At 39.1% G+C, this 72,089-nt stretch overlaps 1 protein-coding gene across 6 annotated transcripts; it reads left to right on the forward strand.

Annotated features, from left to right (window-relative positions):
* The first annotated feature begins 17,725 nt into the window (after nucleotides 1–17,725).
* On the forward strand, nucleotides 17,726–50,676 carry HS3ST1 (heparan sulfate-glucosamine 3-sulfotransferase 1). Of its 6 annotated transcripts, XR_010606120.1 has the most exons (5): nucleotides 17,726–17,893; nucleotides 26,583–27,675; nucleotides 31,401–31,484; nucleotides 47,609–47,840; nucleotides 50,593–50,676. XR_010606120.1 is itself a non-coding variant. In XM_065633992.1 (3 exons), exon 2 carries the CDS (start codon nucleotides 26,711–26,713, stop codon nucleotides 27,671–27,673), a length of 963 nt encoding a protein of 320 aa, XP_065490064.1. In that variant the 5' UTR covers nucleotides 17,726–17,893; nucleotides 26,583–26,710; the 3' UTR covers nucleotides 27,674–27,675; nucleotides 29,685–29,712. The 6 variants fall into 6 exon arrangements, 2 of the variants coding, with proteins under 2 accessions (XP_065490064.1, XP_065490062.1); XR_010606121.1 differs by lacking the exons at nucleotides 47,609–47,840; nucleotides 50,593–50,676 and adding an exon at nucleotides 42,761–42,822; XR_010606122.1 differs by lacking the exons at nucleotides 47,609–47,840; nucleotides 50,593–50,676 and adding an exon at nucleotides 41,287–41,337.
* Nucleotides 50,677–72,089: the final 21,413 nt, after the last annotated feature.

Consider the following 72,089-nt stretch of genomic DNA (forward strand, 5'->3'; position numbering starts at 1 on the left):
ATAGTGCAAAGACAGTCCTTCGGGGAAAAGGTAAGTTTGCATGACTCCTTGCAGAGATGCAGACACTGGTGCCAAGCACAGCTCTTTGTCACTGTGCTGCATGTCACTGCCTCCTTTTAACAAGATGATCTTAGCAGGAGGCAATGTTTGCCCATCTGAAGTAGGACTGCTATTTTGGGTAGCACACAGACCCTACCCTGGGTCATGTAGTTGTGCCCTAGTCCAGCGTGCCAGCTCTAGTGTGGTCCTGCCAATGTCTTACAGTGTGATCCAAGAGTACTCTGGCAGCCCATTTGAGCTCTGAGCTGCCTGTAAAATGTAGATAATGTAATTTACCCACTGAATAGTCAGTCAGCCATGCTGTTAAAATATTACCTAAATATTGTTAATGGCAGTGTATATAGCAAAAGTATGAATAAAAATCATGTCATGATAAGTACCAGTTCTTGTTCTAGTAGTGATTTCAAACTTCACTGTTGTGAATCTGTGTTTGAATATGTTTATTTGCATTCCTATGCAAGTCAGATTTGAGCAATGGTCAAGGTTTGGCTCAGAAGCTCATTATTGCCACATGCATAAACAAGAAAGAATCCGAGCAGAAAGGGAGAGTGGGAGATTGTAAGTTAGGAAGATAACTATCAATACATCACATCAAATGAGTAGTTCAGAGGTTCTTAAGCTACAGTGCTTTAGTCACCAGTAGTCTTTGAGTCAGTTACCGATATCTGAAAAGAACCTCGACCATGTTGCTTATATTGTATTTTCAATAAAATTTGATATTACAGCCTCACAGTGATCTGTGAGAAACTCACTATAGTCTGTGAAGAATTCTCACACACAGCAACAGTCTGTTACAGAACTGGCCCCTTATTTGAAATTTCTGGTCTTCTGCAGCCATTCCTTCAGATGTTGGACTGGAATGTAAAAGAAATACTAGAGTGAACATCACAGAAGTAATGCATTTAAAAAGAAATTTCTTCTTAACAGCAAGCAGTTAAGGTTTTCCCAGAAGTGCGAGTATTTTCATCTCTTTGTTGTTTTCTTCCCATCTAATTGTGGGTGATTTAATTAGGTAATCAAAAGCCCAATTCTTCAATATTTTGTTAAGACTAGATACCTGGCTCTAGTAATACCTTCTGGCTCAGCTGGCTAATTAAATGCACTGTTAGGAAGTGTCCAGGGAATCTTTTGGATTTGTGAAGTGTTTGTCCCACAACAATCAAACAAAGAATAGGACAAAGTAATGAGCTGGCATTACATGAGAATTTGGATTTTGCAGTTTAATGTTTTGCTTCTGAGCTGACTAAAAATATTTCCAATCAAAAGGCATATAGGTACAGATATAAATGAGTATGTATTTACTTTATATATATGTTTTATGAAACAATGTGGGAATTGCTTCCACCAGTCCACATCTCAGCTATGGAGTGATGTGTGAGACAATGAAGTGAATGCAATGCAGAACATGTACTGGAGACGGTCTATGAAGATAATCTTATGAGAAAGAACTAACAGAGATCACCTGGTTTTACAGCAAAATTAAGGCTGAAAGGGGACATGACAGTAAATATTTCACGATGAGGAGAAGAGGTAAATGGAGGTAGGTGAATTACTTAAGTTAAAGTTTTGGCAGTAAAACTAGCAGGTCTGAGTTGTTGTGAATGGCGATTTAGTCTGTAAGTAAGAAAGTTTGTTCCCATCAGAGAAAGAAAAGTCTGGAATAATAGGGGCAAAGAAAATCTAATTATTTTTGAAGACACAAAGTTATGAGAAAGATTATAGGATATGGGTACTTAGAAACTGAGGGAACGAATTTGAAGTATGAGGAGATCACTCATCCAGCTACTTCACTTTTTAACTTGAAATATCAAGGTCAGAATTAAATCTGGTTTATGTATTGATTTTCATCCTTTACATTTATTAGGACAAAAGACTATCTTCTGAATCAAAATATATACAAAACTACTTATGTTCCAAAACAAAATAGAAGATAACAATCTTTGTGTCAGAATTTCTCTTATTTGAAAAAAAACTCCTAAAATATCTCCTAACTTTGTATTAATTTACAACCTGCAGTTCAATTTTTTTTAATTATGTGGCACTGCTGCTATCTTTCCAAATTTGTTATGAGTGGCTGAGAAATTATAACCATCTAAATTTACCTTGATTATTGCTGGTCCAGTTCCTGGAAATACTCTAGAATCTTTGTTTTGGAAAGGCTGCAAGAGAGGAAGTGTATCACCATCTCCGTGCCCCATTGATACCTCTAGCATCCTAAATCAACCACTAGCATATATGCACAGCAGTCTAAACAGACCTTTGGTTTGACTCATTACAGATGTTCTTATGTTCTCAGCATTTAAGATCATTGCTTTAGAGAAGAAAGTGTATGGCTTTCCTAGTAAGATTTGTGGTGTTTGCTTCTAAAAGCAATGCAGTGCCATTTTCATTTTTAATCTGTTTTGCGTTGCTTAGCACTGATACTTTGCACTCCCAATGTAAACAGATTGCCCTTTGATGTCAGGACTAATTCCTTGCATGTTGGTGGAACAGAATATCAGAGGTGAAATCAATCATATGGCTCTGAGACAAGAATCCATCTGTATCATCGTGCTAACTTGAGAACATATTTGGAGTCAAGATAAAATACAATACTGCATGGAGCTAAACATCATGCTGATCAGCACATACACAACTAAATGCCATTGAAGTCCAAGGAAAATAAAATCAGTGAGCAAACTGAATCAAGTTGTGGAGCCGTATTTCTCTACAGCAATACAAATATGTGCGGTGCATGTGTACGCACATATATTACTAAATTAATAAACTGGGAAACGCACTTGCAGACATAGCATTTGGGTTTGTTGTACCCTGGTGGAGTTTTAGCGCAAGTATTAAACAGCATTAGATTTTGGCACTATTTCTTTGGAGCAGACAATGGAACAGCTCTCACCAACTTCAGCGTAAAATAAATTAAGCCTAAAATTTGCTCCTTGTGGCAGTTGGCATGAGGTGGATTTAGCTGACAAGAGCTGTTAGCATATGAACTATCCTATAGGATAAGGGAGTAATGTAGTTCTAAAAATAGAGGAGTACATTGAGTGTAAACAACCTGTCAGGCACTGTGAGAGTGTCTTTGTGGAAAGCCTTTGAGACAGCTGATTGCGAGCACCAGCGCCAGCTAGTTGTTGGGTGTTGAGGGAATTTGAACAAGTCAACCCAGAATTAAATTTTCTCTACCCAATGTCGTAACTATTGGTGTCCAGAGTCACTCAAGAATGGAAAGGAACCTCACAGCACTGCCCTGTGACTATGTACCACACAGCTGGAACCACTACATTTACTCTCTTCTGACTTCCTCTGGATTGTGTTGCCTCTCCCATGGGGCAAGTAAGTCATATAATTTATAAAATTGCTTACATCTGTGATTAAAGTGTTTTGGCATGCAATCTATTTAGTCTCTGAACTTCTAGTCTGGTCTTAAATCACAACACTTCTTCCTCATCAACTATATCTCTAGCCTCAGACAACACTTCAGGAAAGGAATTGTTATTACACAAATGCCTGTGATCCAAAGACTAGACGTCATGAGTAACCTAGAATAGGGGTGTCCAACTTTTCATTATAATAAAGCTCTCATGAAGTTATGTGACTCCTGTACACTATAGTTCATCTCTGACGTGTAAGCAAATACGCACCCATTCTGTAATCAAACTGCATGTACCTGCCACCATCCATATTTGTTTGCAAGTATATGTGAAGTCACATGAACAGTGTCTACTTTTATATACCTATCACTTTCCCCAAAAACACATATTCCACTATCATGAGACAGGCATGTCCCTGTTCATGTAATGGGGCATGCAAATAGCCTCAGGTCACCTAAACTTGCATGTATGCACACACAGAAGACATGCCTTGTCAAATATGCGTCATAACATTCTGATCATGCTATGGGTACCCAGCTGGTCATATAGTGGAAAGCACTGGTTATAAAGGGAAGGATGACAGGTCTCTGGAGAGAGAGGGTGGCATAGAATAGGGCAAGCAGGAACTGTTTGGAGTGGCACATATGGCCTGTGGTGCCGCATGCCATAATCCACCTGACAGTCCTTCCTAGCCCTGACAAAGCCTTGGTAAGTCCTTTCAGAGACAGTTCTCACTGCCTAAAAAGCACATGCGCTAATCCATTTTGCCCAAATCTGGTCGTTAACGTGGGGAATGTTGAGGACAAAACCACATTTCTGCAACGCCTGAATGGATGTGGCCTACCTCCTCCTTCACGCATCAGCATTTGCACTGGCACAGAAGTGGCACAATTTATGTTCTTCTTCTCTAAAGTTTCTTTATTTCTCTACTGAAAAGAGAGTGGTCCAGACACTAGCTGGTGGACCAGTGAAGAGGACTCTTTTGGTCCCCTACTTAGTCTAGGATCAGCCTGGACTAGGGAGACTAGACAAGATGTGCAAAAAATCACAGCATGATGAATTTTAACAGAACCTGACTTTTAATGAATTGTTCAAGTCCATAAAAGTGACGTCCTCCATCTGTTATAAAAAATGTGTAATATTCTTCATGTCACTTAACTGGTTCTGAACACTGTGTGGGAGAACACAGGAGAAAGATTAAACTAGGCTAGGAGGATTTCATAACATTTTGTGGCATCTCCTCTCAGTAGAGTAAATTGCACTGCCTACTGCAACTCTTCACATACTTGCACTTTTATGCTGCATTCCTAAAAAGCCACAAGGAATGACACATGCTTTTGGGTCAAATTCATGTTCACACAACAGTAGCACACATTCATATGGCTACAAGCAGAAATCACAGCAAGCTTTTCCACTTTTTTCAAGGTAATCTGCAGGAACTGCGACCTGGGGAAATAAGGCTGGAGAGCCCTAAGTCAAATACAGCCAGCTGAAAAAGAAGGACTTCTCTGAGATGTGGGTGTAACTTGGAAAACAGGACCATTGGCAGGTATTTGTAGAAGAAAGAGATTGCAATATTCTCCTTGTTTATTTTCCCATTCTTTAGAAAGATGTAAGAAAATGCTTCCTCTGTTTTTCCTTAGATGTGGGATGACTCAACAAAACCTGAAACTCTGCTATCTTCAGCATTGTTTGAAGATGAGAAATACAATGATCACGTCAGCATGAGGGAGATAGTAGGTACAGAGCACAAAAAGACTGAAAACAGCATTTTTCTATGCCTCTTCCCACAAGTAAGCAAGCAAGAAAGTGCTTACATGCATTATGGCGTGCCAGCAGGTCACATTATTTCCAGCAGGTCAATGGAGGTGATCCTTCCTTTTACTCAATACTGGTAATGTCACACCTGGAGTGCTGGGTCCGGTTCTGGGCTCCCCAGTACAAGAGAGACATGGACAGATTGGAGAGAGTCCAGCAAAGGGCCACAAAGATGATGAAGGGACTGGAGCATCTCGACTGTGAGGAAAGGCTGAGAGAGCTGGGACTGTTCAGCCTGGAGAAGAGAAGGCTCAAGGGGATCTTATAGCAGCCTTCCAGTACTGAAAGGGGACCTACAAGAAAGCTGAAGAAGAACTTTTTACAAGGCCATGTAGTGTTAGGACAAAAGTAATGCCTTTAAACTGAAAGAGGGTAGTTTTAGATTAGATATAAGGAAGAAATTCTTCCCCATGAGGGTGGTGAGGCCCTGGAACAGGCTGCCCAGAGAAGCTGTGGATGCCCCATCCCTGGAAATGTTCAAGGCCAGGCTGGACAGAGTTCTGACCAACCTACTCCAGTGGAAGGTGTCCCTGCCCATGGCAGGAGGCTTGGAACTGGATGATCTTTAAGGTCTCTCCTTACCCAAACCATTCTGTGATTCTATGATCATCAAGGTATCTAAATACCTGAAGGGAGGGTGCAAAGAAATGGAGCCAAGTTCTTTTCAGTGGTGTCCAGTGACAGGACCAGAGGCAGTGGTCACAAACTGAAACACAGGAGGTTCCCTCTGAACATCAGGAAACATTTTTACTGTGAGGGTGACTGAGCACTGGCACAGGTTGCCTAGAGAGGTTGTGGAGTCTCTATCCTTGGAGATATTCAAAAGCCATCTGGACATGTTCCTGGGCAACCGGCTGTAGGTGGCTCTGCTTGAACAAGAGAGGTGGACCAGATGACCTCCAGAGGTCCCTTCCAACCTCAGGCATTCTGTGATTCTGTGATGAATTAGAAAGAAAACTATGTTTCTTAACTCTGTACTTGAAAATCTTGGCTTGGTGGAGCAAGTTAGAAATAATTCCACTTCAGTCAGTGGACCACATGGGCAAAAGGGACAGAACTGGGCTGTAGGCTGTTGTTCCATTATGCCAGACTGATAGCCAAGTTGAAAAAAGAATTTGTAAAGCAACTGCTTGAATAAACAGCTGATGATATTTGCAGGATATGTGCATATTTTCAAGTCTATGGAGATCACTAATACCTAAAATTGGTTTCTTCCTCTATGAGTAGTGACAGTGTTGAAAGAAGTGTTCTGGAGTCTTTCCACCCCCCCCAACAAAAATACAGAATCTTCTCTGGTGCTTTTCCACTCTTGTGTGAATTTTAGAACAAAGGAGCTTATTTCTATCAGAAGGAGCTGAATTCCACTAGAACTAGAAAAGCTACAGATCTGAGTGAACAGATCAACCTTTTCCACACAGCAGGTGTATTGTCGTTACAGATTACTTCTGCTCAGCTCCATGAGTGATGGAGCAATGGTGCCCAGAGACCACTGACATCCCAAGAGGGCAGGTGGGGTATTTAGCCTATGCACTGAGGCAAGGATTTAGTCCCAAATGCTGATTTTCTTTCCTTGACTTTTAACTAGGCTTTTTTGACCTTCTCTGTCTGAAGAATTTGTATAAACATCTTTTCTGTAGTAGCTATATCCCCTCTGCACATCTGACAGCCCAGAGGTTTACTGCAAATGTTTCCATCTCCTTTTAAAAACAGGTCATTTGTCTAGTTGAATCAGACTTACATAAGACACAGCTTACCGGGGTAGCCAATGTGCATTAGCACTCTTTTATTAATGAGTTCTACACAATGAAACTAAACAATTCTTTCTGTCTTTCTCCCAGAGAAATGAAAACAGGCAAGGACTTTAAAGTGACTTTCTAATCGAGCTGCACCTCATTAATGGAGGAGTTTTTCAAAATAGCTTTTTATAGTGAGAATGCTTAAAAACACACTTTAATTAACTACAGTTCATTTTTGCTTACTTTTCCCTTAATATGATTTAGAACAAAGACTGTGTGAGCTGATGCTCACAAACAGGAAGAATTCTTTTATGACAACTTTTTAAATAAATGAGATTTAACCTTTTTAATTCAAAAAAACCCATGTCTTTCTAGTCATATCATTCACTATGAAGATATTTATATAACATCTAAGTATTTATATGTACAATAATTTCTATGTAGATACATTAGCCAGGCACATTTATTAATGAAATATACTTTAGTACATACCAGTACACATGGACAGAAACACCAACCTAGAAAATTTAAATACTAGAATATTTTCTTACTAGAAATCAGAAAAAAAGTAATTAGATCTACTTTTTAGAAAATCTCAGACTTTGTGAATGAGAAATAGAAGTAGGTTTTAGCTCTGTGGGTAAAGATTTACCAGTCCTAATAGTGAACATTTTAAGTATAAAAGATTTTTCTGCTGAAAAATGTCTAAACAGGGTTTTAAGAAAGAAACATGGCAAACTAATGTGACAGAAATGTTTCTTATAATAAAGGAAGATAGGAAAGATGATCCTATAATAAAGGTTAGCAATATGTGAAGCCATGGCTGAGAATGGACTACGCCTGAAAAAATGTCAATGGAGAGGAAATTGCAGAAAACGAGGAAGTGATACAATGCCAAATAAGTTAAGGTAGACAAAGCACAGTCTGCTCAAGAGATTTTCACTGATGAGGTAGTTGGACATTGTATGCAAACAACTAAACATGCAAGAATTAGTGGAAGAACGTGGCAGTTGACCATGCTCTGACTTTAGGCAGGCTGGACTAGATGACTTGAGATTCCTCCCAACCTGAACTATTCTGTGATCTAGACAGGAATATATGTTAATGATGATACCCTGAAAAATAAAGTATTTTTAAAAAATATTATTGCTAAATACAATTGTAAGAAGAGGTAGATACAAACCAAACCATTCTTCCTTTGAAAAACCTTCTGTCCAAAAAAACCCACTCAAATCCTTGAAATAAAATGCATTTCCCCCCTTTATCAGTCATCAAATTCAGACATACCCCCACCAGAGAAGCAAGGACAACAACTGCAGGGCATGAAGAGCATTTTCAAGAAAGGCTGCAGGTTATTCTTCTACTAAATGCCACTTTTTGATACACTTTTTAATCAGTAAGACACTACTTTAAATTTGTAATTTCCACTAAAAGGGAATTCAAACGTTACATTTTCTCTTTAAAGGTGAAGTGGGGATCAGCTACCTTTTCTGTCATCTAAAGAATTTAACTGGCTTATACAATCTGGCTTCTCCAGGAATGTAGGGACATCTGCGCTAGGGATCCCAGGAATACGGCTTCCTTATACAGCCAGTGTGCATCCCAAGGGTACTGCCACCTTTAGCAACCCAAACTACATTGAAATCAGTCCAAATGGACATCAGATCAAGACCTGAATTAGGCCAGAATGATCATGTGTTACTCTAAGAGTGAGCATGAAACAGTAGTGGATTTGGGTTCCTCTCCCACTCCATAAAGGAAATGTGCCATGACACTCATCCTAAGGATATAATAAACCTCTTTCACGCAGTCCAGTGTAGCTGCTGTTCAGTCAGCATAGCCCAATGAAAGACACACTCCTCCATGGGCAAGCAGATAAAGGTCACTCTACTTTTCTGATGATTTTGATATTTCAAAATGGGGTTTTTACCAACTATAGTTCAGCATTTAACAATTCTGAGGGCTGTATTCCTGGCTAACGGACACTTTTGCAACCAGAGCGCCAGGATGATGACCTGGGGACCCTACAAATGCAGCCAGAGCCCAGGATGCTGAGTAACTGGGGAAAAAAAATCAAGCCCAAAAACCAGGAAGGTCTACACATGATTTCACAAATAAATGTATTTCCTTCAATCTCCAGCAAAACCCATTCTCCGCTGAAATACTCTGACTTGACTATATGATTTAGGTAAGTCTTTCAGGTGAATCTGTCAAACCAGTTTTCATCTGTACCCTCTTAAAAGGCCCATAGAGAACTGGTGTCAGTCCTGTCCCTCAATATGTAGGCAACCTGATTCCATCTCTATACAACTCAAACAGCCAGACTCAGAAAGGTAATGAGTTCCATTAAAGCTGTATTTTCTGGTAAACAGATACAAGATTTGCTTTTCATTCTTTCTAACAAGTGAAATAGGGAATAAACGTTCTTCCCCTGTAGCTAAAGAAATTTGAAACAACTCCAAACAGCTTCTCTATTGAATTTACACAAACAGCAGCTCTAAGCTCATAAAAATATATCACTGTGAAGACTACAAATATGGCTTCATTTTATTACTCTTACAACGATAATTTTGAGCCATAAATATTTTACACTGAACTTGTATTCTGTCTGTTACACAGGTCATCTAATTTCCTCGGACTTCAGTCTATCTCTGGAACTCAGGTTTCATAACCCAGTTGGTCTGTGCCTGGAAATCCTAAAGATGTTAGTGGCAGCTATTCACATGCAACAAAGCTACACACCAGCCCATGTTACACAGGAGTGGTATTTAACGAAAGCCTGGATCAAGCTTTCTTTTTCTCTGTTAATTGTACCTTTCTCTGCAAGGTCAGTTGATTGCCATGGAGTCAACTTGCAAACTTAGGTAATGCTTTAAACCAGAGTGGCAGAGCTGAGCCTTAAGGGTTAAATGCCATTACAGGAGAAAAAAAAAGTTAAAAGCAACAGTGCCCTTAAAGGAACACAGTTAAGCTCAATATCATCTGGTAGGTGAAAGTATTCAACTTTGAACACTGTGTCTAATAAAGACTACAAGGCATCTCTGTGCCTGGGCATGCTCTTTTCATCTAAGGTAACCGTACCCCTACTGCAGCTATTGCAAACACCTTAAACCTTTTTTAGTCTTAAGATCAAACACAGCTTGTTTTAGGCTTCCAGTTTGTTTAGTGATGTTACATTCTATTTGAAATAAGCAAAGACACCCCAATGAAAAGAAGTTTTTGCTGTAGTGCAAACTCAGGGGCCAGAAGACCACACAGTGGGTCTCAGTCCTGGACCTGAGCAGGCAAACACACCACACTGTCCAGGGGAAGGATGGCTTGAAAGTTTCCCATCACACTCCAGTGCTCATGAAAACACACAGTATGTTCCACATCCTGCTGATTGTGTTAAAGGAAAGTGGGCCATGGCCTTACCTATTTTTAATCCCTTTAAAGCCAGGAGACATCCCAGATGATTCAACTGGGAGCAAAGTGCCCTCACTGCAATGCTCTCAGGCTCCAAGACAATGTATGGCACTCATTTTGATACTCTATTCCCTGCCCATGTCACACACTAAAGGCAGGGTAAAGTCTAGCCTTCAACAATATACTGCAGTACTGGAAGAAATATGTCTGTATTATTACCTCATGTAGGTTTATATTTCAGTTGCAGAGTATAAATTCAACTGAAAGTCTTTCCTTCACCTAAGCTAGAAAACAAGTAGAATATACTTTGAGTATGCAGATTAGTTCTTGCCTATTAAGATCTCACAGACCATGTGGCATTGGCATGACAGGGATTTACTTCTAAAGAAAGCAATAATGATATACACACCAAAAAAACTAGTGTAATATGTTCCATCACGTAGCAGATACAAGAAAACAAAGAGGGGCAGAACAAATGCAGAAAAGTATTCTCAATCAGAGTGATGCTCTCTAAAATCTGAGATGGAAACTGTCATTGTGAAGAGCATGAATATCTTTCCATTAAAATAATCTGAGGCCAGGCATTCCTAATTTAGTGTAGCCTGAAGATTGAGCAAAGAATTAACTTGTTTTATGGAGACCTTCTGGCTATTTCCTTACATTTGTAGAGTGTTATGAGTAGACAAAAAAATCTTCTGTCTCTCAAGCTGAACGTATAATAAATCAAAAATAACACAAGATGCTTTTTGACATTGAGAGATGTCTGAACTCCAAAGTCTAAAAGTATAATAATGCCTGAACGAGAAGGCAATTCCAGTCAGTCATTTACTCTGCCTCTTTCACCATCTTCAGGTTTTTTTTCTGAGTTTGAACCTGTACAGCAGGGCTCAGATGCATGGACCACTGTCACCTACCCTGAACGAAAGGGTCTGCGTGCTGCAAGCAACTTCCAAGGGATATAACAGCATATAACTTTTTCAACCATTTCAAGTGGCTAGGTACTGCTGAAAACAGGGATACTAACCTTTTCTCACCGGGTCTTAGCCACACACTCTTGTGCAAAGCCCTGGTGCAGCAGCTCGCATGAAACCACCAGGAAACGATTATCTTCGCTGGTGGCACCAGTGGTTTTCTGTTGCTTTAGTAAACTCCACTGCTCAGTGAATGTCTGGCAACAGGAAGATGGGGATGGGGACAGACAGACCTGCCTCTTCAGCAGCTGCAAATTGTGCTGCCCTTGCAAGGCTCTGCCAGCCTTAGGATGTAACCCTGAAGAGAAGGGTGGGAAAGTTGTGGAGCAGCAACTACTCCGGACTCACCTCTGCCTCTTGCCCAGAGCTCTTGTTACCCACACAGCTGTTCAGGAAGATTACACCACACCAATTATCACTTTGTACCTACCTCCTTCTCTTTATATAGTAATATCTTACCTGAAAGGGGTAGTCTATATTCCCAAAGGAAAAGGCTTAATTATTTGCAAAGCTTTAATGAGTCTGACACATCTTCTGGAACTTGGATCTCATCCACTGTCAATTTACAACTAATCTTTTTTTTCCTTTACTTTGTTAAACCAAACGTTCTTCAGATCAGGTAAAAGCCATCATCCTGAGTCTTGCATCACTAAGTAATAATCTCCGTTTCTTATTACAAACAGCACTTCAGCTGGGAAAGGAAAAGTCTTAAATGCTTATAGTGAACTACATGATTTTGACAGGACTCTTACAGCAGTATAAACCTCAGTGCTCTTCAGTGCTCGACTCCTGAAGTTTAAAGTGCCAACATGAGAATATTTGCCTAAAGAAAGCATCTTAGAAGGCCATGCCATTACTGCACGCTTCACAGAGATAATTTTAAAGAAAAATCTAAACTGTGCTATGAGGCAGGGCTGTCAGGAATCTTCAGATTAATCCTTTATTCATTTCTCTAGAAAAGTTCAATATTATCACTTAAGTATCATTCATCTTCTCTTTTCACTGTAAGGTTCCCTCCTGCATGCCTCACTTCCACCCAGCTTTCATAAGCTCACCTGTACAGCAAGCCTGCACTTACTCTCTGTAGATAAATCTTCCCTGAAAATATTTTTTATGAGATTGGGCTTTTTAGATTTTCCTTGCACCTCCTTCAGTATTGTTCCTACACCAGCCTGGTTCCTCTCACACAGTTCCCTTCCATCTGCTACATTTTGTTTGTTTTGCCTGCATTTTATTGCTCAATCTAAGATATGAACTTAATTTAAAAATGCTGGACCATAGAAAGAATATATGGTAAACATGGCTCCCAGCCTGGACCATGGTATTACATTTCCTCAATATTGCCATTACTAAATGCACCAGCATGGCTTCTGAGAAGCTTTGATAGTAGAGCTTGTTATCAGCAGTGCTGGACACTTGACAGAAGCAAACTCAGCTTTCGTAAGGTTGACAGTTTGGCCTTCTGTCTACTTGTTCAAATCTGTTACCATTTGGAATTACTGTCTCATTCCCACAGTTTGTGTCCCCATTTCAGCTGTACGTTCTACCAAGGACAACCAAGCTGCTGTCTTCCATCTCAGGGACAGCTCTTCTCTGGACAACCCAGAAAGCCTTCTCTTCCAGAGAAGAACCTTACCCAGACCAGAGACACAGTCTCTTCTGCAATGCAAATCTAACTCTACCTGTGGATTGCAAAATCCCAGGTCCTTCTTTCCAATCCAACAGCTCACATACCTTGTACACTACAAGGTTTCACCATCCAAGAGTTCATTTTGGACCGTTCCTGTTAAGCCACAGCTCTATCAGCAATGATATCAGGCCCAAAAAGCAGCACTGTCTTACTCTGCAACTGTGGAACCAAACCACTTAGAGAGGGAAAGGATGGCTCCCTGGATTCATATTGACTTGTTCTATCAAGAGCCACATTGCCTGGTGGCCATGCTGTCATATCCAACCTGAACACCTCATAAGTGCTTGTCTTTGGGAATAAAGAAAAAAACACAACGTGTAGGAAAGGAGAAAACTTTACATGTATTTCACCTGAAGCAAAGGCCAGCTTATAACCTCACACTCCCAACCACATACATCTTTCAATACTTTCCTTCCCTTTTCACATCCTATGTTTTTCACATCGAAATGGTGCATTCCTTATGTGTATATATTCCAGCTCCAAATTAGACCTGTCTTCACATTTCAGACCTGAAGTAACATACCTGTTTTTTTCTGAATTTAAAATAACGTTATAATATATACCTATTTAAATGTATTTTATAACTTAACCCCTGAATTCCCTTAGCTGACTGCATGATAACACTACTTCCTCCCTGCTTTCCCTTGAGTGTTTCCTAGTGACAAACTTAGAAATCTGTGAGCCTGAATTGTCCTGAATTGCTTAAGTCATAACCGCATTACTTTAACCTGACAAATGTAAACTTTGTTGTGCAATAGACATCTCCAACATAGACCATACAGAGAAACCTCTAAGTATTTGCTCAGTTAAGTAATTTTCACTTCTTTGTTTTTTCAGCTACCTTCCACCTCTGCATTTCCAAAACAGCTACTGTGAGAGCCAGGGGAGTGGTGGCACGGGGTTTGAAAAAAGTTTTCGAATCCCACTGAGAAGGAGTTGCCTCCTTGATGCTCGTGGCAGGGTGAAGACAACACTCTCTGGTCTGTCCTGGGAAGAGCTGCGGAGGTGACCGGCAGCAGAGCCCACCTCCAGCGCGGCAGCTGAGCCGTGGTCCCTCCCGGGAGCGGCATCGCCACCAGTGAGTCACCGCCAGCTCCCTCCCCACCTCTGCTGCCTTCCTGTCTCCAACACGGGCCCTGTCCCCAAATTTCCCGACCCTGGCTCTGAATGAGTTGGCATCTCCTTCGGCAGAATTCTTTCCTCCGAGCAGGGTCCCATTGCATTTACTGTATGGGCAGAACACCCCTCTCTTCAGAGTGTATGACACACACCAGTCATCCAGGATATGCTGGAATTTTGGTAAATGAGACATCCTATTTTTTCACATCCTCCTTTTCAAACTAACGAGGGAAGTGTAAATGAATATTGGCAAGGTTTCATTGATAATTTTAATTATTTTTCTCATTCTTTTGACTTTCAGAATTCTCATTTCCTTTTTCTAAATTAGTCATTGCTCAATTAACTGAATGAAAACACAGCACGGGTACAGTTACTGTCACTCTCTCTTACCAGTTTTCCCACAGTTGAAGAAACACTACCACAATCATGTCAAACAAATCTGCTTTGAGGAAATTACAAATTTGCTTGATAAAGAGAAATATGAAGGCAGAACAGACATAGACTTTCAGACATAAGATTTAGTAGCCCAGAACATTTGAATTTAAAAAGTAAGGATTACATGCCAATGAAACGTACTTGAAATAGCTTAAGAATCGAGTAATTGATAGATCTTGAATCTTTATTGGCAATTGGGATTCATTATCAAAGCACTGTAAAAATGTTTCCATTGTGAATGTTTAGCATCAGTATTGCACTCGCTGATGAAAATTTGAGAAAAGTGAAAAAAAAAATCTAAACTTCCTTGAGCCTAGACAAAATGCCTTTCAGTGAGACACTACAAGAGACCACTTTGTTTAGCTTATCAAAAAAAAAAAAAAAAAGAAAAAAAAAAAACCTGAGCAGTGGTTTAATTAGAATAAGAAAGTATGTTTTTCAGCAAAACATATCTTTAATCTACCTGGGAAAGTGATAATATAAAGCAATGGCTTGGAGCTACAGTTGATACCTTCAGATTAAAAGGTTCACAGACAATTTCTGTTATTCTTTGACACCAAAGATGGCTCATGATTGGAACAAACTACCTAAAGAAATGGTGAATTTTTCATCTTTCGATTCTTTTATATCAAGACTGGCTATTAAACATGAAATGGGTGTTATGGTAACTGATGTAGAGATCACATGGAAGAAATAGTGATCCCTTATGACTGAACTGCGTGGATCTGTAGCAGTTGAACAACATCCAAGCTTTTCAGTTTTAACCTGTTTGCAAGAAAACCAAAACCCACTGTTATGTCATTAATAGCAAGAGTTAAGCAGCAAGGCTAATCTCGAATGAAAGTATTTCTCTACTGGACTCTCAGATTTATAATAAAACATACAGGAAGGTATTAAAATATAAGCAAAACCCCCAGTAATATTGTTATTTTTTTAGTAAACACACTTGTGAAATGTTCTCTTTTTATCTTAAAAACCAAAAGTGAAGTATTTGCACAGGTCTATTGGTGCTAAAGAAATTACACTGAAATTATTTAATAAACTTAAATACAGTAAACATCTGAAATACTAAACATGAAAAAACATAAAAGACATTCATAGTTATACCATCCTATTTTTCCTGAGGTAGTTGCACTTGCTTCTTGAAAACCTTTGACAAGACTCTATTTAGAGATACTGCTTTGAAAACATAATTGAGTGCTTTTCATTCCTTAGATTTTCTATTACATATTTATTTTCCTAATTAATTTAGCCATACAAAAGTATGCCTATTCAAGGCTGGAGGCAGACAAACAGTTGTAAACAAAATAACTCCCCACACACACCTACTTCCTGTAATCCATTTGAAATTGCTCTTGATATTTAGATAAACATAGCATCTTTGTTCTGCATCCCTCAATAGAAGTCGTGATTAGAAAACAGAGTTCCATAATTTATTGCTGTGGCTCCTATTATAATACCATTGCAGGCCAAGGCTGAAGGGAAAGGATTTAAGAAAATATATACCTAGAGAATTTTTGCATAACATTGGTGCACTAAGCTGTTTTTTGGGTGCAGGAAGCACAGGTGACCTGACATTCCCACAGACTAGCACTCCAGGACTGAATGAACAGTGAATAAGTCACAGCCAATGGTCACAGCATCCTGCAAACCTCTCATTAGTCCACTTTCAACGGGAATATTAACCAGCATCATGTCAAAGGTCGGAGAGGTGATTTATGCCTTTCTCATCCTCTGCTTATTTAAAGAGACCATTCTCAGATGCTTAGGTCCAGCTCCTGCCAACCTCCCAGTCCTCACACAGCAGCCACAGCAACAGTTTCTAATAGAAGGATGGAAAAAACCTGGCTTGTGTACATGTAGAGTGAGAACTCGGTCCTGCAATGCTTGTGCAAACAGCTCCACCAACGTAGATGGAAATTTAAACATCAAACCCTAAATCAATATAACCATGTGCCATTAGAGAACAGCAGTTCTCAAAGTGAGCTGATGGACAAGCAACTATTCTTTCCAAGCAAAGCCATGGAAGTAAAATTACAGAAAGAAGTAAAGGTTTGGAAGAGAAAACATAAGAAAAAATTCAGGAAATCTTAAACTGCCCCTCAGCTGCAGAGAGGTTCCTGGCTGCCACCCAACCCCCATCAGGGGGCTGCTGATCTGTGATTAAGCAAGTTACCTAGTCGGGCAAACGGTACTAAAACCTGTGTACAAACACTACTAATCCACCTTCTTTAGGAACATTCCACCTCTTTCAGATCTGTCAGATGTCACGAAACCCCTCAGATAGGAATGAAACTAAACTGATCCAAATCAGCAGAGAAATGAACTCCTGTAACAGCTTTTTTTTGCCTTTTTTTTGGTTGTTTGGACCTGCTTTTTATTCCCAGTAAATTTCAAGAGAGTTTGGCTGTTGAAATAATGGATGAAGAAGCAGCATGTTAATGCTGGTTTTAATGCATTTTATCTTGAAAAAAAGGTAGATCAGTTCTTGGCAAATACAGACCTATTTCCATAAATTAACCCTATGACTTAAAATAAATCCCCAGAAAGCCTTTTTCCCACTGCTCTTAGGAAGCAGCATTTCTGTCATTCTAAGCATCCATCCTGCTTAAAATTCTTCTGCCTGAACAAAAAGCATTTCAGGGGGAAAGAAAAAAAAAATCAAAGCCATCTTGCAAAGTCCAGAAAGCATAAACAAGAAGTAAAAGTAAATACCTACAAGTGCAATCAGTCTCTTATTCATGCCACCTCGCACGGGTGTTATTTTTGCAGGTACAGGAAGGCGGCAATCAACGGCAGGGGTGGGGAGGGGGAAGCTGTTTTCTGTAGACAGCAATTTTTTCGCGCAGGCCCGGGGTGTTGTCGGTGCGCGTTACTATTTCTGCACACACGCGCGCACACGTCCGCGCGCACCTGCGGGCGCTGCCGCCCGGCCCCCGCGCTGCCCGCGCCCGCTCGGCCCTCAGCCCCGCGCGGGGGGCGGGGCGGGGGCGGGGCCTCGCCGTGACGCGGCGCGGGGGGCGGGGCCGTACAAACAAGCTGGCGCGGGCGCGGGTTGCGCCGCTTCCCGGCGGGCGAGGCGGGCGGCAGCGGGCGCCGCTTTCCCCGCGCGCCGCTTTCCCCGCACGCCGCTTTCCCCGCACGCCGCTTTCCCCGCACGCCGCTTTCCCCGCGCGCCGCTTTCCCCGCACGCCGCCGCGGGCGCGCTTCCCTCCCGGCTCCGCCGCCGGCACCCGCGGGCGCCCATGGAACAGCGGGGTGGGCGCTGCCCTACGGCTCCGCGCCCCGGCGGTGAGTGATGCGCGGTGCTGGGGTGCGGCGGCGGCTGCTGCTGCCGCGGGAAGTTTGGGGTGGAAGCGGGGGTCGGCGGCGGGGCGATGGCGGAGGGGTCTGTCGCTTCCCGGCGTGTCCAGGCGCTGGCATCCTGCGCTGCCTCTTGCCCCTCCGCCCGGCACCTGCTCCCGGCAGGTGGGAGCTCCGCGCCCGCGGGAGGCGAGCGCCGCACCGCACCGCGCCGCGCCGCTCCGGGGCTGGGGAGCGTCTGACCCACCGTGTAGAACCGGCCGTCCCCAGCCCGGGGCGGGGATACGCTACCCCGCACCCTCCTTACTCACCATGTCGGGCGCTGGGGGGCATTGCTGTCGGGGGTAAAAAGGAAAAAAGTGTTTGGCCAGCACCTGGGTTATAGATCTGGCCAGATTTGACCCCTGGGCACTTTATTTCTTTACCTTCTTATTTCCCTTGTGCTTAAATGACAGCGGCATGTAACGGCAGAATGACAGGGCTGTGGAAACAGGGTGGCAGAGCACGGGGTTCCTGCCTGACAGCAGAACAACTTGCAGAAGCTCCTCCGAGCATCTTTGATCCGTTCCCACGCTGCGTGCTGAAGCTGGCTGGGTGCAGCGTGCTGAATTGGAAGCTGGCAAGCTGTGTAGGGCTGGAGGGCAAAGTGGTCCTTGGGGGCTGGCAGGCGAGCACAAAGCTTTAACTCGAGCTCACTTCTGTTTTGAAGGACTAGCTCCCTAGAGCAGTACAGGAAAGGCTTGGTTACTGCAGTTCTCAGTGTGCTTTCTAGGGATAAGGCTGTAAGAGGTTCAGATTTTTTGTTGGTAAAAGGATGCTGTGGAAGAGAAGGGTGGCAGTCCCCAGCTGGAAATGTTCTGGTTTGGTCTTGTCTTCCAGCCCTTCCAAAGATCAGGAAAGGGTACCCAGCTAAGTACAGGCAATTCAATCACCTCAGTTGGCTGGGAATTAACATGTATGTAGTTCTCTTTCTTCCCTATGTTAGCGCAGTAGGTTGAGGGCTTTCCCCATTCCAAGACTGTTCCTCTTTGTATACTGGGGAGGAAAAAAAAATATCAGTGAAGTCCTATGAATACCAGCCTTAAATGTCATGGGGATGGAGTGTCTGCAGGGTGTCTCTCCTGGCATGAGAGAACCGTTCATTGCCCACTCCCACTGAGAGCCTCTGCAGTATATATGGCAAGTGGAACATTTAGTAGAACAGGTTCAATTCAGTATGTGCCCATATGTTGTCTGGCTATCAAACTTAATATGTAAATATATATATATATATATATATATATATATATAAAAAATAACTATTACAACTTGCATCTGCCAGGATTTTTTGCACTCTTGAACAAGTGCATTTCCCACATTGCTCAGAAATGAGCACCTGCCTATCAGTAAGAGCACAGTTAGTGACTTCAGCTTTAGGTATCTCTTGCACATTCACCTTTTCAGTACTCACTCTGTTTTGTTTTGGGTTTTGTTGCTGTTATTTTTTTATTTTTGGAAAATGCAGAGGTGTTTGATTTTATATAGCCAAAGAAATGCCCCTGGTGGGTCAGCAGCAAGATTATGCATCTGAAGCAAAGCCAGCTGCTGCAGTGGAGAGGCATTAATTTGACAGAGCAAATTCCAGCCCCAGCATTGCCAGGTTCCAGTCTGTGTCCCCTCCTTGTCAGGATACAGCCCTGGTTATTCTGAGTTAGCCATATGCTTCCACAGGTATTACAGAAAAACAGAGTGGGTGGAAACCAGTTTTCCAATATCCAAGAATATATGCATGTATAGATACATATAACTCTTCTGCTTTTCGTTAGAGGAAACAAGAAATGTTCTTATTAGTCTGACTAGCAGGGGATCTCTCCCTTGCCTCTTCTAGAAATGCCACTCAGAGCCGAAAAGCTGTCAGAGCCAAAAAAATAGGTCAAAGCTGATGGATTTCCATGAAAAGTTTTGGTAATTAGAAAAAAAACTGAAAATGTGTCTGGGCAGTCCAAAATGGAAGATCCTGCTGGGTCATCTCACTTCTCACTCTGGAGCATGAGGGTTCCCTCCAGATCACCATCTAGTGCTTTGCTTAGTAAATTGATTGGTTTAGCTAAGTCTAATACAGTCACAACCTCACCAGTACACACTCTGCTCCAGTGTTATTCTGAAGGCAGGATGGTGAAGGACATAAAAATCAGCTTGGAATATGAACTAAAATATCATTTGGAATATGAAATAAAAGATGATTATTTGGAGGTTTGGAGAGGGTTTTTTCGTTTGTTTGTTTTATTGATGTTTTAAGTGTATTTCTGGTATTTGAAAGGGGGCCCACAGCTACAGGCAATGGTAAGAAATTGCTTGGCAGGGGAAATAAGAATGGGATTGCTTAATCTGCTGTGTTCCCTTTTCCAATACATCCAGTTAAGGTGAGCCTTTGTACAGAAAGGGAGCAAGAGAGGACAGAGCTGTCCTTTCACACAGGTTGTTTTCTTGGGGACAGCTTTGATGAATTAGGAAGCAACTCTATTAACTGTGCAGTAGATTTCTGCTTCCGAAGTAGAATGTGACCCATTTTGCTTGGAAAGTAGGGTATGGAGTAATTTCTGGATTTTTTAAATTGAACATTTGTGTTTGTGAGGGATAGAAAAGGCAGTGGCTCAGTGTACCCTTTCTCTTTATGAAAAAAAAACGAGTCCTGACAGGTATTAAAAATGCTAGAAAGTGGTAGAGGGATTCCATATTAGCATTCAGTACAAAAATTTCTGTGCACCCTGAGCTTTTCAAGTTTATTTTTATTCTGCTGTAATGTCCCATTTTATTTTTACCTGCATGAGATTCTCTGAAATCTAGGGTATTCTCTCTTCTAAAAATTTTTATGGTCTCTTGGCATGAAAGATTGCAGTGGTCCCTTCTGACCTCAAGAAAAAAAGTGCATGTTATATATAACTACAGTCTATTATAAATTTGGTACTTTATTGCTCACATTGGAGCTGAACTCCTTCTTTAGAAGTCATGAACTGATGACCTAGCTAATTTGTATAAACTGTATTTATCACAGCAGGTGCAGAAATATAGCAGATTTCAGCCAAAAATACTTCCCACCAAGTCAGCCTTTCTCAGCTTAAGTTCTCCTAACTGAAATTTAGAGACTTTTTAAAGTATATTCTTGAAGCCTTAGAGCTGATAGACAATATGTCATCTTAACAGCACTGAAATTATGATTAGATTTCTTAACATGCTGACTATAGAAGTTATAGCCATGGTTTAATCTCTATTGGTTGTGCAGCATTTTTTAATATAATTTGGGATATGTACTTAGCCAATATCATTTAGGCACTGTAATACAGGTGCACACAGTTACTTATCTTTTCACCTTCCCTCTTAATGCACAGATGGCTTTTTTATATATATCATGGGGTGATCAATAGTTTATGCCCCTAGAGATCTCTGGCTTCAGTAGTACATAGTTCTATTCAATTTAATACACTTGTCTCTGTAGCACTCACTGAAGTGGGCAATTACTTGTAGTTAGTTACTGAAAACTGGATTTTGAGCATTTCATTGGCACACGTTTAAAACTTTTGTTAAAATGTGATTAAAAAGCAGTGGTGTAGGGGAAAGTGTGGGAAGCATTTCTTCGTGAAGAGGGCATTGTGAGACAGTTTAATAGTTAAAAATAGCAAAATGCAGAATACATTTCCAAGGAAAAAAAAGTTTCATAAACCATATTAGAGTTGTTTTCAAAACATTTTCTCCCTTTCCTGCTTTTTACTGAGCTTTAAGTGATAGCTGTGCTGGAGAGTTTAATGCAAACTGGATACAAAGTGTCACTTGAAAGAACTCATATAAAGAACTAAGGAATCTATCCTATGGCAGACACCATTTATTCTGGAAGGATAGGAACATATATTGTTCGTATCGATGAGTTCTTGAAGAATTTCAAGTACACTACAATTGATCTAGTTCAGCTTTTTTGAACACATCACTGAATACAAACATTCGGATCACTGACTTTTCATCAGTTTAGAAAGCTGTTTGCAGAGTTGGTTAGCTCAGTTATGGATTTTTTTTTTCCAGTATAAGAAGCCAGCACAGCAGATGTGTGGGTTGTACTGCACAGCTAGTTTTAACCAGCAATGTTAGTCTTATGTTTTGCAGTATTTGAGTGCTCAAATACGCACAAAGGAAAATAGTCCACAAGCTGTCCTGAGGTTCTATCACATCTGCAAAACTAAATATACTTTGAGAACAGAATGTCTCCCTCAGATTTTCAGCTCTAATCTCCCTCTAGAGACAAACTTTAGCAACTGATCTATGGTTCTCATTCAGGCCAGACGGTGCTTTTTTAGATGCCTGGGCAAAGATGTCTCTAGTGAAGGGCTTCAGTTCTGCAAGGAGGGAAAGTGAGGACATCTGAAACTTAACCTGTTCATCCTCAGTCCCTAGAGAACCATAAAAACACAGCTTCTCTTTAATGGCAGTGAAGTCACCTGCATGTTCATGGATAGGATGTGGTCCTCCCTCTCCTAGTCACTGTCCTGGTAGTAACTGTGTCCCATTAGCTCTGCTAGACCTCTTGGTGTGTTGCTGTGGGCTTTGTTGTGAAATATCCCCCTGTCAGATTTGCCAGCAGACTCTACCTGAGGCTTACTGACTGCCTTCAGACACTCCTTATGTTCCCTCCTACCTGCTTCGGCAGCTAACTCGAATATTCTTATGAAAGTTCAGAGCTAAATTCACCCCTGCCCCTAGCAAAACTGGACTAATCAGTCCAGTCAAAAACTACCGTACTTTGTTAATGCTAATTAAACTAAAAATTATATATAATCTAAGTAGTTTAGGCCATTCCATTGAGTGAGGATAAATGTACTGAGGCATTAAAATACCTTGGTAATATGGTAAGAGATAGTCAGAAGTCATAAAATAGTGAAGCATGTTTGAAAGCGCACTGTAATATGCTTGCAAATCAATGAAATATGGCAGCTGTGGCCCTCATAATGCATTTACTGAGAAAAGCTTCAATTTATTTCCAAGTTACTATTACTTTTGAATAGGTTTTAATCATGCAAGCTGATTTGATTGGCAATGTCCACATTGAATCTTGTTGAATAAACAGTATAGAACACTTTGCTAATTAATTGGAGAAAGCTGAAGAAAAGATTAAGCAAAAGCAATCAGACTTTTTGAAAAGTATTGTTATGATCTTCAAAGCACCATTTAACATACACTGTGTTTCTTTTACCAACTTGCTCATTTACTTGTAGCAAATACAATAGTAATGACTGTCAAATTTTTGTACTAATCTGGAATACAAAGTCATTGGGTGAAGTCATGTATGCTCTGCATGACTTGTGGAGGCAGTGAAGAGAATTCTTAAAGCAGAAAAGTAATTTGGCAGAGTGGCTGCTATAAACTCCTCAGTGCATGCTTCTTATTGTTGAAATGCTTTTTTGGACCCACAAATTATAAAACTATGGAATACATGTTTGCATTATTTTATATAAACTGCTGTAATTCTAGCCACTGAACTGCAGATCTCCATCAAACGTTAAAGAGAACATAAGAGAAGAAAGTTGAATGACAGCAAATTTATATGCTGTTTTATTCCTGGACACCACTTTGCCCACACAACATACATTTAGTGCTGAATTTAGAGGCACGGTCATGTCCATTGTTTTGCATTAGTCTAATACAACAAAATAATTGATCCAGATATCAAACCTATACAGTCTGAGAGAAACAAAAGAGAATGGAAAGAAAAGGCAGACAAAGCTTTATTGCTTGCAAGGAAAACAATGATAGCATATAGGTACTTTGAATGGCATAATTACTGATATGGTTCATTGGGCGTGTGGAAAGGCAGTAAATGCTACAGATACCGTAGGAGTGTTCTGCAGTATAAGAACACCTGATGCACACCTGAACAAATAGCTGGGGAGGAACAATGAAATCCTGTATGCCTGAAACAGAAGATATGCACATGTTATTCTGAGGTCTCATGTTGTAACAGCAAACAGTTGGTTTTCTTTGTTTAGAAAAAGCTATCCTCCAAAAAGTATGAGTTAGGAATGGGAAGACACTGAGGCAGAGCTCCACTGAAGCTGAAAAAGATTTCTGAGGTGAGGCCCTTGGTACCACACCTGTAATACACACCTGATTTCAAAGAGCACTGCCAGCCAAAACAAGAGTAGAGCAACAGTTAAGAGGCACCTCGCTGTGCCTTTTATTTCTGTCAAACCTTCCCATGCTACACTCAGCCACAAGAAGGCTTGAATAAAAAAAAAGTTGATAACTGAGTAGTACATACATACTGAATTAAAAATGAACAGTCTCAATGAAGTGGTACATATAGTTCATTAAAAAAAAAAAAGCCAGCAGTGTGTTGTCATTAATATCTGAGATAAGAGCTAACAGTTAATCTTCCAGAGATAGACAGCCTATTGCAGAACTTGGTGATTAGCACAGCATATTTCAATAGAAGAAATAAGGGTTCCTACCATTAGGTTTTAACTCCTTTCAACAACAGTTCAACCTGTTCCTCACTGGAATCCTATTATGCTTTTCCAGTAAGGTGTTAAGACAACAACTCAGGCTTACTATTTATGGAGCTAGTGACTCTTAAAATATACTCTAAAGTAAGTGGCTATTCCTTTAATCTGTGACCTTAAAATTCAGCAAGAGTTGATGTTTTGTTGCTCTCAATGCACTGAACTGCCCATCAATCACTGATCCAACCCATCTGGTGCTCTACCATTTGTTCACGTTTCTGCTGAATATGGTGGCAGCATGGCTCAGTGGGGACATCCAGCACGAATTTACCTATATTGAATTGTCTGTCACCCAGTGTCCCCCCACCAACAGCCTCAGTGCAAGGCTAATAACTAAGATTATTTCTCGTTAAAACCGAAGTAGGTTAAGCTGAGAAAGATTAACAGGAATGGTGAGGACAGGGAAAGAGAGAAGAAGATTCATGATGACAGCCAAAATGGAGCTCTTTCAGCCAAATAAAACTTAAGTGACCAAAATTCCTCTGCAAAGTTGCCTGATACGAGACACCACAGAACATCCCAGGGCATGCCCAGGAGCTCAAAGCCTGCAGGCACACAGGGAAGCACACACTCTTTTGTCTTCGCATCTATCATGAAACTTTGCTTCCCTCTCCTCTCAGCCTTGATTTTCAATAATATCGCTGCCTTGTAGCCCTTTGAAAGTGATTTTTAAAAAAAGGAAAGCATAAAAGTAATAATCAGCAGCAAACATCAGGAAGCAGATCTGTGCCATTCAGGATGGAGTTGTGACCTCTGTGAATGCAAAGCTATCAAACAGAACTTTCTAGATCACTTAGTAACACATCATTAGTCCTTCTCACACTGGGACTTAGCTTATTGTGGAAAAGTCATTAGTTTCTTTTCAGATTCTCTGGAGAATTTCCAAAACCTTGCCCTTGTATTTCCTCAGATTGTTCGTGTGTAATTTCGTATTTCAGCCCCTGTTAGCCAGTACAGTACATGCCGTTCCAAGCTTAAATTCATACTTACAGTAGCCTACTAAGGCAAAGCAGTGAGGTGCCCTGCCATCATGGCCTTCACTTCTAGATGGAGTTAGACAATACCAAAATCATACTTCTACCAGCCGTCTGCTAAGGTTAAGTCTTTGGAAGGCATCTTAATTTAGGGAGTTTGTATACACAGTCTGCTCATAACATGGCAATCTAGCAACTATACTATGTGTGAGGCCATTAAGATTTCACTTCAAACATTGCATTAGAAACGCCCTGACCTTTAAATGGAGTTTAGTGGCAGTATATAGTTGTCTTTTGATAAAGTGTGGAGTTGTTTACGTCACAGCAGCTTTGTTGGCTAACTCAACCTTCAAAAGTACCCATTGTGTATTTTGTTTTTCCTGAGTATCATGACTAGAACCACAGCTCTCTTAACATTTTGTTGATGCCGTCATACTGTAGTCTATGGTTTCATTATCTCGCCTTTTTGCAGGGCCAGAGTGCATACCACCTGACTCTGTCCCTAGAAACCCTAAACACAAGACAAGTGTTAACTTCACTTAAGAATTACACAAAAATTCAACTTTTCCTTGGTCTCCTACTCACCCAGAGCTCCTCCTGATGTCTTCCTAGGAGAAAGTTACTTCCCCACAGTTGGGCAGCTCTGTCGATATTGCACGAGCCTTTTTCCCGGGAGGCTTTACTTCTAAGGTTGCTGTCATATGGTCCTTTAGAAGGCTATGGTTCCCAGACTTCTTAAAGACCCTCAGCTTTAAGAAATGCTCTTTTGATCCAGTTCACACCTTTTCCTTTTTATGTTTTGTTTCTAAGATAAGCCTATTCTTGTAGATTTAAAAAAAAAAAAAAAGGCACTTAATTTTATTGTAATTGTGGTTCAACTCCAATGAAATCAGACTTTAAAAAAATAATTTAAAAATACTTTGGATGAATCTTGGGTGCAAGAGAGAGATTCAGAATGATCATGTTTCCTGATGACTGGAAATCATTTTCTTGTGGCATTATTGTATGTGCCTGTCTTTTAAAGAATTTAATTATACGAAATGATCTATGCGCCTACAGTTGGGAAAGCTAAAGAAGCTTGTTCAGTTGTGAAAAGCAAAAGATACTTGCTGTGTGGCTTTAATAGTGATATGTCTGAGTATAAAATAATGTGCTTTTTTTTTCTTTTCCCTCTTTCAGCAAAGTTTCTGTTTGAGAAATACGCATTCACTCAGCAAAACAAAAACAACTTTTAGAGGTTGTTCTCTGTGGAAATCACTCTATGCCCCATTACCTGCTTGACTGAAACCAGACTAAGAACTTCTGTCATGGCAGCTTTTCTGCTGGGAGCTGTGTTGCTTATTGTTCAACCTCAGATAGTGCCTTCCAGACCGGCTGTAAATTCAAAGGCTGAGAGTTCTTCTCAGTCTGTTCAGAGAGAGCTTTTAAAGAGAACATCTCAAAAAAATGACTTCAAGGAAAACATTCATTCTAATGGATCATGCCAGCAGCTGCCGCAGACTATCATTATTGGAGTGAGAAAAGGTGGAACAAGAGCGTTGTTAGAGATGTTGAGTCTCCATCCAGATATTGCAGCAGCAGAAAGTGAAGTTCACTTCTTTGACTGGGAAGATCATTACAGAAATGGATTGAAGTGGTATATTAGTCAAATGCCATTCTCTTATCCCCATCAGATCACCGTGGAAAAAACTCCAGCATATTTCACATCACCTAAAGTGCCTGAAAGAGTTTATAACATGAACCAATCAATGAGACTTCTCCTTATTTTAAGAGATCCAAGTGAGAGAGTACTATCAGATTACACCCAAGTGTTCTATAATCACATGCAGAAGCACAAGCCGTATCCATCCATTGAACAATTTCTGATTAAAGATGGTGAACTCAATGTGGACTACAAGGCCATAAACAGAAGCTTATACTACATTCACATGCAAAACTGGCTGAAGTATTTTCCTCTTGATCATATCCACATTGTAGATGGGGATAAACTAATCAAAGATCCCTTCCCAGAAATAGAGAAGGTAGAGAGATTTTTGAAGTTATCGCCACAGATAAATGCATCAAACTTTTATTTCAATAAAACTAAAGGCTTCTACTGCCTAAGGGACAGCGGTAGAGAGCGTTGTTTACATGAATCAAAAGGACGAGCACACCCACAAGTAGATACCTGGTTACTCGAGAAACTGCATGCGTATTTCCATGAACCCAACAAGAAATTTTTTGAGCTTGTGGGCAGAACATTTGACTGGCACTCATTTGTGGCAAGTTAGTGGTAAGCTTCAGAACCTGTGTTCCAGTGTACATTTAGAAATTTTAAAAAAGGGCATTTAAGCTATAATTTATTTGTAAAATCCATAAATACTTCTGTACAGTATTAGATTCACAATTGCCATATATACTAGTTATATTTTTCTACTTGTTAAATTTGAAAACATTTTGTATTGTTTTTTCATGGTTGTTAACATTGTGTATGATGTGTCTATATGAAGAAACTAAATTATTTCCCTGCAGAAGATGCTCTCTTGAGAATGTGTTGTCTTTTTAATAAATAAGAAATTCATTTCAACAGAACCCTTCAGCATTATTTGAATACTTTGGCCTTTCTGGACTGTTTTGGACTTTCTCCTCTAATTGCTAATGAATACTCTAAGCTTTACATTTCCGTTTTTCTTGCTTTAAAATGAGGTTTAATTTCTTTTTCATTTCAAAATATTATTGTAGTTAGCAAATTGTTCCATCCTGCTTTATAAAATTATTTCCTGATAGAGTGCTGGTACTTACATGTGTTGGGACATGCAGACCCAAACAACAATGAAAGTCTCTGTGTAACAATGACATATTAACTGCTGTATTTACCTTTGTATTTACTGTTAAACAAGTGATCCTCAAATTCTTTGGCAGTACAGTGCAGGTTTCATGGCAGATTTTTAAAGATTCTGTGGGGACCAGCTTATAAAATCCAGAGGTTAGCTGCAGAAATATGGTCAACTTGAAAACTTCCTACAGTCTCTGAATGTATATATACTTCATAAAGGAGTGTTGAGAGAAGAATTTAGCAATATAGGGACATATTCAAGGTTGCTTATGACTGTTCCTACATTTTATAGCACATTTATGCTTTGCTGTCACTGAAAATGAGCGCTTAAACCAGAAAAAATAGTTGGTCTACATTCTAATAAGAAGCAACTTCATTCATATAAATACTTCCACACTTGTATCCCATCGAAGGCTGTTTTCTATAAGTTGAGCAGGTGCTTCATGCAGCTGAAAATTGCCCGTAGAACACTGTTCATTTAATCTCCTTCCAAGAACCACGATGCCAAGTCTTGATTAGACTTATGTGTTGTGGAGTTAACCCCAATTCTAGGAACTTTTATGGTCTTCCATCAGCTTGAAATGAAAGTTAATTGTTACTACACTAGTAAAAATTACACTTCTCCTTGTCTGCAGTAATTATGATGTCTTGTTAGCCATCAGTTTCTGGAGTTAGAGTTAATCCAGTTTTCACACAAGGATTCTATGCTACTTCCATTCTGAGCTCCTAATTTTTTTTTTATGATCTTGAGTTTAGCTGTTGAATGTGCAGTGCAACACCCTGTAAATTTGAACTTGTAACTGTTTGTTACAATCCTTTATAAAATTTAAATGTAGATTCATTAATTTTTTTCTGGTGAGATGGTGCAAACTTGGGCACAATGACAAGGTACTGTCTGGATGCAATTATCTCATATTGTGCTGCTTGCATGAAAATTTGTAGATGCTGCCCCTCTCTCTCCTGCTCCTTGTGCACCTGCCCAAGCTGTATTCAACCTCAGAGAGGTTGGTGGTGTTTTATAAAGTAGAGCTTTGACAAAAGCCTGCGAGGAAATGGTATTGTACTCAATAAAATATTTTCTGAATTGCATCCTTCCTTTCTCTTTTGTTCATCAGTTTCTAGTTTGGAAGACCAGAATTTAGCATTCAACTCCTGTTTAGAGTCTAGTTAAATATTATGCAAGAATTTAGCCATAACTGAGTGGATTGTTCAAAAAGCAGTTTGCTACTGGGTTGTCCCTGTATGGTTCGTTGCTGACCCAGAATATACAATGAGGAGGGAAAGTTTCTGGTGGCAGTATTGCCAAATCTTACATGAGGCAGATGCCAAAAGTAACAGGATTATAGTACCAGCATGCTCCTATTGAAGTTTTAGAAAAGAGAAATTCAAAGGGTTTTGTGTAATGTGGGCCATTTTTTTTTTTCTACACTCATCATCACATTTCCTTGCTTATTTGATCTCTGTAGGAGCCATCTAGGCCCTTCACTAGTGCCTGTGTACAGTCCCAGACTAAGGCCACCACATTCACCTGCTTTTTGCTGAGAAAGGAAGAATACTGCCAGTGTACGTGACCAGGAGCCAGAGCACTAGAGGAAGACGTGGTTGCATCAAAATCACCTGAGCAGGTCATACAGGGCAGCATCAGGCATAAGTGTTGAACTGTGAATGCCAGAGCAATATTGATACCTGATATTGGTACTGAGAATACTTTTAGATGTATCATGCTACTTGATACTAGTATCTTGCCTGTCCCTGAGCAGGACGCATGCACATATATGCATATATATGCCCTGCACTGTATATGGCTTGTCTCTGTAGAAAGAGAAGTAGAACATGAACCATTGGGTCACTATTGCTGTGTTAGTGCTAGGACCTCATAGCATATTCTCTGTAGGATCAGGAGGTGAAGTGACCACTTCAGGGGGACATCCTGAAGCAGAAGCTCACATGACTCATGCCCTAGACCCTAAGCTCAAAGAAGCCCACAGACAGCATGTCATACCAAACATGTGTGCCTTGTGCAGGATGGCATGATTGTTCAATACCTTATCCTGGAGGCTGCACAGCTAGCTGTGTGGTGGCTATGATGGAGACAGACATAAACTACACCTACAGTAATAATAATGGTAATATTTACTTGCCATATATGCCATAAGTTCAAGCATTACAATACTTGATTCTATGATTCTAAGCATAAATTTTCAGTTTAACAAGAGCAACGTTCACTTCTTTCCACAGATTTATTACTATGTTTAAATATATTTGCCAGACTGTTTCTAAAGAAGTGCTAAACAACAAAGGCCAACGGAAGAAAGCAAAGAGAGAATGAAAGAAAGAGGCTAAAGCATGTTCTGATTTGGATGGTAGAAACACTGACAGGGAGCTTTGAAGTCATGCCATATCTATTCCTAACAGGAAAAAAAAATCTCTGAAAATACCATTCCAGTGTTATGCAATACAGGTATTTATTTCTGTAAAAATTTACCATCTCAGGTTTAAAGTACAACCACTTTGTTGCTCCAGAGGCCTGTTTCCTCAGGGCACCTAGCCAAGTCTGTGATCATTCTTGCACCTATAAAACAAATACAGCACTTTATGAGAATTCAATGTCCAACTCAAAGCCTACCACTCCCCTTGAGTACAAGAAGCAATGCCAATCACGTCATTAGTCAGGGTGGCACTGTAGGACTAATTCTTGCCCTTTGCTTCACAACATGGATTAGCGTGAGTCTTTGAAAGCCAGAGACTGTACCTGCAGAGGACAAAGTTTAAACTATACTGTTTATCACATGAACACTGCTGGAAGAGTATGAAAAGGGAAAGAAGTCTCCTAGGGAAAAAAACCCCAAATTTATTCGTCAAGAGTATTGCTACATCTGCTGGTGGTGCTATATGATCCTTTTACATGTGCTTTGCTGTTCGTTGTACGCTTTTACTGATGTTGTAGGTGAATTAACATCTACTGTGCTTGAATAAATTAACATTGTTTTGGAACACCTCAAAAAAAAATCCATTTTTTTTTTAAGTCTTGCTTGAGCCTATTTGCATTGGGAATATGGTAGTGTTATCCTCATTGATGAGTGTGTGAGACTTACCAACGCAGAATATTTTAGATGAAAACTTTGTTACTTTGGTGCTCAAAGCTAATCATTTCATGTTTCCTTGTCTACATGCATTTTCAGACCCAGTTTCTGCAGAAAGCCAGGATTCTCAATCCTTGTTGTCATCCACACAGATTTCAAATGTCTAAAGAGAAATAAGATGAGGTAAGACGTATTTCCATGAATCTTTCTTCTGCTTTATCTAGCATGGCTGACCAGACACTTAAGAAAGTTCACACGTGCACCCCACAAGTAAGAAGTGCTTCTCAGAGGAGTATCCCTTCTCCTTTCTCTTTTTCAACATCTGTGATTTGAAAGTCCTAATGAATGAAATTTTGTAGAAGTATATTAGTAGCTGTTCTCTAATACAGTAATAAAGTAATAAACAGTAATAAGGCAGAAGTATTAAATTAAATTAACATATGTCAACAAAGTGTGTTGAACATGCTACTAGGTATGTACCAGCTGAAATAGGTACGTGCCCCTACAGCTGTAACATTATTCTTTTCTCATTCTTAACCCAGCAACTTCCATTTATATGACTGCCTAAATTCCAGTTATACCAGAAAGATTGTATGTTCAATGTTAATTCCTTCATTTTGCAATTGCATTGGAAAGGCCAGTACAAATGGAAGCCACGGAAATATCCTGAGTGAAAAAAACTTTTATTAACATTTTACTTACCAAAAATAAATGAAATTGCATTTATGTCTCGTAGAATATTAGCAAAGGAGAAGAGTGTTATCTTTTCTTGCAACAATAACTCATCCATAGTAAATTTTCTACTTAACTACCACACAACAGTTGATGCAGTTTTTAAGTTAATAGTGCAATAAACTCAACAGTGATGCTGCAGATTTTAAATGCCTTCTGGGATATATAAAATATGCAAGTCAGTGTGGGGAGCAGCTGGATGCATAGGAACAGTTGGTCTCATTGGTCTGAGAACACTTTTTTTAAAATTATAACAGACGTGAATTTTTTGGCTTGGATATTACTTTGTGTCATCTACAAAAGCAATGTCTTCGATTAACTTCCAAGTCAATAATCCTATCATAATGACATCATCTTTTTACTTGTTATTGACATTATGCTCTGCCAAAACACAGTTTAAGAGCCAAACCCCAAACAGCAGGTGCATGAGGGATTCCTTAGTAAATATATATATACAAAAATTGTAATGCAACTCAGGCACATAGCTTCAATTATGAAGGCACATTGGCATGAACAAAGGACTGTTCTGAAGTGAATGGCAAAATTCTTAATCTGGATGAGGCTTACAGAAACAGGAATGTGTATGCATTCACAGTAAAAGAGCAGAACAACTAACATGCCCTCTTCTCCTTGGTTTTCAATTAATCAGGCAGCAGTATTTCAACGATGATCAGGCCACCTTCCAGGAGTCAACACAGTGCAGTCCAGATGACATTCAGTGACAAAAGGAAGAGTTCATGCAGTATTTTTTACACCAGACAGACTTCTCTGTGTATCTTCTATCACTGAATTTTGTGACATTCCTCTTTACTCTCCAGTATGCTGCTGTATCACAACTATCCTATAATTAACTATCATATTAACACTCCGGAAAACACATCCACGATCTGATGGTATTTTTGTAGAATACTGTTCAAATGAATGCGAGATCACAGCATTATGGGGTCCAAAACATACTTTGTATATGTTTGCTGTGATATATTTTAAACTTAGTTGAATAAAATTCAGATTATTTGCTCTGTGTCATTGCATTATGGGAGAAACTATCATTACACCATCACGTGTGAGTAGTTATCTAATGCATTTGGTAAATACAAATGTAAAATCAAAGGAACGTATTTTTTTGTTGCTAGAGTAGCAGTTATGTTATTGGCAATATTAAGCGATTTTTACCCATACTATGAATGGTAACAGTATTTCCTTTGTAGCAGTGGATACAGTCTGAGAACCATCCTCTTGATCCATGTAGGAGTGAGTTCTTTTTTCCTCTTGTGACTTCGTGTAAAGTACAAAGATCAGGACCGGGAAAGCATGGAATAGAATCAGATAACAAAAGTTTACTGCAACCAAAGTTTACTAAAAAAGTTTACTAAAAAAGTTTACTAACCAAACAAACATCCCTCCCCCCATCCCCCATTTACTAAACAAAACCAAACCAAACAAACACAACAAAAACCTAAAACAAAAAACACCTAAACAAAAAAAGGTTTTCCTAAACCAAAAGTTTACTAAACCAAAGGTAACATAAGTGTGCATGTGCTAGAAGAAAAGGAATTGGAACCATACCATGTCTTATTTTAGTGTCTTATCATTTTCTTGCCCGTACACGTGTTCCTGTGCAAGAGGAATAAGAGAGAAAAAAGGATCCGCTCTGCAGAAATGGAACACATAGTCCATTTTGCCTGTCGCACTGGCTGGGACCAGGGCTAGACAGCCACCTGAACAGACGAGGGCACTGGAAGTGGGTGGTAAGGGATACAGGGCTACATCTTAGCATGGCCTCTGTACCGAACTGCTGCTGGTTTGGCTGTGGGGGCATCAAGTGCATCCGCCACAATTCCCTGTATTCATATCTTTACATATAATGAACAAGCACTCAGGAAAAACAGCTTCTTGTCCAGTTATTGTCTGTGCCACCCAAACAGATAAAAGGCATCCAAATCCATCTGAGTATCAGTTGATTCCCATGCCTTAAGGCCTTTTTAAAAAGTCAGTACAGTATAATGCAATTAGATTTATTATTCACCTACGTGTCTAATCTTCCCCTTTTTTGTTTTTACGTTTTACTAAGTTTTCCATCTGCTACAAATAAAAGAGTTTGATGAATAAATGATTTACAGCCTGCAGGAGGAGAAGAGTTCATATTAAACATTTTGCAGACAGGAGACTTGCAAAAGAGGATATTTTCTCATAGAAAAAAAGAGCATCTGTGGACCAGTTGGTTTCTTGCTGACTAAGCCAACTGGATATGATGCTACTTTTGGCAGCTTCCTTGTTCTTGTGTGGGCTTCAGTTATATGAATTCCATAAGATATTTATTATTGAATATCATGCATATGATGGTTTGTGATGTTGGCATAGTTTTCTAAGTTAATTATTTAACATCAAATGATATTAAAATCCTAGTGCTATTCTTTGATACTTAAAGAACTTGAGTCAGCTAATGCTCAGACATTCATAAACTGAAAAGAAAATAATGTAAAATTTGAACTGCCTCAAATGCTCCTTTTTGTGACTCATACGAGAACTTTTTTCTTCTGCAGCCTTATGGAAGAAAGTTAAATTTCAAGCACAGTAAATAAGGGAAAGGATTTACCATCCCTTACAAATAGGGCAATGCATGAAAAATGGATTTAGCAGGTGAATTAACTGTTCATGAAGTTGAACAGGGATTGACAGCTCAGGAAAGCGAAAAGGAAAGCCATTCCTGTTCTCAGAGAAAGGGTAAAATGGGTGTCACAGCCTCTGTGAGGACCTGCAGAGTTCTGGTCTGTTCCCTTCGCCTTATCACAAGCATGAGAGTTTTACTGCCTCTGATCTGTCACCAAAAGATGCTTTTTCCTCTCCTGTGCCCCAGGTTACTGGCCTTGAATTGGTCTGTTTAGCTGCAAGTTTACTGGAAATAACAATTTAAACATAAAGGAGAAAGTGCCTTGGTAGAATCAGCTCTCCTCCACCTACATAACTGCTTGCCTTACAGACAAGTTATGCTGAACCAGCTGGGAGGACTATGTGCCCGGTGCAGACAGCAGGAATACGTTACACTGATATTGCTGCAAAACTCTTCATTACCTTATTCAGGAGACAGCCTTGGCATTGTTCCTACTAGCTGAAGGACCTCAGCTCTTCAAAATTGTGGCCATTTCTTTGGCAGACAGGCCATTACCTATTGTGTTTGATTGTCTAGTAATAACTACTTGCTGGGGGATGATGCCCCTAAATTTCTTTTTTCCAAAACCAGTGATTCAGAATGTGATTTCAGCAGATACAAGCCGCAGTTGAACACTCAGAGATACTGCTTGATCTGGCCAAAGCTGGTCAGAGCTGTGCCAGAACAGGAGTGGATTCAGCTGAAAAAGAACCCAAACACAAACTGCTTTTTCAACTGCATCAAGTCCCTGGTTCAGGTCATCATGCAGTTCTGCAAACACAGACAACCCTGAGCAGACCTGAGTGTGAGACAGCCTTCCATTCCAGCACTGCCACCAAAAACTAGCCAGTTAAACTGCAGAAGTCTTCCGGTATTACAGCACCTTGAGAAATCCCTGCCCTCTATTTCTTCTGCCTTAGGACTGGTACAGCTTTGTGGGCAATTGTCCTATGAATTGGATCAGGGAACTGATATGTTGTTACACGTTTGCTTCAAAGCACTGGTTATGGAGAGAAAACTAAAGAAGGGACATGCTGTGGCCATTGTGGGGGTTGATACAAATTTTGCCATTTAATGCTTTGTGCTGTGACACCACAGCCCGGGTGCGTACACTGCAGCATGACCTATCTTCACCCATTGAATCTTCTAGTTCAGACCAGCCTGTGAACTGGCAAACACTCTTGATAAAAACGTTTAGATGGAATGAATTCCCAGAGCTCTTTTCTACCTCCTGAGTGATGTTAGACATAATAGAATTCAAATGACCCCCAAACCTGCCTGTGAGGACACTACAACAGTTAAAAGTGCAGAATTCCCCGCAGCTCTCAAAATGTTCATCTCTCAATGGATTCCATTTACTTTTCCATTTGATCCTTAATTTCTTTGTTTATCTGCCAACAAAGGGTAGAGGGTCTAAGATAGTTTCTGTTTCTGAAGGAGACACATTTAGTACCACCCTTAGGCAATTTCACAAGGGATCTGTGCCACAGCTTTGTATTTATAGTTAAATACGTGATGGGTGCAATCAGCTGGAAAAAAGAATGACTAAAAATGTCTTTCCTAATCTGAAAGAGTATACAATTATTTATCATGTTTAATAAAAATTCTAATAATTGGGAAAATCTGTTTCTAATAAGTAAGATTGTTACGTTGTTCTGCTTTCAGATACATTGATTAAACCTGGTGCCCTCCATACAATCATCTGAGAAAAGGGAGACAATACTATAGGTCCGTAGACCTAAACTGTAGTATGCAACCATGAGTTCTGAACAGGAAAGCTACCTTTTCCTCTTGCTGGTGAACATGTAGTTTCTAGTACTATATTTAATGTCAGTTTTGCTTTATACTTCTTAGAAGAGAATTCTACTTAGAATATTTTAAATACCATTAATGATGCTGATAAATTTCCCTTTCTTATCTGTAAAATAAATTTCTGAACTTGGCAAATCGGGAATGTATCTAAAAAACTCTACAGGCAAATGTAGCTGTGCAACTCTGATTTCTGTTACGAACAGTAATACTGACAGTTCTACAAGACTGGTAGAGTCAGAGTTAAAGTCAGAAATTCCCAGTCTTACTGAAGTCACCATACTAGAATAACACCTAGGTGCTCAAGTCAGTTCCTCTGTGTCACATCAGTGGCATATATCACTCAAGTATTTTAAGGAATCAGATTTGCTTTTATGCATTATTCAGTTAGTGGCTACATTCAGCACATTTTATTTTTCAATACAGCGTACTAATTTCTAATGCTATGGCAGAGATGTCATTACTTGACTAAAGATCTTGCAAAGCAACAGTGTCACAATCACCACCATGAAATATCTATAGTTCAGTGATAATAATTTATACTTATATAATACAATTCCTTCCAAGTATTTTTAAGACACTTGAAATATAACCAGTGTTACAGTGGAGAATGACATTCAAGTTATGTTTAAAAGCCATACAAAAAAGCAGACAAGTCGATGTTTTTGAGGAAACCAAAGGCAAACCTCTACCCTTAATAAGGACAGTGAAAACTTTAATGTCTATGTAAAGCAGAAACTTATTTTTAAGCACATCCATCAGAGCCCTGCATGGTAAACTATGCAGTATCAATTTATCTTGCTCTGAAAATGGAAATGCTGAGTAATGAATCAATAGTCTCAAAAAAAAAAAGAAAAATAATAAGTATTTTGAATCAGTGTCTTTCAATAGTACATTCAGCCAGAAGTAGATGCACTGTAAATTTGCCTAGTGAGAAGCTGACAGGTAAAAGCCATATTTGTAAAGGTATGTATGTATCTAGAAATGCAGAAAGGTAACCATTGACATTTTCAAGAGTACCTTCATAAGCACCATAGTCTTTGTAGGGGTTTGACTACTGTGGTTCTGATGGCCTCTTGAATGCTTTGTGGATACTGTCACAGGGAAATGGGTTCCACGTTCTGACCAGAAAAAAAAAAAAAAAAAGGCGTCCAGAACCAAAACAAAAAATGCTGCATTTTAAATATCTGGAAAATGAAGTGATGAAAAGAAAAAATTCTAAAATTTTAAAGACACCTAACACTTAAAGGAAGATCATTTCAGTATAGAGAGTATCATTTTTCTGTCTATGCCATCTCCAGTGATAAGCTCTCTGTAGCTTAGCTGAACCTTTTCTGAAGCCGTGCCTTCTCCTTAGGCAAAAGTTAAAAAGAAAACCAACCAGAGGGCAGGGACTTGTCTTGCACAGATTTGACTTGCTCACTCTTTTACAGAGCTACTTTGAAACAATGCCTGCTCTACAAGTTTTCCAGCAGGACAGCCAATAATCTGCTAATTTGATATGTTGCTTTACAGTTTATCACAAAAAAAGACAATGAAGTTAAATGCAGCAGAAGGATGCAGATAGTCCAAGAAGTTATGGTTCATTGATAGTGTGTTCTGCAGCTCAAACTAAAGATTTGTATTGGTTCAAGTTATTTTTTTATATCCCTAGAAAAGTCTACTAAATTACCCGTATTTTGACACCTATAACTCAAGCATAAGGGAGAGACAGCTAATGAATAAAACCAGATTTTTATTCTGGCTTTCTTGGAGCTTGTCTATGAGCAAAAAGGTTACCTTTTTCTTTTTTTTCCTTTTCTAATATATTAAGTGAATGCCTCATGCAAAGGAAATGCCAGTGTCCTTCTCTCCATTTCAGACTTCAAAACAAAACCAAAAGAATATGCAGGAGTTGTTACTGAGGCAAATGCCAATTTGCTTATACAGGCAAGCAATTCAGCAATAAGACAAAGCAGACAACTGCAGATTGGTTTATGAGCTGTGGACCGTAAGAACAGTCCTTCCTTTGACAGGCATTTATTAATCATCTCCTAACAACTTTTTAGCCTCCATGGACGATTTCTGAGGAAAAGCAATGTCTTTCAATTTGACTGTCTGGGTTAAAATGCCAGTTTGAAAAGCAGAAGCAACCGCAGCCGCTGCTCTTTATTGGGTGAAACATGTCTGAAGGATCATACTCATCTGGTAAGAGAGGTGTCCCACATGGCGGACATGCTGAACAGAGAAAGACTTTCATAAACTGCAGAGCAAGGTCATGACTATGCTCAGAGGCCAGCTGTAGATTAGGTAAGAGGACATAGAAATGTGGAGTTACTAAGCATTTTTGCTCTTTTTTCTTATATAATTCATATAGATGTTCATGGAAGAAACAGAACCAGATCTGTCTATAACATTCCCAGAGGAAAACTGTGGAATCTCTAACTATTTTCCCTCAATTCGTTCTAGATCAAGAGGTGTCCTCAAAAGCGCTCTCTCCTGACACATGATGTTACCATCGAATGTAGGTTAGCTCAAGGGAAAAAGGTGAAAGTTAATACAAACTTCAGAACTGGTCATTAGTAGCTATCCCACAACAAACTGATGTCTTAGTTCATTCCTTTCATGAGATGGCTTTGTTTGCTACATACCTCATCAGAGATTTTCTCTCAAAATCATGGAGATGTGGTCTCACTGAGACATGGTGGTGCTGTTCTTATGGAGTGTGTGCTAGGGCCACTTGTCTTGATTGTCAACTGGGAAAAAAATTGATTCAGGAAAGCAAAATGTACCTTTAGGTAAACTTTGACATGAGGACAAAAGGGGCTATAATTCCCTGCTTCTGCCTGCTTCTGTAGAAATCATGAAGAGGAGAAGAAAATAGAAGACAGGAAGAAAAATATGCTGCAGCAGTGGGGTCATTGATGGATTTTATTAGATTTATAGATTTAGCTAAGTTAAGCTAAAGATAGTACTACATTATTCTCTAGTAAAGCCAACAAAGAAAGCAAACAGATGCATAAAATAAACCAATGAAAAACATTTGTAAATAAAATAAGAAATTGCTGAAAGGATCAAGCTTTTCAATATTTTTTAAATGCTCATATTGATATTTCATTTGCAGGGGGTAGCAACATTCCTTTAAATCATTGAGAGTAATTGAACAGATCTGGCTGTAGATTGTTTGCTATTCTGAGGATTAAATACAGGAAATGTAAGTCACCACACTATAGTTCATGGTCCCATAAAATAAACAAAGTCTTATTCTGCTTCACATTTGCGGGTGAGTATCAGAATGAAAATTAATTTTCCACCTAAATAAACTAGAATCAAATCATTTAAAAGCCTATACACCTTCTAGCAAAATGTGCCTTGTCTTCTTACAAAAAGTAAGCAATGCAGCGTGTTATACCTTTTACACTACTGTTTGCAAAAATTGTGTTCCATTGCTGTTCTCCCTGGTTGGCTCTAAAAGACATGTACAGGATTTAAACAATGTCTGAAAGTCCTTGACAACCTTACTTCAGATGTCCGGATGATGTATAACAAAAATCTTTACAGCTTTACTTGCAAAACCAGTCATGTGATGCTGAATTTTTGTGCTATATTTTCTGCTAAGTGTGATTTAGAACATGCTTGCATTAATGTTGTCAGACAAGACTCCAAAATAGAATTTAAAAACTACAGGTAACTCACCATTGTTCTTTCAAATTGCACGAGTACTTAAGTATGAAATCAGATTGGGATTCTGGAAAGGACACATAACAGGACTTCCCCTAAGGATCTCTATGAAAATGTTTTGGGAAGCAAGCAGCTTTTCTCCATATCTTGTAAATTAGACCCCTTAAATCATATCATTCTAACATTTATGACTACTGCAATTTGCCCCCAACTCCCAGTGCCTTTCAATTCAGGGATTTTTGAAGCAATGTAAGTGAAGAGGCCAGATGACCTGCTTGCTAGAGATATAAAAGGGACTCCATTCAAATGCTAAAACTCATGTTTAAAGGTTTATCTATTCTGAATTCCTCAAATATTCTACTTTTGCCTATAATGTCTACAGTTTCAAGAACACATAAATTGTTTTGAAGAATGAAGAGACTAGGGTAGTACATTTAAAACAAAATTAATATTGGCTTAGTAGAGTCAATATAACCTATTTTATTCTGGCTATAATTTTCTGAATGTAGCAACCTGGTTCAACATATATTGCCCCTTCAACTCTTGTTCTACTCAAAATTAAGGGAACCAAAAAAAGCCACAATTGTTTCCCTAAAGGCATTTGTGCCTCCTAGATGCTGCTCAGCAATAAATGTAGTTCAACACTATTAACACACTGTAAACAGAGTTCAAAGTTAATCCTTTTTGTACTTGTGAATACAAAGCAGCAAAGGATGTAGTAGAATAGCTTTCCAAGAAACTCTATTTTACTGGAGAAAGAATAGATAAAAAATAAAATGAATAGTGAATAGATAACAAAGGGTAAACCATATAATATTTTAGTTTTCTATGTTACCCAACATGGATTAATCCTGTGCAAAGTCACTCCGGACAGAACAGATACAATATAAATTGTCTGTCATCATCTTGTTAGTCCTCAGTCTGCCTTTTTTCGAGTCTGGATGCTAGAAGAATCCAGATTTATAGGCTTTTTTCTTTTTAACGTAATTTTTGGATCTTCCCGAGTACACATCAAAGTTACGAGACCTTAATTCCATCTCTTGGGTGAGATTACACAGTTTAACTTCTCCCAGGCTTGATCTGAGTCACAATAAGACGTTAGTTATGACTGTTTTCTCAAATATATATCTACAGATTTATAGCTGTATGATGACACAGTGATCACACCTGCAAAACAAGAAGAGAAACATGAATTCCTGAAAAGCAGGAACATCTACAGAACTGTGTGGAACCTTGGTTTTCCCTTGAACTGAGCTAACCTCATTCCTGGAGGTAAAGCAAAACAAACCTGAAAAGAACCCAACGCCCCACTCAGTTCACCATAAGTGATATTTCCCGATGTCTCTTGCAGCCTGACTGTCAGCTTTCCATTCATTCATCCCTCAGAGCCTTTCCTAATCTATTCATGTCCCCTCCCTTTTTCTAAAGTGTTTGAAGTTTCACATCTCTGCTGAACCCAGGCATAGCTCTAGGAAGAGTACCCCATTCCAGCCTACATGGAGCCAGTTTGTCTCCCAATAGCCCAGCAGCCACTCATATCAAAAGTTCTTTGAAGTTGTATACCTCAGGCTGCCTTATCTGTGTCATTGTTCTACCTTCTCACTCTCTTTCACAACCTTATTGCCACTTCCCATGATTTAGCTGTAGGCATTCAGGTTGACAACAGAACAAAACAGAACTGAGAGTCACAGATAGTCAATACTAGATTCATAACAAATTCTCAAAGTATATATTTCCAGATTTATAGCTTGGATGGAAGAAAATGCATTCTGTAAACACCAATTAATTTTTTTTTTTAAATTCTAAGTAGTTACTTAACTCATAGCCAAATGAAGCAGGGCAAGATTAATTTTAAATAGAAGATGCTTCGTGACTCAAACCTATTGACATCAATAAGATGCTTATATGCCTTAGAAGATTTTAGGGAAGCTGTGAAAAGCCAGGCCTGCTTAGGCTGTAAATGCTTATCTCACCTCCCTGCATGGAACTCACACTAGAATTTGGGGCTCTACATTCCCTGTCTAATGCACAAGAAAAATTACATCTCTTGGAAGACCTACTCTGCACCGTTAATAGAAAGTTGCTTAGAGTACCACCCACCAGAAAGCACTGCATTATGGAGTGCTCAGTTCTGTGACTATGGGGATAGTCCTTCCAGCTCTCCTGGAAACAGGGACCAGCATCTCTGCCTGAGGACAAGGACATACCTTTCACACAACTGAGGAGCACTTGTTTTCTTTTAGAACCAAGCTGTGCCGTGGTGGTGTTCCTACGAATACCAGTGGGTAGCATTCACTTCATACAGCTTTAGACGACTGTGGCTGAGTTAATTAAGTCCCTTTCCAGCTGATGGAAAGAAGGAAATGTTTGGAGGGGTTGGCCGACCTGACATTCTTTAGGTATTTATTCTTGGATAAGAAGAATCGCGTCCTGAATGTGCTATCCATTTACTGCTAAGGTAGCTGAGGCAGTTTGCACCTCAAAAGTAGGCATCTAGAGTTCAATTGAACTAACCCGTCATCCCCTCCCAGCGACTAGAATACTTTGTGAAGAAGTAAAGGGCCCTCTCTAGCCTGAGTGGGTTCAAAGTCATGCATTGTTTCTCCAGATGGAGAGCCCTTATGCGAAGGCTGTGTGTCCCCCATCCCTCTGATGGAAGCTGTGCCGTTGTGTAGAAAAGCACAGAATGCACAGGCCAGTCATCTGAAGGACTCCAGGGAAAGCAGGTTTGTACTACACTCTGATCTAAGCATTTGCTTTTCTTTCGTTTCTCTCGTTCCTTCCCCACCCCCTCAATTCCCCAAATGTAGGCATAAATAGCCCTAGAATCAAGAATCAAACCCAGGACTCCTTTTCTCTTAAGTAAGCATCACCTCCCAGGTAAGTGTATTAGCCCTAAGTCTGTAAAATAAAAGATGGTCAGACTGCCATCACTTCTCCTCCAGCAGCTAGTGATTTAAGGAAAATAGCTAGAAAGTAAGGCTGGCAGAGACCTGATTCAGTACTCCTGTGCCAGAATGATGTTCAACAAGATGTTCCTCCTCCTCTGCCAAGCCAAAGACTTGGGCATTACTCTGCTTCACTTCTGACTTCTTAGTGTAGGTGGGAACTAGCTTGTCCATTCTGGGCCTGCACAAATGACAGGACACTATGAATTGCACCTGAGGAACTATCAAGTGATGAAAAAACATCTAAATGCCTCTTGGTTTAAGCAGTTATTGTGTGAGCAGAATTTGGATCACAATTTAGATTTAGGTGTCAGACTTCTGTTTAGAGCTCATTTTAGATGACTGCAATTTTTTTCCTAATGTTTTCCGTTGACAAACCAATATTTCAAATTAAAGATGAAAAGTTTTTGAAAGTCTGATTAACTATAAAATCACAGTCTATACATCCTTTAGGATAAGTTTTCTAGTAAACCTCTTCAGACAATTCATCTAGCTTAATTTACATAAAACTATCATATGAAAATAGTGGGGCTTTATGTGCATCAATCAAATTATGAAACAGAAAAATTTTCACCTTTTTGTTTTATTAGTATTTTTATTATAGAACTGTAAAAGGAGGTGAAAGGTATCTGCAATAGCATTCTTAAAAGCAGAATTTGGATCAGGTTTTCAACAAACTTATTAAAGTGCATCCATCAAGCAAATTTGGGTCATGCAGTAAATTTTGCTGTGAAACTCTTCAGAAGTTTGCTGTGTTATTTCAATATAGCAATCTACACTAGTAATAATGTAAGATTAATTTTCACTTTCATATTTAACCTAACCAAATTCAGTGAGGAAAAAATCCACAAAGTGACCGAATATAAAACTCCATATACATAAATGAGGGAAGCCCGATTTCTAATCTCTGGGAAAAAAATAGTTAGGCATTGCCTAAGAAGTTATTTGGCAGAGCTGTTTCCAATTTATTTTTGATCCAAAATGAAAAAAGAATCTACAGACTTTGTTTATATACCTCCATCAGCCATGCTTCACAAATAAATGAGCCTGGTAAAAATCTTATGCCTGCCAAGAAAGAACCCCCCCTTGATTATTGGCATTTCAATGCAATTACAGAATTCAGGTTTAAAAATTAGACTGAATGATAAAAAGCACATTCTTCATAAATATTTAACCTTCTTCAGTATGACAGTAATTATAGTGTAGAGCTCAGTAGCTGCATATTCCATTTAAAAGATCTGTCATGCCTTCCATTCTAAATGCTTCTTTTCAAAGGTTTGCAATGCCAAGATAAAAAGAAAACTCCCCCAAGGTGGAAACTTGGAATAAAGTCTCAGCTTCTAAAAATTATTATTAATGGTATATTCTGAGGATGAGAGAGACTGTTTGAAACATGGTGAGATTTTACAACCACTGCTTTCTTTTCCTGAGCAAAATATTTAATAACATTGGATAATAATTCAATTTTTACATTCTAAAAATATCTGGAAAAAACTGCAAAATATTTTCAAAATGAGAACACTGATTTTCATGAGATATTTTTTGTTTTGAAATGTCCTTTGAGCCTACTGATCTGATAGCATTTCATCATTTAAAAAATACTTGAAGTAAATATAAAGTATTTGGTGTTGAATGCAACTGTTTTAGATCAAATGAAAAGTTTCTTTTCCAGAAGCTCCAGATAACTAAAATAACTATTATTCAATCAGCTTTAGATAGGTATAAAGACATTTTGGTATGTAAATCCATATGTTCACATTATGGAAAGCTAGCAAATAACTTTGAAGAAGGTTCTGATAATGCTTAACTTGAAACTCTTAAGTTGTTTAACCAGGAGAGGCTAATTTGTCCATTTGAAGCCTGATGGTTCTGGGGGTGGGGATAAGGTGGGAAAGAGGAAAGTGCTAAACCTCAGCTATGCTCATTAGTTAAGTGAAGATAACAAATTTTGTCAGGAGAGGGTGACATTTGTGGCTGTGCTGGCATCCGGGCATTTGACCCAGGTTTTCACTTGTGATGGAAGCAGGATGATTAAACCTCTTGCCAGGGCAGACTCGTGTTTGGCTGCCCAGCAGTTGCGGTCAGATCACCTTAGGAACAATCAAGATTTCGTCCTTGCTTGCCAGGAGAGAGCAGGAGCAGCTCCCAGGAGCTGTTTTCCCGTTCTCTGCCCACACAGCGTGGATAAGAAACTAGACTAGTTTGTGTGTGGGTGGTTGGGGGAGGATGTAAATAAAGACACATATGTTTATGTGGTACTTCATCTCTGCTGGAAGTCAGTAAGGTTTGGAGCCCAGCTGCTGCTTATGCAGCTTTGAAAAGCTTTTTCTCTGTCCTTGGAGCTGAACTATTATTAGAGGCAAAATTCCTCTCCGGCTTCATGGTTTTATCAGTAAAGAGTTAAGTGACAATATCTCTATATATGCTGCATATTCCTCTTTAAGATTAGTCAAAGAAATGCAGTCAAATCTCAAGTTTCACTTCAGATTCTCTTAAGCACTGAAAGATTTAATGGGAAATTATTTGTGCTTCACTTTTTTCCTCTTCTAGGCTTTTTCTAAAAAATTAAGAGCTTTTCTCTTTCCTGGCCATTCATAATGGATTTAGCCCTTAATTACCTGATTACTATCATGGATTAATTCTTATTCATTTACATTGCTTTGCATTTTTTGACGGTGAATTTCACTGCATTTTCATCACTCTATCAATTAGTTGGCATGAGGATTTTCTGCAACTTTTGGCAGTCAGCTTTAGATTTGTCTGTTTAAAATAATTTTGAATCATATACAAACTTTGTTATTTCCCTATTCATCCCTTTTGCAGATTTTTTGAATATGCCACATAGTATTTGGATTTCTCTTTTAACTATCTTCTATTGTCACAACCAAGCATATACTCTTACTATTTGTTCCATATCTTTTAAAGAGTTGCTGACCTGTAAGGGGACTTTTCTTTTTTTCCTGTGACAGCTTCATTTCTTCAACAATATTGGCTTGATCATCCCTACTGATATGGTGTTGACTTTAGAAGACCTCTAGTAGATGTGTGAAATAGGAGTTTCCTCTACAGGGTGATTCTTACTTCAGGTATCACGTAACCATTTCTCTACTAACTCTCGTACATAGGATATTCATCACTCAATATAGAGTGGATTTAAATAGAACAGAAGTATACATTTTTCAAATACAAATTTCTCTTCTTTTTTTTTTTTTTTTAATCCAAACACAATGTTCTACTGAAGACTGTTCTGTTCTCAACACTGTGTAATAAACAGAACTCATCTTCTAGAAACTCAGTGCTCTACTTGGAACTCCATTTCCTTTCTAGAGTTACAAAATTGAAAGCTTGAGGTACTCATTTTTCCTCCTTTTGGGGACCCACGACAAATACTACTGACACGCGGTATTCTTGAATCAAAATCTATGAAAAAAGAACTTTAAAATCAAGTAGTCTCCATTCACTGTTAGAAGATAGGTTTTCCTCTAAAATTAGACCATAAATGACAAAGTGAATCTCGAACCAGGAATCTGACTGACATATATTACTTGCAGATAAACAAGCAGACCATAAATTCCTAAATTTAAAAATATGAGAAAAAATAAGTATGTTTCCCCCAGGAATCCATACTTATCTAAGGATGAGGCTGTCATTACTGGGACAGAGCTCTTTTATGCATTATGCTACTTCACCATAATGTGTCACATTTTAACCTCTTCATTAACCATGGCTGTCAAGTAACAAAATGATTTCCTCACATGTGCCTCCAAACTCCATGTCTGCATTCACCTACACTCTTTCCAAAGTCTTTGTACATCTCAGGAAGAGACATGAGAATAAGAAGATTTTCTGGCCTAGTGTTTTCTGGATAGAAGTCCTAGTTATAAGTGAACAGATCATTTTTATGGCTAATTTCAGGGCAGAAGTAATTTTTATGGGTTAGTTCGTCTGGTTTGGGTATTATATAAACACTGTTAAAATGCAAGAAGCCACAATAACAAATTTTTTTCAGTGAAGTTGCTCACATTTATGTGAGCATAATCATGTGAGTATGAACATATACGAATCCATAATTAAAGTTTTTTTGTAATTCAATAATCTGAACTGCTATATAACTCTTGCAGTGAACACTCTCAATGTTCATTATGGGATGGTATTGGAAGACCATAAGCACTTGGTTGTCTTTGTACTCACCCTCATTCAGTAGTGAATACAACATCAAAGGTAAAATTTACACAACAGCTCAGGCTTAAGGACCACACAGAACTGAAAGGCTTTGTGTGTGAATGTTGGAAGACTCTGGAATTATATCAACTGTGAGTCTTCTGACATAAAAGGATACTCTAGAAAATGCTATCTCCTTCCTTTCTGATTCAGATGACAGTATTAATTAGCATCATCCTGGAAATCAAGCACTTGAATCATAACATGAGATACAAATCCAGATGTGCTGCTTATGCAGTAAGTTCTATGCTGTCATATGTACTAAAATAATTTCTCTGTTTCTGCAGATGGAAAATTTTGCCCCTTTTCCTTCCAGGACAAGACAGGAATCCTGCAGCAGCAGACGACTCTGCAGGGTCATTAGTATGCAACCTACTCCCTGCCTCTCTCTGCCTCTGGAGTAGTGATCTTTGCCTTCGACTGAGCACAGCTTTCCAAGAAAGTCATTATCTTGGCATGAAACATCTCTTGGATCTCACTGCTGCCATGCAGTCTGGATATGCATGGTGGTGTCCTAAGGTACCCAGAAGGCTTGAGCATGCCAATCACCACATGCTCTAGAGGGTACAGCCGTGCTAGGAGTATGTTCACATATTCAGCATGTGTCTACATGTTGTGTTGAAAATGATGCCAACTTAAGACATTTCCATGCCTATGTCCCCTTGCCACTTAAACCTCTTGTCCTTATCTCTGTACTGCCATTTATTTGCCCTTCAGGGACCTCCTTGTTTATCCTCATACAGTATGTGCCAATTGTTTGCAGGACTTTTCTATGAATTAGAACACTAAAATGATCTAAAATTTTTATCTTCCCTTGGAAATATTTTTGTCTATCATGTTGTTTAAATCCAGCACATTTTCATGAAGCAGGTGACAGCTCAGTGCCTTAGATAAAACTGTCCTAGCAAAACCCTTAAGGAGATCCTGTTCTTCACTACCTTTAGAAAACTGCTTATATTAACACCATTATCATAATTAGCCAACTATTAATCTTTAAAGAAGTTTCAAAGAACTAGAAGAATTTGGAAGATACAATGGAATTTCATAACTAAACCTCACTTTTAAAGGCTCAAAAGGTCTGCATGTAGATAGCAAACAGAATGATACCATCTTCATTAATTTATAGCCATATGATAAGTAAAAATATACCTTCAATAATCAGTTAACAGTGCAATGCCTGACCTATTTAAAGCAAACATTTTTAACTGTTAACATTTAAAGCAAACATTTATGTTAACATTTTAACATAAGCAGAAGAAAGATTTAGTTCTTATCAACAAGCTATTCTGAATCTTTATGGCAAAGATGGATGGAGAGAGGGTGAAAGGGAGGGCTGAGAAATGGAAATATTTTAAATGACTAGAAGCAATTCTAGATAATAGATATTCTCAGAAAGATTCACATAGCAAGATAATAACTAGAAATAAAACTCTAATCATACAGCAGCAGAGAATGTGATTGCTGGTAAGATTCCTCAAACAGAATCAGAGAAGGAAGAAAATAAAGAAAATGGAAAATTTGAATAAGAGTACAAAAGATGGCACACTAGAAATAGAGGTGTGATGGGGAAAACTACATGTAAATGTTGGAAACAAAAGATGAGGGAAAGAGACACCCCCTCCTTTCTAAAAGACTTGCTGATTTTTTAAAAAGAATCGTATCAGGCTAGAATAGAAAAGGGAGGTTATACATTGCAGTGAAAGCCACAGAAAAGGATACAAGATAAGAGCTCTAGTGTTAGCATACAAAGCAACTCAGCCCAAGTCTATAAAACTTCACAAATGAGATTTCCAACCCAACATAACCAATGCCTGTGTGTCAAAAGAAAAATGAAATTTTGAGTCCTCTGTTATCAAGAAATAATTTAGTGCCATTGACTTCAAATAGAGATGGAGCAATTAACACCAGCACAGAACCTTGTCTGATCCATTAGTTTCCTTTCTAACAACGGGGAGCACAATTCCTTGATCATTTGTGGCAAACTTAAAATAACTCTGACTGTTGCAGCTCAGAAAGTGGAAGATGAAACAAGCACTGCACAGCAGCTGGAGGAAGTTCATTTTATGAAAAATAGCTCTTCATTCCCCTTGTAAAAAGCAATACCACTCCTAATACTCTTACTAATGTTTTTACATGCATACAATGAGAATACATACACTGAGAAAGGACTAATCCTGTCTGGATATCTGAGAAACACAAACATATTCAGGAAGGGCAACATTTTATCTAAGATGTTAACACAAAACTTAAATATATTCCTCAAGTCTCAACTAACTCCCACTGGTCGAACATTCATGGTGACTGATGCAGTGGGTCCTGGTACCTCAAAGCTCCAGATGTGAGAGATTTAAACTCTGTTTAAGCTTGGAAGAGGCCATACACTAGGGGTTCTGTTGAGAAGTTTTGCTTCTTTGCCTTGGCCAAAGGAGAAATTCTGACTAAAGTATCTATCCCTGCAAGTTACTGGAAGAGTGAGCTGAGTTGAAGCTCTGCCCATCCCACTGGCAAAACAGAGCTTTTAATGATCTTTCTGTTCCGGGTAGAATTAGCTAGAAATTTTTTCATTGGACTATTATGCCAGTGTAGAAGTGTTCTAGAAGAACCGGATGTGATTTGACAGAAGCAGTTAGGTTTCCTACAGAGGACAGCACACTTTACTGGCGGGTCACCCAGCTTCCCAGCAGTAGGTCAGACAAGCTAAACATAGCCACAATTCTGGCAACTGCAGAATAACAACTAAAGCCACGAGTGGTAGGGCTTTAGGGCTCCCTGCCAGGCAGTTGGAAACCTTTTGGTCATGGGACTTCGGGGAAGACAAGACTGCCATGCTGGCTGGATATGTCCAGGGATATGTAAACCACCATCATTATGCTGTCCAGGGAGCTTAAGGAAGTTCATTTTGTTTTTGAAAAAACTGCATAAGTGATCCTTTGTATTCTCATTTCTTCGTATGGACAAAAGTTCAACACATTCCATTCTAACCGAAATGTCATTGTTTTGTTCAAATGCAGAAACATTTTTTAAACCTTCTGAATCTCCTACTGAATGTAATTACATATCACAGCGAGCACTGGTAGTTGGGCACCCAAGCAGATCATTAGGCATCCTGAGAATCTGTGAGGCTTTAATGTTTTTGGTGGTCTGGGCCCTAAAGTACCCTAAAAAATCCTTTATTGGAGAAAGGTCTGTAGAAAACACATAAATTGCAAGCAGGCAAATTATTTACCTGCAGAAGTTAACACTTTTTTATTCATCTTTGCTGTTTCAACAGGAACTTTCGTCCAACAAAGACAAAGCTCTAGGCCTGGATTGAGGTGTTGGGACTGCACATGATTCAGAGCATCAACCTCTCCCATTAACATCTATGTCTCCTGAAGTCCATGGACGGCTAGGAAGAGCAAGACCTTGAAAAAAAATCCTGAAAAGAAAAGAAGAAAAAACCCCAAACTCTGAATAAAATAAACTAATGAAATTGAACAAGAGTTGTTTAGAACTGCTTAGACCATTAAAGCTATGAGGTTGTACTCAGGATAGAAAATATATCATTTCAAGTACATGATCTGCTTATTCTTTCTTCCATACATGGAACAACTGTCTCCTTCCAGCTCCCTGGGAACTGGCGTTTCATGAGTGGTTCCCTCTTACCGCCCCCACATGAAGATCTTCTAATTTACATAAACAATTAAATATTTACTGTACATCAAACTAAATAGTTCAGGATGTAGATCACTTATTTGAGAATACAGAAGGCCAAGTGTTTGACTTTTTAATACAAAATTTTATCCTGAATATTTTGCAAAATAAAAAGAGTTTTTCAGGAACTGTGAAATCATACAAGATGCACTTGAGCATAAAAAGAAGTCAATCATCAGTACTGGTAGGAGTTTTCTAAAACAGCTGGAGACCAAAAAGTACAATAATACAAACAGCTGTTCCTGGTTGATTAGGTAACAGCAGTCACAAGAAGTCTTCTAGAGCCAATGTTCTGTGTGCTGTCGTATTTCCTTTGTTTAAGTTCAACGTCATCTGTGTGCACAGTGTAAACACAACACGCACATAGGATTGATAAAAAGGGAACATTATATCTGATAGCCTCACTGGATTGCCTTACTATAGCAACAATTTTATACCTAGAAGAAGGTCCCCACAACAATCACAGTGTGCTCACTGTGCAACAATTCTAAATCTTTGTAATTTAACCTCAATTCCATCATCACATTTCTTGCTTGTCTTTTTTGAATATTTACATCTGCCTGGCAAATAGTCCCACTGGGAAATAGTTTGCAAGCAAGGAATAAGCTTGGCATAGGTAAAACCTTTAACATCTTTAGGATGAAAATCACTCGCTGCTGAAATTCCTCTTTGTAGCAAAAGGTGTCTCTTTAATTAATAAATAAATAAATAGATAAATAAATAAATCAAGCTGAAGTGGTGTTTGCAACCCCTCCTTCCCCATGACTTTAAAGGAAGCAGTGCACATATTTTGCTGTTGGGTCACAGTGCCTCATATGAGATATCTAAACATCTGCTGTGCATTGGTGTGGTACTTCATATAACTGTGCCTTGAGTAGGGTTCATTCACCACAATAAATATCACAGTCATAATAACAGTAAGACAGCTTTGCTTATAGATACAATACCATGATGTAATTTGGGCTGTTTCTTTCTGACTGATGATGAAAAGTCCCGTCAGTTCCTACCATTTTGATAGCACTGAATGAGGTCATCCTTTGCAAACACAAGGGATCTGAAATAATTTGTAATGAGGTATTAACTGTAGTATAATGGAAAATAACCTTCTGAACTTTACAAAACTGTCCATGATTTATAATGATTGTACATCAAAAGATGTCAGGGGAGGGAGCGCAAATGAGACTGTAATAACTGAAACAAAGACAGAAGAATAAAGAAATAAAGATAAAAAGAAGCAAACACACTGAACAGAGTTGCCAGGACATTAGAAAAAAGCACTTGCAATTTATGAAGTGATTAAGTGCAGACACTACTCATTAGGGAGACTCCAGCTTTCTGAATAATAACATTTGGCACTTGCTAAAAGTAGAGCTGTATTTTCCATTAAGAGTTAACATCAAGAATGAAGATACATCCTCTTAAAAGTGAAAAAACCAACCAACCAACCAAACAAACAAACCAACCACCAAACTTGAGCACCTGTGTAACTGAACACAAACTGTCCCTTTTAATGACAATGAAACTATTTAGGTTTTGAAAGCTTGGTATGTACATAGTGATGAGCTTTTGACAAGCTTGTTCATGTCTTATACTAAAACCCTGTTATTATGAAAAAAGGCAACACACCTTAGATACATAGTTAAAAAATTATTGTTAGTCCAATTAATATTTTAATGTGTATTCATAATAAAACATCCAGTTATTTTTTGCCCAGGTACAATTATACCAAAGCATAGTTCTTGAGTTACCTACGTATTACAGAAGAACTCTCTTAATACTACGGGAAATTATATACTATATTCCTAGTACCTACCCCTTTTCTCTAAAGCTACTCACACTCTGTTAATGCTCCTCTAGGTCCTAAAGACAATAGCTCCAGGATTCTGTAAGAAGAAGAGGGCAGGGGAGCCTTACTCAAAAGGACTTGCAAACAACCTTATTTCTTCATCTCAGTTAATAGAAAAGGCTGGCGTTTGTTACCAACTACACCTACACACTTCTAAAACAAGATAAATCAGCTCAGGCTAAGACAAGCCCAGACAAGCTCTAAGACCCTGCATTCCTAGGTCAATAAAAACCCTGTAGTTTTTACTAGTAATGGTGAAAATTATTTTTACTGGGCTACATACGTGATTAGGGCGTGTATGTGCTTGTATATAGTGCAGAAGAGAAGGGTATGTACACAAACGTGCCTCACTACAAGAGGCCAACCTAATGACTGCTAGTATCAATACATGAACCCTAAAAGCAATGGAATTAAAAGTGGTGCACACAAACCTGCTCAGAACTATGTTTTGAAAATCTGTTACCACATCAGAATGCCAAAACATAGGTATAGTCACATTTCTCTCGCATTGGACACGTGGCTGATTTCTAGAATTACAGAACTCTGTCTGTTACTTCAGTATTGTATAAATATTTGACATCATGTTTCTAAGTATTAAATATGCAGAATAAGATAACTTCTCCTGAAGTCAGATGACTTTGCTGGTGGAAACTAATGTCCCTCTTAATTATTTAGAACTTTTGAAGAATTAGGAGCTTAAAGTACAAAAAGGAATGGGAAAAAAAATCTACTTGGATTTTTGAAAAGTCTGGGATAAGATATTCAGGAAATTAAACTGCCTTGAGTGATGGACACAGCTGTCCCATGGAACTGTAATAACAAATTATGTGCAGAAAGGCTTAGTGGTTAGCACAGCAGGTGTTAACAGTGCTGGAAAGATTCAATGATTTAGTTTATTTACAAATAGCCTAAAAGGGAAGTAAGTAACAAAGCTTGCAGAAGACAAAAGTTTATATTAATTGGATTTAGACAAGTTAAAACATATGAAAATTTAGATGTCTTTAACAAAGGTAGCTAAAAAGACAATAGGGATTCAGAGTCAAATTACAACAAAATTTGATGGTATCAGATGTGATCCTTGATACTACAAAAACTTTCGTTTCCTGCTCAGATTTAGTAGAAATATTTTCACAGAATAATATCCTATATAATTGATCTTTACACCTCTCAGTGTAATATGTAGTCACCTAGAGAAAAGCTACTTGATGAGATGGACTTCTGGTCTGATCTGATTAGTACACTCCAGTATAAATATTGCAAATTTAAGAAACAAACAGTTTTTCAGAGAAAATGTACAACTTATTTCCCAAATAATTTTAACAACTTTTTTTGTTATTAGGATAAATGAATGGGAACATGTGAAACAAGCACAAAGGAAATTAGGATTATACTGTCTCTTAGACTTGTGTCAGGCAAGTAGAGTAGACTGGAGTAGCCATGTGAATCAGGCATCTGTGATAAAAAGCTGGCGAGCTGTTCTAAATGTCATTTGTACTGAAAATTGAGCAGTAAATTCTAAGGTTGTTAAAATACTAAATTTAAATATATTAGTTACAGATAGACATTGTATAAACTGAATTTATTACTGGTTGCCAAATTCCTTGAGTTATGTCAAGACTAACTCTCAACTCCAGGCTTGACTTAATACATGACACTTTTGAGTCTTAGCTGCTTGAGTAGTACTATAAAATAGAACTAACAATGTTTGTGTGATGTTGTAGTATCTCAGGTTTTCTGTTTCAGATTGTGTCTCAAAAGTGAACTTGTTAGTGCTGTGGTCAGGAATAGAATAATGTGTTGGACTGACTAACCCAGAGATTTTGATTCAGCTATTCTTAAACAGTTGACATGAACAAACAGATGACATTTTGTCTTGAGATTACCTATAGATGAAATATGAAACACAGACTCTCAGATCAGATTTCTTCTGATGGTTTTAAAACACGCTATCTACCTCCCACTCATCTCAAATTGTCTGCAAAAAGCAAGATATCATGAAATCCCTATACAGTAGCCACCCTGCAGCCTAGGGCTTACCAAAGATTGGGAGAGTTTTGTTGAGTTGTTTTTTTGGGTTTTTTGTTGTTGGTCGGTTTTGTAGGTTGTTTGTTTGGTGGGTTGGGTTTTGTTGTTGTTGTTTGTTTGTTTGTTTTTACTTTATGCTGAAATAAATGTGTATTTTATGGGAGTTTGGCTCTTTAAACTTTAGTTCTGTTGCACACAACATGAACATGAAAATGGGACGAAAATTTACCCGTGAAGAGAAGAAGTCCAACTGCTTACCAGAGTGTGTTATCAAGAATGTAGACAACAGGTCATGGGAATTGACAATTCTCATTTACTTGACACTTATGAGACCACATCTGCAGTACTGCAATCCAGTTTTGGGTTCCCTGAAATAAGACAGATGTTGATACCCTGCAGCAAGTTCAGGAGATAAGCCACTAAGATAGACAGGGAGTTGGAGCACATGGTTTATGGGAAGAAGCTGAAAGACCAGTGTTGGTTCAGCAGTAGAAAGAGAAGGCTCAGGGGAGACCTTATTGCTATGCACAACTATCTAACGCAAGGATGTGAAGAAGGTGGAACTGCAGTCCCTTTGCAAAGGTGCACAGTGAAAGCACAAGAGACAATGGACATTTTCTTACCTCAGTGAGCATCTTGTATTCTCAGACACTGTCTTAACAGGGCCAAAAAAGACCTCTAAAATTCTGAATGTTTTTTAATATTTAAAAAAAATAGTTTACTATTTATACTATTTTACATTCTTCTAGAATTCTCATTTTCACAGAGAGATGCATGCCACATACTTTATGCCAGACAACTTCCTATGTATGAGGGATCTTGAGAAATTTCAAGTGTTTGATTACTGCTGAAGAGCATCAATTTTCAATTGTATCAACAAGGCAAACAAGGACATAAGATCCAAAAGTGAAGAAGCTGCAAAAGCTTGGAAGCAATAATCCTGTTCTAGGAGGAAAGAATTTCCTTGCTAAAAGCTGCACAAATTGAGGTCTGGAGAATCAGATGTCAAACAAGAATAGTCTTCGGTCTAATGCTAATAACCAATTTGTGTTGTTGGGGACCCAGGGAAGGTGAAATCCCTTTGCTTTAAAAGAACCACCATACTGAGTGAGCATTTTATCAAGCTGAGCTTGATAATAATAATTAAAAAAAACCCTAAAAACTGCATGCAAAGACTCAGTAACACTACTAAGCTCATGGATAGCTTGCTTTCTCTCATGGATCCAAATAACAAGATAAACAGTATTATTTCCCTCTTTGAAACAGAGGAAACTGAGACACCATTGCTAAACGACTTGACAAGACACTAACTTATCTTGGACTTAGACCTGGTTTCTCTGAGTATCAGTCCATTGCCTAAGCCACTAAACAACACTATTTCCAATTGCCTGGCAGTATGTCTTGAGTATGCCAGTATAACTGCATATATTTTATACTTAAAATAATAAGTTTTTTGGTCTTTTTGTTTTCTTGGGAAAAAAAAATAAAACAGGTATGGTCAGTTTGTGTTCTAAGGTGTATGCAAATTGGCTGATCATGTCTCTGTTAGGTCTTCTAACATTTATATAATCCTTAAGAGACTCAAGACTTTTCTATTTATACAAGCAGTCACTGCATTTCACAGTTTGTCCTGTCAGCTTCCTTGAGACCTGCTACATATCTTGGCAAGAGGTACTGTATCCCCAAATGAATCAGTGATTATTCTTTCAAATGGAGCTGCCACTACATTGGAGAAAGTCTTCATAACAATGGGCTATTTTTGCTATAGATGGACTTCTTTGTCCCCCTTTATAATTAATTTGAAACTAGAACATTCAGCAAAACTTTAAATGTCTCATTTTTCAATTGGAAGGCATCTGCAGTAACTGTACTCCATATTGAATTAGTTTCTCTATTCAGTAAATGGATACACTATACGATATCATTTGAGTAGGGTTCACATTCAATATAATCAGAATAAAGAAAATACATCATATTAGCATGCAGTTTTGATATCTTTTTATGAAAAAATTAATAACTTGCTACCACACTTAACATAAGTAGAAGTAGCTTAAAAGGACACTATCACGTGATGGAAATTTTGTGATAAACTAGTGGTTTAGGTTTTGCCATTGTGAACGATGACATCGGCACTGACTGAAATTATCAGAACAGTAATGTGTAACATAGAGGAGACTGCCATGTATTACATTTGACTTATCTTTGAAGAATTGTGTTTTAAGTTCAGATCTATCCAAAAGTAAAATAATTAGTAAAGTGCCTTGCATGGCTGGAATCACAACATAAGAATATGCTGAGTTTGATGGATTCTTGTGGGAATTTAAATATCTGAGACAGATCTTCAAATGTATTTTCTATAGAGAAAGACAGACAAGATGCAGATGTAAAATGACCATCTATCTCCTACAGACAGCATTGTTATTAGCAATAATAACGAAGCAACATACAGCAGATCAAAAAGCATCCCTTGTATATACCCTAAAAGGATAAAATTCACCTTGCTGCAGAGGATAAGAACAAAGTTAATGTACCGTATAATCCCCACATAAGTCCAAAAAGCTGTGTTATTTCAGTTGCTTTTCAGTCAAGAAGGCAAAAGCAAGGATACTGCTTTTGGAACAAACAATTTATATCTTTGAATTGATTTAGCACGCATACTTAGAATCAGGAAAGCACACAGCATTCATCCTGACAATTGTTTTGCTATGCATAACAGACCCAGATGAGACATAGAAGACTCCTTAAAAGGTCAATTTCTTCCACTGATTGTTTTTCTGAAGTCCAAATAAACAGACAGCATTTAGTCAGCTACATATGTGCTTTGCACAGTTAACAATCTGCATGCTTTAGATCATGACTGTTTGCTTAAAACCACTCATGAGTAAGCTTCTGTCATCAGTACTGGGGTCAACCCTGAATCCTAACTTATGAAAATTGAACTAGTGCCACTTTGTGATCCAGCTGCTGAACCAGAACCCAAGTTAGACAGCCCATTGGGTTTGTGCAGTATACAGGGAAGAGTCACAAGAAAATGCAGTAAACACAATGGTCAGTGATCCTCTGCTTATGTTCCGCTGGGCAAAGACAGTTCTGACAATATGGACAATATAGAGTAGTCCCTTCTCCATTACTCAGAATGAGATCTCACAAGCTTTGTATGATGTCTACCAGTTTAAGTCTTCTTGCTGGGCTCCAATTCAGTCTCATCACATGCTACAGCTCAACTACAGTCCTCGACCTCCAGCATAATAACCAGATAATAACTATTGCCCCTCTGCGGTAACAGTGACAGTATGACTTCCCATATCCCAGTCTCCTGCTCAGGGTTGTCCATCTGTCCTAGGCAGACCTTTGGTCTGTTCATCTGCTCACATTTATTCCATCTCTTCCTTTTCCTGTCTCAGAGTCAACACTCTTTTTATGTCTGCTTTCCTGGCCAACTTTCTCTAGGAAGCAGAGGAAGCAGGCGACTTTTTTTCACTCTTCCCCGCGCCTCCCCCCCTACACCCCTCTCTATGTTAGGTTGTGGAGGTTTTGGTTGAATTTAAACAAAAGAAAAGTGTTGGTTGTTTTGTTGTTGTTGTTATAATCTGCTGTTCCACGAATAATGAATCTCCTCTCTATAGCAAAATCTGAAGTATAATATGCCTGTTTTTACTGGTCATTCAAAGTAGTGGAAAAAACCTTTTCCTTATTGTAAAAAAAACCTAACACCTGAAAGGGTAATCACCAGCAGGTGGTATATCTGCTGAAGCCATGTGCCTGTTGCCTGAATTTAGATTTTCACTGGATTTCAAGAGCAAATACTTGGATGAGAAGAATAACTCTGGAGAAATAACCATAGGTAATAACTCTAGGTATGTTATGCCTGGAATTACTTGCCTTCTCTGGAAATGCTGTAATGCTAAAAATGCTTATCTTTCTGAAATGCTTAACTAAAATAATCTGTTGAAGTATCCAACTTCCAAAAGCATGAGTAGCAACATTGAATGTTATATTGAAATAAGATTGTTATTATCATTCCACAATCAGAGGTCTGTTTCTATATTCAACTAGTGTTGTCAACTAGGAGCAAATCCTTAATATACTCAACTTGCTGATTCTCTCCTTTGATTTCATCAGTCTTGATGACAGTCCACAGCTTTTGTGAGAGTTTTCTGTGGCAGGTATCTGTAACACACTTGAACAACTAACTGTAGCTTAAGTTATTGGTCAGAATATCCTGAAGAGTAGTTCTACATCTAATGCATGTAATTCACAGAGTGACTGCACAGAATACTACTGCTTAATGATGTAACTGACAGACGATGGAACAGTTTACAATTAAGCGAGATTCAGTCCTTAGAGTTAATTACAATAATGCAGCTCTGTGTCAGTTTCTGTACAATTTTGCCAACTGGTTATGCTTTACTGTACGATGTCGTACACTGATCTTTTTCAGCAACTGACTGAGAGAAATCCTAACAAATACCTCTTTTTGTTGTGAGAAATGACGTGATAAACTGTTAGATGGTATTTTTATTTCAGACTATACACTGATTGAATAGATAATTGGGAACTTGGTGTTGATAGAGCTGCTGTCTTTTAAATAAAAAAAAAGAAATGGGGACCAAAACACATTAGATGCTAAATTTTCATAAATATATGTGTAACAGAGGTGAAGAGAACCATAAGGCAGGTGCATACACAAAAAACACATGCACAATTGCACAGTTAGTTTATGCAAGCCATTATTATGATTGCAGATGCAAATGATAAGTCAGATGTTTAACTGTTCATTTACTCATGTAAGTACTGTTTTCCTAAGCAATGACATTGTATATATGTAAATTGAGAAGCAATCTGATTTGTTAGTGTTATACTCACTTTGCACAGGGGTAAATAACTACCAAAGATGAAAGGAAATAGAAAATCAGGACTGCAAAGTTGAATGACATTAATTATTGGTGGCACTGCAGCTCATTATATTGCAAAATCTCTTCCTGATTAGATGCACATTCAATAGGAGACACGACTAGACAGAGCAAAGAAAAAAAAAAAAACAACAAAACAACAAACATGAAGACTGCAACAAGAAATATTTCAAAGCTTCTGCAAAGATGATAAATGTCCATTACCATGGTCTGGAATCTCTCAGACAGAAAGACCTCTTCTGGGATATAAACTGCTTCCATTACATTGGTTATTTTTCTGTCAGGAACATATGTATTGATATACACCCTGTTTATTTCAGTAAGAGACTGCTAGTGAGACAAGAATATCTTGCAGTCAAAGACGACATAAACAGGGATGCCTCTTACATTTAGGATAGGTCTTTTGGTCAAAATATTATGCATATTGAGCTACACAAAAATTCATGTCACACCCAAATGCAAGCTTCGATGCCTGGGGTACAAATAACTATGAAGATTTTCAGTGAAATTTTCATCTCCATGTTTTTCATGCATTTCCTGATTACCTCCATGTGCCTTTCCTCTGAAAACTCCTTCATATTGTCACTCCGGGTGCTGCTCTGGGCTTTTCTTCTCTCAAAATGCCAGTCTTAATCTGAACCCTAACCTTGACATAAAGCCTTCATTCAAACCTACAACTGGGTCTATGGCTTGGCCTTAGCCCAATACCCTATCCATGGCAAGATGAAAAGGTTATCCGGAGAGAACTTTGAAGCCCAGCACTCACTTTGGCAGCCTCTTCCCAGTCCCATTTGAGTTACAGCTCCTGGGGCTGTTTGGCCTTGAGGAAAGGAGGCTGAGGGGAGACCTTATCGATGTCTGCAGCTACCTGAAAGGAGGGTGTAGCATGGGGGGTGTTGGTCTCTTCTCCCAAGTAGCAAGCGATAGGACAAGAGGAAATGGCCGCAAGTTGTGCCAGGGGAGATTTAGGTTGGTTATTAGGAAAAAATTCTTCATGGAAGGGGTTGTCAGGCATTGGAACAGGCTGCCCAGGGAAGTGGTGGAGTCACCATCCCTGGAGGTGTTTAAAAGGCGTTTAGACGAGGTTCTTAGAGACGTGGTTTAGTGCTAGAGTTAGGTTAGGTTATGGTTGGACTCGATGATCCTGAGGGTCTCTTCCAACTGAAATGATTCTGATTCTCCAGGCTTTTTCATCCTCCCGACAAAAAGTACAAAACCAACCCTAACTTCAGCTCAGGATTTTCAATAGAGACAGAACCTAGAGCAGCAGCCAGAATGAAACAGGGTTTGGTGAAATGGGTTCAAAATAAGCCAAGGCAGTGTCCTAGGTATAGTGTGAACATGTAGTACTAATGCTGGGAAACAGAAAAAGAATAAAACTGCAGTTGGAGCAGGGAAGGAGTGGAAGAAGCAATGGACGGCAACAGCAACTCTTCCCTGAGAACTTCTTGCTGTATATGGCTGGGAACCTTGGTCTGCAGCTGAGTGAGTCTCTAAGGTTAGAATTAGGGTTGTGTTGAGCAGACTTTGAGGAAAGCAAGATAGCATTATGATAATCTTTAATGACACAATCCCAATAAAAATTTCCAGATGGGTTTAGGAAGGCATTTCAACATGAAAAGTATGTAATGAGGATAAATAGGAATTATTTAGCATAATAACACAGGAAACATGTAGTTTGATGGGCTTTGGGGATATGAAGAGAGCAAAGACACAGTGAAAAGAAAGCTTAGGCTGAGTCTCAAGGAAAACTCTCACATTAAGATCCACTAATCAACTACATAGGTGAAAGTGTTCCTACAGATGATATTGTGTAACGAATGGAATGCTAATAATTAAGCATTTGACATGGAATATTGAACATGGGCTAATAATTCTTTCCATCAATCATGTCTCTTTAAGAAAATGAAATATTTTCACACCCTATTTAACATTTGGAAAATAATATCTTTGACTATTTAGGCTAAAAACACAGATACCATTTTGTAAGGAATAAAATTCTTTCTTTGTATGTTTTCCACTCTCTTTGATAGGTTCCATAGACTACTCTCCCTGCTCAATAATTCAATATTTTTATTTTTCTCTGATTCCCTATCCACAATTTTTGAGGTTTTTTGGTAGTAGGGACATTTCTCACTGATTGAACAAATTGAAAGATTGAAAAGCTTAAAATATCGGGGCCAGAAATTCTAAACAAATTTGGTTCTGAGAAGGAAAGGATCAATCTCAAGGGAAATCTATTATATAATGACAACTATATAGTTACTATGGGGAAAGTATTATGTGGGGACCCTGCTGCACTGCAAAGAATACCCAGAATAGGATACGCACCTGGGAACAGCTCTGTCTCCCTCTGTGTCTTAAGCTAGATGGTCCAGGACCGAAGGGGAAGATTTACGCTCTCTCTTTGTTCTCTTTTGATTTTTTTTTGTTTTCTTTTTCTCCCTAAAGCTACTTCCACCATTTTATTCAATGTATGCCATCAGCTATGGACCCTGCTAACAAATCTTTGTGCAAGTGAATCCATCTCAACAGTTTCGAGCTGGGGTCCTCCTGACCTTCTTCTCTAACCTCTGAAGCTTGCTGCTTGGAGGATTACTTGGAGTGTCAGCTCAGGCACCTCAAGTTTGAGGCGGACTCACAACACACATCTCCCCAAGGTGATTATTCAAAATATTATCTTTGTTCCTTTTGGACTCGTAATGTTCTTATTAACTGATGACCACAGGTTAGGAGTACTTCCTTATGAATTTAAACCTGTTTAGATGTTGCACAGGCACTTTGATGCTTAGCTCAGCCAAGACCCTGTGAACCTGTGATCATCATGAAAAGCTTAAAGGCCTGCAGTGAGTTAGGTTCAGGGAACAGGAAATGAAGGAAGGTTTTTTCGGACAGTGTTCTGAACCCATCATGTTAATTCTGCTTAAACTGTATATCAGGACTTGTACCTCTCATACCTGCCCTTAAATGGGAACAGTAATTACTATTTTCTTTCAAATCTTATTTATCTTGGCATTTAAGATTTCACTAGAAGGCTTTTTCCCTCATTGCAGTGACTTATTGTAAAGTATCCTACTGGAGGGTGGTGCACGGGTCTTGTAAAAGCTATTGCACTATGAATAGTAACAATATTTTATATCATCAACTAGTTCTTAAGGCACATCATCTTCACACACAGTGCTGCATTTATGTGCTATTGAATCTGAAAAGACTCAGTTTCAAAACTCCAGATATTTGTTTGGGAATCAGATTTTAAATAAATAAACAAATACATACATACATATATACATACATACATTAATATTCTGTAAACCCCACAGACATGCAGTTACTAAGTAAGTAATGAATTACATTTCCTAGGTTAGACCAGTCTGATTTTTCTTCTCTTCCATCATTATGGCAGGATTTCATCACTGAAAGTACACAAGAGAAAAGGTTAATTCTTCTGTTGCTTTGAAGCAATGCACGGAAAAGGGAGCTGAAAATTGAAGCAGCTACTGCCAAAGTTGTGTGTAAGTCTGCAGAGAATCTTTCTGCCAATTACTTTTTTATCCTGCCTATATGATATAAGTTCCCAAAGCGTCCTGTTGCAGACTGCATCATGTGTCAGGGAGTCACTCACATGATAAGGACTAGCAAACATCACAAAAGTATTTACATGAATTTTCATGTGGTTTGGGAAACAAATTTTCTTTGGCTGTTCTTTGCTCCCCAGTTGCAGTCTATGAAAATTCTATATCGACATTGGATCGGAGAAGACTCTTGGAGGTGTGAGGGGAGAATGAATTTTCTATTTAGCCCAAAAGGTTCCATATTTGTGCCAGAAGTAGCTGTAGCTATTCACTCACAGGACAGAAAAAAAATTCTCTGAGTGACATGACTAATTCCAATAAAGATTCCAATTTAAAAGGCAGAATTAAAGGTTGTGCTTGTCATTGGAGTCCAAAGGATGTGTAAACCCCACATTTTGTTTGTAACTCAGGTAGGTCAGCTTCGCATTAATTCAGTCCTGTACTGACAGCATTGTAGCTATCTAAGGCAGATTTCCACCACCAAATATTTCCCAGGGCTTCAAACAGGATCATGATTCCTGTGCTGCGACCACAGATTTTTGCTGCAACCAGAGCAGTTTTTTCCACTTCTGACACATCCGTACCTGCTGCAACCATGTTCCCCAGTACAGGAAAACCTTTAAACATATTGCGAATGCTATGTATTAAAAGCATATGTGTTCATTTAGATGAGGAAAAATTAAGAAATGCCATTAATTACCTTATCTAGTCTCACAGAATAACCATAGCAGAAAAAAGTTTTAAAGCTCTAGTCTTATAAACTGAATTGTTTCATACCAATAAAATGGCATGAGTTAGGGTAGTAACTTCTACAACACTGATGAAGAATAAGAAGAATCATGAGCCTAAGAGCCCAGCAGCTATGTTATTTCTTTTGACATTATGTAAGGTACATTATATAAATGAACTAATTCTTGTTCAGAAAATCTTTTTAGAGCTTACAGCTTTTGTTGGTTTCTCTTGTTGGAGATTTTTGCTCTGAGTGCTGGCAGCAAAGTAAAATTTACTCCAATACTGATGGCTGTGTGGAGCTGGTGCTTCAGTGAGCAGAATTTGAGTAAATTCTTCTTTGCTGCCAGCACTTGAAACAGAGCATACAGGATTTCCAGGGAGAGCACCACATTTGGGAATGCAAGAAAATACAGATGGCCAAAGGCAACCGAAAAGCTGGGTTATGAGGAAGAAGAAATGAAGAGGGAAGAGGAAAGAAGAAAATTGCAGCCCAGAGAAAGAAAGGAAAGAGGGATGGCAGAAACAACCAGGACACAGGAAAGAGAAAGTGTTGTGACCTTCAGCCAGTGCAAATAAGGACATTTCTGCATATTACAGTATGGTTACATTTCTACCAACCATAGCTGAGCATCCAACTTGTAAACGCAGAAGGGAAAGGACCATGATTTTTAAAAGTGAAGAATCCAAATTTTCAATTTGACATCTTGGGTCATCACTGTATCTCATTTGCTTTCTGTCTCTTTTTGTACATGTACTAGTTACTTTTTCTCATGCTGACAATCTCTGAAGAAGACACAGCAGAAGAACAGGCCCCTTTTTTTAAGTGAATTCTTGAAGCCCCTTGGAGTATCCATGTAGGAAAGGTACACTGAATAACTACCCACCTACGTAGTAGAGCTGTTAGAACATTTTAAGAAAAAGGAAAGCTGACAAATCTGTCAGCTGTAAGTTTCTGTGATCCAAGGTCTGTTAAGAAGCAACAAGACAAAAACTAACCTACCTCACTCTAATAAAAAAAACCCACACACATAAACACACAGACACACACACACAAACAAATGAACAAAAAAAAAAAACCTGAGAGGTTTTGGGTTTCTTCTAACATGGAATTAAAACAAATTTTGAAGTCTAACGAGCTGCTACAAAACAACATTGTTGTCCTCTAGCCACTTCTTATATTCTTTGGGCTAGCTGCAAAACTATTCCACTTTAACAGGTTCGCTGTATTATTTTTCCCCCCAGTATGGTGAGAGACCCTTTCCCATTCCTTTGGTATAGAGAGGCTTTCAGTTTGTAAAATTAATTGATTGCTTGCCAACATGCATCTAAATCCAAATATTTGTGTAATCCAACATAAATTCCCCACTGCACCTTGCTGTGTGTTGCTGAACGCTGTAGTCCAATTTTAATAGAATACTTGATGAAGCTGATGTGCATATATTCATCCCACACATACAAATTCATCAAGAGAATGATTGCCTTCAGCAAACAGAATGCCACATGCAACATTACAAATTTAGATATATCTGCCTGAAAATATAGTAGAAACATAATAAAAGAGATAATGACCAGCAAAAAATCTGCCTGAAATTCAAGTTTCTGAGAAATGTCCTACCTTTGTCAAAATTAGAATGAAGAGTGGAGGGAAAAAATAATAGAATTATTAGAATTATAAATAAAATAACTCAATCTGACGATCTGAAATCACAAAACACTATTCAGCTGGTAGACTTCTACCTAGCTAGTGGATTAACACAGTTCAATTGTTTGCTTTTCATCCTCATATATTTGAAAAGTCAGATCAAATTTGCAACCCATTTCCTTTTCAAGTGAGTTGAGGATCAATGTTTCTTAATTTTTTTCAATTTTCTTTGACTGACTAAATATATTCCCATATGTCCCTGGAAGTTTCAGCCAGCAGAGTCCTGGATAAATCTTATTTTAAAAAGAGGACTACTTCTATGTGCTCCTTCTCTATCACTTTTAATTTATTCCCTGGATATTTCATTAAGAGGCTGCAAGTTCCCAAACCATTAGTACACGTTTAAATAAGACTAGTCTCCTTCCATTGATCTCTCATGTCTCAGCCACTCAGTCTTTTCACCTAACTTTGTACACAGTTGTGAAGGTACTTTTCACGCATGCTGCTTTTCTCAATTATTTTTTCTAGTGAGATTGCACACCACAGAAGCAAACACACACAAAACCAGAAGGGACAGTTCTTCATCTACAGTAAATCAGTGAAACTTCTGAAGTTGACAGGTAAGGCCATTTCTAACACCTGGTAATTTCGTATACAGCAAAACATCATTTGTGATGCAAGAAGTCAAGACTGATTCTATTCTCTGTCTCTCCCACAGCTTCCTACTCTCCCTTCTTACCAGCATTTAAGGCTCAACTGCAGTATACAGTGATACCATTTGGGATAAGAAGTAGCACAAAGCTACCCTCTGACTTTTATCCTGGAAAGTGAATGAACTTGGAAAGAGTCCCTGTTTGGTACAGCACATGGTACCCAGCACATAGTACCCAGCACATAACCACAGCCAGCCCTGTGCTGCGGAGGTACAAGCCCAGGCTCTCATGCCAGCGAAGCAGTAGCTGTTACATTCAGTTCCTAACCCAGAGCTGTCAGCTGTGATGTGAGCAGGCCCAGCAAAACCATGTCATAGCAAATAGCCTGTTCTTGCAAGGGTGATGGATTTGTGGGCAGGGATGGGGGAAGGGAAAGGTCTTCCTTCACTTGATGGTATTTCTAATGCAGTAGTGGATGTGCAGGAACATCTCTCAGGAACAGCGCCAGTCTTTATAGGATCCAAGTGATGGAGAAACCTCTCTAACTCAAAATAAACTGCCTGGTGTTTTATTACTCACCCTGTCACATCATGTTTGTAGTCCAAATTTATCTCACTTCAGCATCCAACAATTTACTTTGTCTGTTAAATTAAAAAAAGCATCTCCTATCAGACTTTTTCTTCCTTAAGTAGGTACTTTTATAGCAAGACATCTCTTGAACTCGCTGTTCCCAAGTCAAACAGAGTGAGTTTTAATCTCCTGTGATAAGCAGAATATTTCAGACCTTGACTAGTCTGTATAGCACTTGTCTGAACCCTTTCAGGTTTGTCAGCCTCCCTTTAATGGTGCAAATATTAGCTTTGAAGACAGTGTTCCATTAATTAGTGGTATTTGGCAATGTTTTGAATCAATGGTTTTCCATTGGAGAATGCCAATTTGCTGAAATTGAACAACTATAGTAATGCATCTGGTGTGTCAAATCTTTCGGAAACTGTCCTCTTGCCCCTCATCTAGGTTATTTTGCTGGCTACTGATGAATTAGAATCTATGGAATTCTGATACCACCACCTCAAACCTCTACTGTTTCTTAATGGCAAAATGAATTGTAGCCTCCAATTCAGTCAGAACTTCCTGCTTGGTGATAACAAATGAGACATCTCTGTCTCATTTCCTGGAAGGAAATGGAGCTTTTAAGTTTTCTGGACTACTTGGTCCCCAGCCTGACCTAAGTGCCAGAAGTTTTTCTAGAATGTGTTCTTCAGTTCATTGACCTGAATAATCAGGTTTGCCAACTCTGCTGTATTGGTTTCTGGTGATTATTCAAAGATAATTCATTATTTTCTAACTTCTGTAATACCAGCTTTTAAAACTGCACATATTTTTTTTATGCATTCCCATTTATCCCAAGGACAAACTGGACCAATGTGCTGAGGAGATGAGCAGTTTGTTCAGAAGTCAAAATACCTCTTATTGATCTGAACCTGCTAACCAAAAGTTACACTTACCTCAGACTTAAACAGGAGATAATTTTGAATTTCCCTCTATTAAATAAGGACTGTGCCAACTTTTCACACAGAATCACAGGATGTTAGGGATTGGAAAGGACTTCGAAAGATCATCTAGTCCAATCCCCCTGCCAGAGCAGGAACACTCAGATGAGGTTACACAGGAAGGTGTCCAGGCGGGTTTTGAATGTCTCCAGAGAAGGAGACTCCACAACCTCCCTGGGCAGCCTGTTCCAGTGTTCTGTCACCCTCACTGTGAAGAAGTTTCCTCTCATATTTAAGTGGAACCTCCTGTGTTCCAGTTTGTACCCATTGTCCCTTGTCTTATCATTAGTTGTCACCGAGAAGAGCCTGGCTCCATCCTCATGACATTCACCCTTTACATATTTATAAACATTAATGAGGTCACCCCTCAGTCTCCTCTTCTCCAAGCTAAAGAGACCCAGCTCCCTCAGCCTTTCCTCATAAGGGAGGTGCTCCACTCCCTTCATCATCTTCGTGGCCCTGCGCTGGACTCTCTCCAGCAGTTCCCTGTCCTTCTGGAACTGAGGGGCCCAGAACTGGACACAATATTCCAGATGAAGTCTCACCAGGGCAGAGTAGAGGGGAAGGAGAACCTCTCTCGACCTACTAACCACCCCACTTCTAATACACCCCAGGATGCCATTGGCCTTCCTGGCCACAAGAGCACAGTGCTGGCTTGTGGTCATCCTGCTGTCCACCAGGAGCCCCAGGTCCCTTTCCCCTACACAGGTCATTCCCCAACTTATACTGGAACCTGGGGTTGTTCCTGCCCAGATGCAAGACTCTACACTTGCCCATGTTATAGTTCATTAAATTTTCCCCTGCCCAACTCTCCAGCCTGTCCAGATCTCGCTGGATGGCAGCACAGCCTTCTGGCGTGTCAGCCACTCCTCCCAGCTTGGTGTCATCAGCAAACTTGCTGATAGTACACTCAGTTCCCTCATCCAAGTCGTTGATGAATATATTGAATAGTATTGGTCCCAGTACTGACCCTTGAGGGACTCCACTAGATACAGGCCTCCAACCAGACTCTGCCCCATTGACCACAACTCTCTGGCTTCTCTCCTTCAGCCAGTTCCCAGTCCACCTCACTACCTGATCGTCCAGACCATACTTCCTCAGTTTAGCTGCGACGATGCTGTGGGAGACTGTGTCAAATGCTTTACTGAAATCAAGATAGACCACATCCACTGCTTTGCCATCATCTGTCCACCTGGTTATGTCCTCATAAAAGGCTATGAGGTTGGTTGAGCATGACTTCCCCTTGGTGAAGCCATGTTGACTGCCCCTAATGACACTCTTATCCTTGATATGCCTTGAGATGGTGCCAAGGATAAGTTGTTCCATCACCTTTCCAGGGATGCAGGTGAGGCTGACCAGTCTATAGTTACTCGGGTCCTCCTTCTTGCCCTTTTTGAAGACTGGAGTGACATTTGCTTTCCTCCAGTCCTCAGGCACCTGTCCCATTTCCCATGACTTAGCAAAGATGATGGAGAGTGGCCTAGCAATGACTTCAGCCAGGAAGGATAGGAAAGGTGATTTCTCCAGTACTACACCAGCTGGTAACAACTCCTTCTCCTGATGACAAGTAAAAGTCACTTTGATGACAAAGGGTGTGCTTCCATAGGAATTTATCTTGATAATATCTGGTCTAGAGATTCTTCCTCCTCCCTTGCATGGCTCCCAGAATAAGCTCATGCCACAAGCTAGGTCACACTGCTTTGCTGTTAAGGAAAAGCTAGGATCATGCAGGCTCAGCTTTAATTTGGTTTAAACTGCCCTGGAACCATGTTTTCCAGCTGTCACTCAAGTAGCTTTTTCCTGTGACAGTGCGTCAGCTTTAAAGGCTTCACCTTTTTCCTCTCTGATGACTTGCTCATACCTTATCTTAGCACTGCCCACTCAGTTGTACCAGTATCTGTTTGTGCAGCTGAGTAGTGAATCAGAGAGCTGGCCAGGTTAAAAATAACTCAGAAAAATAAAATGGTTTTAATATGATCCATTCTCTGATCTGGTTCATTCTGCAGCTGCACAAATAATGGTAGGAGCAAAACTGGGAAGAGAAGGAAGAGTGACAAGAATAATCTGTCTGAAGAAGAGCAGAACATGACACCACTGAATGAAGTGCTGTCAGCCTACAGCCTCTGTGAGAACGACTTTGTATGACGTTCCTCCATCCACTGAACTCTGTGTTTTATTCCTGCAATCAATATATATTACTAATTAAAATAACTATTTCTGACATGTATACTAACCAGATTTTTTTGCATAGTTTTCCTGTGGTTCAGGTTGTGAATGGCTCTGAGTCAAAAGGTCACTGGATGTTTGAAGGTAAATCCCCTCTGGGTAGGTTGTGTTATCTGTTCTGTCAACAAGGCTGGAAGTAGCAAAAAAAAAAAAAAAGAAAAACAACTTGGTTCTCAGTTACCTCAATCTATGTCTCAAGATCTAGCAAGTACAGAAAAGCTTAGGTTTGTCCATGGTAATGAGGTGTTCCCTACCCCTGATATGAATGTTTTGTACAGCTATATCATCTCCACTAACCCACCACTTCCCCAGCTGGGTGAGTGATGGAGAATTTAATGCCCATCCTATCAGTAACTTATTTTCCACAACCAGTCTGAACAACATTCTCTATTTAGCACAGCTGGAACTGCTTTTAGGCAAATCCTTAGCTGGAGAGTTTGATGCTTCTCCATTACACTTCGTGCAATTTTAGACCCACTCTGAAATTAGAGGAAGTGTACTTTGTGATTTAAATATCTACTAGATTGAACTTTTCTATGCTTATCCCATAACTTGCAGAGTTATCTAAGCTTCTGTCTAAATCAGTAGGAGTTAAGAGCACTTAGCCCTTGAAGGCAGCTCATAAAATCAACCCCTGATTGATATGCCATTTCCTTTCCTTTTCTTACATTATTTGTGGTAATTTTGGTGCAAATAATTATCATAATCATAGAATCATTCAGGTGGAAGGGATGTCAGAAGGTCTCCACTCCAACCTCCTGCTAAAAGCAGGGTCAGCCATCAGATCAGATCAGATCAGATCAGATCATCATACTGAATACCAAATCAGCTCTCATATGTGGTTGGTATTTTCGCGATTTTCACAGTGTTTTCCAGAATCCTTTACAAATTGAATGTAAGGTGGTTCCATATCCAGTGCCTGGGTTGTGGAACACTCCATTACACAGTCTCAATATCTACTTGAATGTAGTGAGAAAATTAAGAAAATCAGGCATAGAATGTTTTCCTCTTGAGCATTTTGAGAATCAAGATTACTCTGCCTGGCATGTGCATGATTTTCCATGAAGTTGTGTTGAAATACAAAACCAATGTAACCTAATGGCTAAGACAATATAGGGAAAGAAATTATAGCTGAAAGCTGTAAATCCCTTGGAACATGAAATCTTCTACGTTTTCTACAGTTTCCATCTCTCCTCTGCTTGCTTCCTGCCCAGTTAAAAAAGAATACCTTGGTGGGAAAAACAAAAAAACCAAACAAAACCAAAGATACCCAAATAAACAAAAAACCCCAACAGCAACAAAAGCCCATAAAACAAAAACAACAAACAAACAAACCCCACCAGACATTAGAAGAAGTATAAAGAAATATTTATGTGTTTCTCTTCAAAGTAAACTTTTCTGTTCTCACCCATTCACTTTCCTTCCTAACTCCCACATACTCCAGTTCTCTGCGCTCTTTCGGTGCAGTTTCAGCAGAGGTTTCTGACACTGGACTGAAGCTACCTTGAGTTGCCGTAGCGGAGTCAAGTCTAGAGTTACACCCCTGCCAACAGATTAATTGTTTGTGGGACCATTCACCAGCACTGAGGCCAACTGGCACAGAACAACCCATGTTCCTGTTACTAAACACTATTCTAAGCTGTGTAATAATGTCTTAACTAGCTATTGATAATGGTCCCTGACCTAGGCTAACTTCTGAACAGTTATTTCATGTAAAATATTTGAGAGCATGAAGGTTGATCTGGGCCAAAAGCTTTCCAGGGAATGTTCTGGCACTATAACAGTACATACATTGAAGTTGTGTTTCTGGGAAAAGACCTCGGGCATGTCTATATTATTAAATTAAACAGTGCCAAGGAAATGTCATAACAGCAAAGAAAAGGGCTGAGGAATACACTTCTGTTCATGTTCCTGTT

This window comes from Caloenas nicobarica, chromosome 4 (assembly GCF_036013445.1).
Source record: "Caloenas nicobarica isolate bCalNic1 chromosome 4, bCalNic1.hap1, whole genome shotgun sequence".
In the NCBI taxonomy this organism is placed as follows: domain Eukaryota; kingdom Metazoa; phylum Chordata; class Aves; order Columbiformes; family Columbidae; genus Caloenas; species Caloenas nicobarica.

Coding starts and splice junctions, on each gene's coding strand:
- HS3ST1 (XM_065633992.1), top strand. CDS start 26,711: ATGGCAGCTTTTCTGCTGGGAGCTGTGTTGCTTATTGTTCAACCTCAG.